The sequence below is a fragment of the Echeneis naucrates genome, chromosome 20, assembly GCF_900963305.1.
Source record: "Echeneis naucrates chromosome 20, fEcheNa1.1, whole genome shotgun sequence".
NCBI classification, from domain to species: domain Eukaryota; kingdom Metazoa; phylum Chordata; class Actinopteri; order Carangiformes; family Echeneidae; genus Echeneis; species Echeneis naucrates.
This window is the reverse complement of record NC_042530.1, coordinates 11,707,142-11,779,230: the sequence shown is the minus strand read 5'-3', so window position 1 is coordinate 11,779,230 and position 72,089 is coordinate 11,707,142. Positions and strand designations below refer to the sequence as shown.

The 72,089-nt window shown below is 41.9% G+C and overlaps 2 protein-coding genes across 4 annotated transcripts; one reads left to right on the top strand and one right to left on the bottom strand.

Moving 5' to 3' along the window:
* Positions 1-12,373: 12,373 nt before the first annotated feature.
* bmp6 (bone morphogenetic protein 6) lies at positions 12,374-55,227 on the top strand. Of its 2 annotated transcripts, XM_029528587.1 has the most exons (7): positions 12,374-13,308; positions 39,782-39,974; positions 42,812-42,960; positions 43,712-43,912; positions 51,333-51,409; positions 52,201-52,311; positions 52,573-55,225. In XM_029528587.1, the coding sequence occupies exons 1-7, from the start codon at positions 12,900-12,902 to the stop codon at positions 52,720-52,722; spliced, it is 1,290 nt and encodes a 429-aa protein (XP_029384447.1). In that variant the 5' UTR covers positions 12,374-12,899; the 3' UTR covers positions 52,723-55,225. The 2 variants fall into 2 exon arrangements, with proteins under 2 accessions (XP_029384447.1, XP_029384448.1); XM_029528588.1 differs by lacking the exon at positions 52,201-52,311 and having other exon boundaries at positions 52,573-55,227.
* txndc5 (thioredoxin domain containing 5) lies at positions 54,339-63,640 on the bottom strand. Of its 2 annotated transcripts, none has more exons than XM_029528590.1 (10): positions 63,376-63,640; positions 61,236-61,388; positions 60,617-60,722; positions 60,417-60,513; positions 59,530-59,645; positions 59,218-59,304; positions 58,292-58,438; positions 57,781-57,863; positions 57,412-57,541; positions 54,339-56,255 (listed from the first exon to the last, which is right to left on the bottom strand). In XM_029528590.1, exons 1-10 carry the CDS (start codon positions 63,561-63,563, stop codon positions 56,133-56,135), a joined length of 1,230 nt encoding a protein of 409 aa, XP_029384450.1. In that variant the 5' UTR covers positions 63,564-63,640; the 3' UTR covers positions 54,339-56,132. The 2 variants fall into 2 exon arrangements, with proteins under 2 accessions (XP_029384450.1, XP_029384449.1); XM_029528589.1 differs by having other exon boundaries at positions 58,286-58,438; positions 63,376-63,639.
* Positions 63,641-72,089: the final 8,449 nt, after the last annotated feature.

Below are 72,089 nucleotides of genomic sequence, written 5' to 3'. Positions count from 1 at the left end.
TTGATTCCAGCTGTGGACCAGCACAGGGCTGTAAAACAAAAACAGTAAGTTGTGTTGTTTATCAGTGCAGCAACATGACAGGTTGCGTAAACTAAGCTGAACTATTTTAACAGGACCTTAAAGTGTTATTTAGGCTGTTAGACACGATCTGTCAGAGGCCACAGAGAGAGATTCTATATTTGAGTGCTGTAAAAATTTTAATTATGAAGAGGCTAGAAAAGCACTTTTCTTGTAGCTATCATTAGTATAGTATAGTATAGTATTAGTATATCATTCAATGTTTATTCAATTAAATTTACGACATAAGTTTTTCTCTGTTAACAAATTGGCAAAAATACTTTTTTTGTATAGAAATTGCGGAGCGACGGGTGGAGATGAGGAAGGAAAGAATCAATTGAAATGACTTTGGCCATGGTGAGGCAGGTCAGCAGATAAAAACATCAGTCACTGGCTGATGACTCACAAATACCATTGTTTTATTTCACAAACAAGAACCACTGTTGGAGGTAACTGTGTTTAAACTCAAGACAGCAGTTTTAGGAAATGTTAAGACATAATACAGCACATGTGTAAATAATTACATGAGTGGCTGGATTCCATTTAGCTGCCTCAGTTTCAGGATCCCGGTGACTCACAGTCACACTTTCATTGCTACTTACTTCCACTTGAATAGAAATCTAAATGCTATAAGGAACTTCTGTGCTTTTTCCACTGTAAGGAGTCAAAATACTGTCCAAAAAACAAAACAAACTAAACTTAATTTCCAGTTTGGTAACTTACTGATGAAAGAACTTCCCTTAACCTCAACTGGGACCTTTGTGATTAACTGCAATGCCGACTGTTCTTCCTTTTAGAAAGAGATGCTGCTGGTCAATGTTTTCTGTATAGTTTTTCTCTGTTTAGAGAACCTCAACCAAATTCCATTCAACTGCTCGGCGTACTTTTCAAATCTTGGACAAATAAAACCAAAATGACTTCAACTACTCTTGAACTTAGTGAAAAAATACACTTTGTTTTTCTTCTGTTTGGTTTGGAGTTCATATCTGAGTGAGGCGAGCTCATCAAACAAACTTTGTCATTTGATGACAAAAAAATCCAAAAAATTGCTGATGGCCCAATATGGTTCATGGGACTAATGAGGTGCTCACAAGCTGTTCACCAGTGTGCCTGTACTAACACAGCTGTGTTGACATCTAGATTGTACCCTGACTACAAATGCACACAGAAATATAAATCCCAAATATCCAAATATGTGCCAGCATATTTAAAACTTGCATTAATCAAATGTTCTGAATGTCACAATTAAAAAAAAAACTATATAATAATATGTTGACACTCAAATTGAGAGCTGAAAGAGTGATCGTGTTGGCACTAATTTGAACAAAATGGATTCCTTATGTTTTAAGAAACATTATATCCAAATAAGACCCTCTCTGCTTGTCATCTCAGCTTGCAGACTGCCGATCAACCCCTGCAGGTCAGGCGTCTTGTTATAGTGGGGCAGAATTTCAGGATAATGTCCTGACAGGAATGTGTGGTGGGACGATGAAAATCTCATTACAGACAGAGCGGGAATCTGTTTTCCGAGATAAACCTATTTATTCCCATTCAATGCAAGCCAGTTACTCTGTAAAACACAGTGTTTTCACTGGTCTCGTGAAATGAGTGGCACCAGTCAGCCGACAGCTCGAAAGTACCAAACAGAGTGTATACTTGTGTCTGTTGAGTCTGGAGTGTGGTTAATTTAGCAGGAACAGTGAGCCAAGTTCAAGACATAATTTCCACTGAGCAGTTCGTTCAGTGTGTCTGACATGATTCTAGCTTTGTGTGGCTGGCATGCAAACATGGAAAGATGTGCATGCTCAGTGTGTGTGGGCGGGTGTGCGTGCGTAGGATGTTGGTGGGGGGTCAAAGGTTAAGACTTGGTTTTGGGGTTAGGGTTAAGTATTTATTTGTGGTTATGATTAGACCGTTTTCTTTAGTTTTTTGTTTTTTTTTTTTTGCTTTACATAAATCAGTGCTGCGGTTCAGCGATGATGCATGTGTAAATAAATAAAAGTACAGCAGCAAATTAAAAGTTATGTATCAGTTTATATCACATTTTATTACCTAGGTAATGACTATACTTACTATTAGTATTAATTTGTGTGCATCTCACGGCGTGTTCATTTTATGTGAATCCGTTTATCTGGCTTGTGTTATTTTTGTATTTTCACTTGTCCTGTGAAATAGTTGTAGTGATTGCCAATGAAAGTAGTGTTGTATTGTTCCTTCTAGAAATGCTACAATTAGAGACTCTTCTCCATACAGGTGCTAAAAGTAATAACCATCACACTGTACCGCCGCAACTTGAGATAAATCTGTATAATTCCAGATCAGGTTTAACTTGTTACCCCTAGAGGGCAGACTTGACCGTGTAGAAACCTTTGGTGATGTATAGCTTCTATAGAAAAACTAGTCCTAGCAACTGTTTACTTTGTTTTTAGCATATGTGTGTGTGCTGTATGAAATAACCCTTAAAGCTCTTACTATTTGAAACCACAAGGATTGATCTCAGTGTCCCAGTTGTCTGATTTCACTGCACAGCTTTTGTTATTTCATCTTCTGGAAATAGGCTTGATGTCTGACTCAAACTCCGGCACTGAAATTATGAATAAATAAATAGAGTATCTGTCTGTCTTTGTGGGCCCTACACTCACGAATGAGTCCTCCAACATTTGAAATACTGTGTGAACCTGCATGAATGGAGCGGCTGTTGTAGCTCCTGCTCTTTCTCCTCAGGACACAGGGATTGAGTGTGCTCCATCTCTGAATACTGCTGATTTCGCTGCTGCTATTGTAGGCTCATTGTCCGCCCATATTGATGCTGCTGCTTTGAGCTCGCACAACCTTCGCCGAGCTCTTGTGATAGTCCTTCTTGCTGTTGTGATAGCTATACGGTGATATGGTTTCTTTTTTAAGAGGACCCACTCTGGTGCTATCTGGCCGTCTCTTTTCCACCTTATTTTCGGTTCCTCTGCTCCCTCTGCCTGCCTGTAGTTGCCTGGCTAATTATATCCGTCCATGAAAGTAACCTTGTGTTTCTCTTTGCGTCTAAGCACAGATCATCTGTCCCCTAATGTCAGGAAGTGAGTGTTTCTATTTTTCAACTTTGTTACTCTGTCCTCTGTTATCTCCCAAGCCTCCTCCTGTTTGTGAGTGAGGACAGAGTCATGGCACGATAACACTCAGTGACCGTGACCTTTTGGCATCGCGGCCAGAGGCTGCTGGGTAGTCTTGATAAGTAGGAGAGGAAGCAACCAACTGCCAGGTTTCCACTGCAGGGCCTAACATGGCTTACATATTATTTATGTCACACAATTTCCTCATAAACAACATTTTTCTTCTTTGGCATGTCACAATTCACTGGCATGGTTTGTCCACTGTGCTAGCTCTAGTTTTGAGAAGAACAAGTAGTACTTTGGATCGTTTGCTGTAAACATTTTAAGCTAATCCTGATCCCAGCGAGTCACGGTTGGCTTCACTATGTAAAAGTGGTTTGCAGTATCTCTCATACAGCTGTCACTGCTTTAGCCATGCTGCTTTAGGGCTTAAAATAAGACCATAGTGTTTATAAATATGTATTATAATTTACTGGCAGTACAAGATTTAAAGTGTAAACATGTTGGATTTATCATCCCAGGCCTGTAATTTAACAGGAGGACATCCTGGCAGTGCCTTTGTGTTCTCCCCGTCAGTCTGGTGGCAAAGTCTTCACTGCCAGGTCACGCTCCATTCTTCCTGCTACATTACATTTTAGTTAAAGCGCCATTATGTCATCATTATTCGAGACATGATGTCCATTTCAATACTGTGATGTGATTTACGTGAGGAAAAACAGGGTTGAAGAGAGGTGCTAGTTAGGGATAGGACAAAATGCCATCTTTATCATTTTAACAATGACAGTGCACCCCTGTGCACAAACCTACCACAGAAAATGAAAAAGGTTCTGTTTTTTGATGCCTTACTTTGTAGAGCATGTACCATGAAAGCTAAATCCTTATCACATTGGCCAAGGTTTGAGTCCAGCCTGAGGCCCTTTGTTGTTCCTCTCTCACTTGCCTGTCTCTTTCACTCTATAACAATAAAACTAAAAATGCCCAAAACGTAACTGTAAAAAGAATTTTAGGATGAAATTATGACAATTGGGGCAGCACGGCGGCATAATGGTCAATAAAAAGGTTGCGGGCTCGCAGAGTTTGCATGTTCTCACTGTGCCTGCGTGTGTTTCCTCCGGGTACTCCAGTTTCCTCCAACCATCCAACGACATCATGTTTAGGTTAACTGGTGACTCTAAATTGTCTGTAGGTCTGAGTGTGAGTGGTTGTTGGTCTCTGTCTGTCTCTGTGTGTTGGCCCTGTGATGGACTGGTGACCTGTCCAGGGTGACCCCGCCCTCGCCCAGAGTGATTGCCTTTAAAACTCTTCCATCAGCTCAAAACTTGAGCAAAAAAAAAAAAAAAAAAAATTAACGGGTGGTCCCAGTCGTGAAGCTATTTTAAATTTAGCCTTGATTTGTTTGAGGCCCCAAAGTTTCCTATTGTCTACAGCTCCAAAGAGTTTACAGGGGAAAAACTGGCATCACTCTGGTTTCACCACATCTAATTAGCACATTTCCTCCTTGTAATTAATTCTCTTTAATGCCTCATGTCGGTGGAGGCTTATTTGTTAACACGTTCAAGTAGTTGAAATTTGTATTCTTTTTTTTTCCCCCTTCGGGTGTAGTTGACACTTTATTAGTTACCATTTAGCTAATTCCAACCAGGATGGACATTTTTGTAAGGCTGTAGTTCTGTAAGATTTGATTGGCCAGAATGGGACATTTATCTTAAGGCCTAAAGTTAAGGAAAAAAACAGACTTGACTGTGGAAAAGGAGACCACCGCATGCATTTAAATGTACTTAATTTTACCAACATTAAACATCAGAAAACCGAACTTCCCTTCCCATATACATCAAACGTAATGCAGCTCTGTGGGATGCAAAGTTTATTTAAAGATTATGTGTTTCTTAGAGATTACTTCCTTTTAATGGTTGAATTCTGGGGTCGGGCGCAGATTGCAGCAGCCGGAGAGATTGCCTGGTGGCTGTGGAGTCGAAAAACCCTCAGAGGCCCGCTGCACCACTCTGATGTGGGCCAAAGGCAACCACAAGGATCTGACAGCTTTTTGACATGTGATTGGCTGCTGAACCTGTGGCTTCCTGTCTGGACCTCTGTTGAACCTCTTCTGTTGGATCTTATGTTCGGTGACTTTGGGGAACATTTTGTGCCAAAATGTTTCTGATCATGTTGAAACTGCCAGTTTCATAGTCAAAGGATCTGCTTGCAACTTTGGGGGGGTCTCATTTTATGGTGCTCTGCAAACTATAGCATATACAGCCCTATTATTAACTCAGTGGGCTAAATACATGATGTGGCATTCATCTCTGACCCAACCCTACTGAGCTATTTTCCTCGATTCGAAGTTTCAAAGTGAGCTTCCGATTGAAGGTTTGCTCTTTTCCCTCCGTCCATTTGGTCTCCAGTTATCCTGAAATCGTTAATCCACATCAGACTAAATCACATCACCCCCATGGGAGGCCATTGTAGTGGGTTTTGGTTTGATGTGGTGAGGATGCCTGCAGCACCAGCAGCAAACCAGAACACCTCAGTGTGTCATGTTACCCACTCTGCTCTCAAGTTGTAAGCAGTTGGAGATGGTAGATGGGGTGTCTCCTCTCATTGGAAGAAGGTACAGAAATAACAGCTTCTTTGCTGTAGCTGCCTCAAGTGCTGGAGGAGGTCAGCCATCAGCAATAGAGCAGGGATCACTGTCCCGCTCATGAGAGCTAAATAATACCTGACAAGCGAGGACTGAACCCAAGTTACTTCATTTCTTTGATCCCTGCTGCCTCACCATATTTGTTTAATATTGGTTTAACATTTATATCGTTAAGAAATCTTTCTTTGCAAATCTGGCAGAAACTGCCTTTGTTGTTGCAGGAAGAGAAAATGTGTCCTTTTCAACTGTTGTTTTATTAAGTGGTAACATTTGATAAGAACAATGTTAAGTTCTAGATTCAGTTTGCAAAAGTAGCAACATTGTTAAAGTTACGTCATTCGTCAATAGTTCCAATAAAAACAGAACAATATGATTGAAAGCTGTAGGTGGTAGCTAAAATTCTGCTGGATGTTTTACTGAAATTGAGTAATGGTTAAAAAGAATTTATTGGATAAAACATTAAGAATCATACTCTCCCACTATCACAGGTTTACACATTGATGATCTTCTGTGTACAGGGTTCGTTTCCAAAGGTTAAGCTGGTTATTGAAGACCAAAGAGGACTTTTGTTTTGCAGATACTGACTGATTGTCTTGTATCACCGCTACGATTACGATCGCAAATATTTTCCTCCATGAAAAAGAACCTGCCCCAGCCATTCTCTTCATGTCAAACAGGCCTTTTGAGTTATCTCAAACCTCTCACCTCGCAGTTATGTGGGCACAGGTCTCTGCAAATTTCAGCAAAGAGCACACATCAGAGACGGAGAGACAGAGGGAGGAGGTACTGGAGACGAGTGTGGCGGATAAGAAGGGAGATCCTTCCGTTTGCTGATAGTGGCGGTGCCTGCAGCAGCACCAAAGATAGATTGATTGGAGGTCAGACAGCCTCTTTATCTATCTTTCTTTGAGTCTTTTTAACCTTCCAGCTCTCTGCCCTCTTACTGTTTGCAGCCAGTCTGCTGTCACTCCCTTTACATCCTCTCTGTGTCTCTAGCTGGATTCAGGGGTGACAGTGCTGGATGTGATAGAGAAGCGCTTTGCTCTAATGAACTCACTGTTGCTGAGGACTCTTTTGCGGTCCTCACACACCAGCAAGCGATAATGGTCATGCCATTTTTGCGGTAAGAGCGAACACATTTTTAAAATATTTCAGCCAACGTCAGCAACCACTAAGCCTGAAATGAATTAGGCGGTTCCTTCAGTCGGGCTGCAGAAAATGAATCATATTTTCACCCAATTAATATTTTTTTTGGTTTGAGTTGAAGGTGACTTTGAATTTTAGACAGGGGCGGACAGCAAAAACAAGCAATTTGAAGAGTCAGTCATATTGGACTAAAGGAAAGGTTACTGTTTGTTGTGACGCCTCTTTTGCAGATGACAGAAAAGTAGGTTTCATGTGTTGACACATCTTACACAGTGAAAAACAGCCTATATTACAGCCCATTGAAAAAAATCTGCCGCTCTGCCACATTAGGAAATTCCTGTGCCAGTGAAAGATATAACTCATTCATGGGGGTTGGGCTCTTACTTAACTTACTTAACAGCACAAGGTCAAAGGAAATGTGGGCCAGTGTGCCAAGGTGTTGGGTTAAAGTCACTTAAACTGTGTGAAAACAGTTAGAAATACATAACATACTGCTGGCATTGATGTAGGTTACAGCTGTCAGGGGAGCGGTGTTTAGAAGCTGCTCTACTCCTTAAACCCAACACCGCTTTCTTTCCATCAGTGTGTGAAAACTCAAACTCCTCCTCACCCCGAGTCTCGCTGGAAATATTTGCATTATTATTGTGTCTGCCAGTGAGAGAGAGCGGGAAGGAAGGGAGAGAAAGGAGAGGAAGGAGAGTATACTGCAGAGCATGGTAAACCTCTGGCATCTGTCCTAATTTCTAAAGAAGACCAGCTGCAGCAGGCATACTCTACTTTTCAGCGCTCCCAAGTTCCACCGCACAATCCCGATTCCCTACTTCCTCCATGTCGCTGATTCTATTTGACCACCCCTTATTGAGAGCACATGTGTCAGACATGTTTTCATAACCCCAAATCATCATGCTAGTTTCAGTATTTCTTTCTCTCCTTCTGCGGGGAATCGGGGAAATACCATGATCCCATTCATACTCTGAAAGCTACTTTCAGAGTATGAAGCTACTTTCTCCATGACGTCCAAATAATTTAATTGGAGTACACGGAATACTTGTGTTAATGCAGTCAGCACATACGACACTTTGGCGCTAAGACAGGCACAGTCTGCAAGATCTAGATTTTGTGGATTGTAATTTTTCAGTCATCCCGCATTAGGAGAATCTATTCCACAAGTAAGGCTAGGCATTGTTCATTCCACCAAACAGGAGTCATGTGATTGCTTCAACGTTTGCACTTCCTCCACTTGTTGTTGGGGTTGAAAAATGGCTGAGAGGATAAAGGGCAGATTGTAACAAATCTTTCAAAGGTTTTACAACCATCCTTTTCACATAGCCTTCAAAGAACACTCTAATCGTTTTATATAGTGCCTTTCGGTAAAAAGACGTACACTGAAAAATGAGAGCCGATTAACCCTTTTTCACGCTGGTAGGCAAGTTTCCATTCTGTTCAGACACACTACAAGGAGCAATGTTAACACGTGGAGTTACAAAGGACACGCGTAAGTCAGTTGATAAAAACAGATCTGTCGGTTGTTGCTCCTGTAAGAGTTTCCTGAGAACAACTTGATTTGAAATATCTGGGTTTTCCTACCAGCCAGTCAGAACTGAAGATGCCCCCTCGATGAGGTGACACATCTTGACCTATGACCTTGGATGACTGGGAACTTTCACATATTCTCCTATAGGAGCCAGAGCCTCTTTTTTTTTTTTTTGTTTGTTTTGTTTTTTGTCAATGCTGTGTGTAATTTTTTCATCCTAGAGTCCAGCCTAGGCACAGCTTTTCTGAATTTACTGTGCCCTGATGAAGACGGGACCAGTCGGCCTGTCTGCTGCACGATCATTTGACTCTGGGTGTGAATGCTGTCTGTAACCTTTTCTTTTTTCATTGCAGACAAAAACTTGATGTTCGGGGGTCGTAGGTGTTTCTTTGATTAGTAGAATAGTGGCTTGACAGGTGTCTTCCAGGCGCAGGGGCCGAAGTTTTGGAAGAATTATCTGATGAGGTCACCAAGAAGGACAAGCCAGTCAGATTCCCTGTAAAGATGCACCAAAGTGTACGAAAGTGTACCAAAGGAGCACCATATATTTGACATTTACTAATAAGGTGTGAGATATCCTTGGATAATTTGAATTGGTTTTATTTGTAGAAGGCAAATGCGGATACTTTGGGGCAGAATTGAAGGACTCCGAATTCAACGAGTTAAAGCTGCTGAAGCAAAAAAAAAAAAAAAAAAAAGAAAGAAAAATTCCAGTCTCTCCTGCTGCTGAGCAAACTGAGCTGGTAAATTGACACCTTAATTCCTTTTGCTGTAATTGTTCTTATAAAAATAGTACAGATACTTGTAGTACAGGTGTGCATACATGACTTCCTCATTCAAGGTCTTTTCAATATTGACTGAGACAACAAAAGAGCGCATTTCAGCCAAGATTCAGCTCAAAGGAGCTTACACACAAGACAACTTGCATAAACATATATTGTGTCCACCAAAAATGGGTCATGATTGTATGCATGTTATTAAAACTAAACATTTAAAGCATTTAATTGCAATTGTTAGCCATCTCTTTAAACCATTTATCCCCTGATTGTACATCATGTATCCATTATTTTTATTTCAGTTGTTTATTTTTAAGCTTTCGAATTCAACAATTCTTCCAATTGCTATTAGTTAATTTGACTATATTCATAATCCTTTGGGTTATTTTAGCTGTTTATAGATATTTTTTCACAATAAGTCTCAGCCAAAGTGCTTAGCGTACCATTTCACTTGTTTTTCTTTTACTTCTTGGCACGTGTAGCCTAAAACCTGGTGGCTTCGATTTGCTCTCAAAGATCAGCAAATAATGAATAACTAAAGTTGGAAGCCAGGGCAAGCTGATGTATCATTTGGCATTTTTGAAAATACCCAAGAAATTCTCACTCTTGCGGTACCTTGCTTTTATTATAGCTGAACACAGATGATCATTGGATTATTTACCATCCACCGGTGCAACAGGTGCACTAGCTGGGGAGACCGCAGATAGTTTGTTCTCTCCTGTTCGTCTCGGTGTTATCAATCCACTGTTTTCTTTTTCTTTTATTTCTTCTTTTTTCATCACCTCTTGTTTTCCTCCCACTTTTGAGAAGAACAAAAATGATTAAATAAGCAGTTGATAAAATCGAAAGTCTGCAAATTGGTGAGGGCTTTAACTTTTTTTTCTCTTTATTGACATAATACTTAATTTCTAATTATCATTTGGTTTCTTTGAATCTTGTATTGTTCCTAATTGATTTTGTCTAAAAGCTACTCCTCGGGTTCTGTCTCTTTTATTATGCATTGGTTTTTTTTAATTACCACAAAGTACAACTTGGAGAATCTTACAAATGTACCATAAAATAAAGTGCAACCATTTTTTGGAACCGCATTTCCAAAAGAGGGTTGTTTGGAGCAGTTGAGAGCAAATGGGACGCCACATCAATCATAGATGCGGCTTTAACTTCCTCTTCTAGATTCAAAACAAACTGAATGCCTCAACCCCAAACAGCTATTTAAACTTGTGGGGTCCAACATTTTAGTCTCCACAACGCTGTCGGACCCCACAAAAGTGGAGCGCCCGAGGAATATAGTAGAATGAGCCTGCCCTCAGAAAGCACGCATCACATATTGGTTTTAACGCTTCCTGTGAGACATTTTCTTGAAGTGCTTTAAAAGGTCACAATAAATAAGAAATCAGTGGGGAGTCACTGAGGGAGCTTTAGGTGCTGGGTGAGGGAGAGCTATAGGAAAACTGTGACCACCAAAGGAATTCAACACAAAGGGCTATATGGGTGCCAAAAGCAGCAGCTCACTATTGTTCATTTGATTTGGCATGAAAAGCACTTGAGTGGGGATAAGCTGTGTGTTTGCACGCGTGTGCATGCGTGCGCGTGTTGGTGCGACTTCATAACCAAAACAACATAATTACTGCTGCAGATTCAGGACCTCTTGTCAGGTAAGCATTCCTTACGCCTTTCGAGCATGCTTCGCCTTGATTTAATGTGACAGATGCTTAAGCACGTAGAACACGCAAAGCAAACAAACAAGACGTGCATCCATCTGCGTGCAAGATTGCGTGGATGCCACTGTGACCTTTTAAAGTGCTCCAAGAAAAATGTATGTGTGTGCGAGAAAGAGATAGATACAGACAGACAAAGACCTCATTAGGTCTAGGAGGTGTCCTGTCTAGACAGTTTGATGACAGGATACACAACCGCTGTTTAATGTTTCCTCCCCCACCCCCTGCTTCCAATTCACCAAGCATACACTCACATCACCTGTTCTCTGCCCAGGGATACACGCACACACAGTGGCTCGATGTCAAGTTAAACCTTTAAAATATATATATTTTAATATCAGATCAAATGCCTTATAGGCACATTAGGCAATACCATGGATCTCTCTGTTGCATATATGAAGAGAAAGAGAAAAAATAACGTATGAGCGTCATGAGTGTGTGTGTTTGGCAGTGGAATGTGTAACTTTGATGCTGGTTCTCACTCTTCACATACAGACAGGACAGGCTCTGGCAGCCGCAGCAGAGACACGGGGAGATATGGACACCTCTGGGGCCTTATCACCTGGACCATCACCGTTTAAAGGACACGTGGAGACATAACACAGGTTAGGACAAAAGAAGGAATGAAGGGAGGAGGGAGAAGGAGAGAAGGAAATAAGGAAATAAAGATTTGGAAGAATGCCATTTTCTTTCAGCAAACAGTCCATATGTATCTGGGTGTATTGTCATTATTTCAGAATATGGACCTGCACTATGATTTAAAAAGTGTGAGATGTACTAACAGGGCCAACAACCCTTCATGTATGGGTGCCTAATTAAAGGGCTAATTAAGTGACTTCCTGACAGTTTTCCTGCTGTTTCAAACGAGCTCAGATCTCCACTCCTCATGGGCTCTGTGTCATGGCCTGCTGTTTCCCACTTCATCGTCAGGGGTCGTGCCTCAACTGGACATCTGCCTCAGCGAAGGAGACACACCTTAACTCTGGATGTGGAATGACCTGAGCCCTGCGTCATCAAGGCAGATCTGACAAGTTCATAAATTAGTGCCGGCCTTTTTTTTTTTCTTTACTTTTTTTTTTTTCAAAGTTGTTATAAAGTTAAAGTTAACCCTTTTAGAAACGTATAAACGTAACAACACACATATCAGATCCTAAAAACCATTTGTCTTTGACTGTGCCACGGCTTCACTTGACGTGTTTATTAGAATAGGCTGGCCGCTATTCTGCAGCGGACAAAATATGGAAATATGATGTTGGAGTTGTCCTTGTACCCCAGAGAGCTCCACCTCTGGCTAAATGCGCACGGAGTGGGCGGTTTCTGAACACACACACACACACACACACACTAGTTGAGGCGCACTCAAACGCGTCTGGCTGCAACCTGCTGATTCCTGTTAGACCCTCAGACAGCTCGGAGGAGAAGGTGACAGTCACTGTGAGCAGCTCAGCTGGTAGAGGGCGATTTGTCTGCGTGTGTCCCAGAGCGCAAAGTTGGATATAAGGGGGGGAGAGAAAAATTGGACAGATGTCTCTTTACGCAAAATGGCTTATCTCAGAGGAGCTGTTCTTCTTTTACTGGTGAACTTCGCGTCAAACGGCGTCTTCTGACCGAGCAGATCGAGCGCTCCCAATAAAGTTTCACATGGTGCACTTTATCCCCGAGGCACCTCAGCGCGCTACGGCAACCAGAAATGAAAGCAACGCCGACACTTTCCCAGCTGATTTTGCTTTAGGACGTTTTTCAAATGGCTTGATGGGCGACTGACTCTTTTTTTTTTTGGGGGGGTCCACTTTTGATCTGAGGCTGACGGACAGCAGCGAGCTCGGCCGGACTCTTGGTTACCATTACGCTCGTTTTGCATTTTCGGACCAGGCGACTGCTGATCCAAGGCGGACAGACTTGGGACTCACAGGCGGGACAAACACCATGACCAGCTGCTGGCTTGCCTTGGTCGTATTGTGGTGGAGCGCTTATTACTGCATGTTCCCGGTGGCGGGGAGTAACTATTCACTGGATGGAAACAACGAGGCGCACCCGGGTTTCATCCAGCGGCGGCTGCGGACGCACGAGAAGAGGGAGATGCAGAAGGAGATCCTGTCCATCCTCGGGCTGCCGCACAGACCCAGACCGCATCTGTCTCACGGGAAGTACAACTCCGCGCCTCTGTTCATGCTGGACTTATACAACACCATCTCCGGCGACGAGAAGAGCCCGACGCGGGGCGCGCTGGACAGATATCAACCTGCGCGGACGACCCGGAGTCCTCCCCTGGCCACCTACCAAGAGACTTCCTTTCTGAATGACGCAGACATGGTGATGAGCTTCGTTAATTTAGGTAAGTTACCTGAGATGATTCCACGGATTTTTATTATTATTATTTTTTTTTTTACACTTTCATAATGTTTTAAAGATGAATCAAATTTGGACTCAGGTAAAATGGGAAACAGGTGGAACGGAACAAAGATGAAATGGCAACCTGCCTTAGCTTTTGACACGGAGAATATTGAATTGTAAAGAAAACAAAGTGACTGATTAAGATAAAAATCATCTTCATACCTGGATCCCGGCTGACGCACACAACACAAACATCAAATGGATCATAATCATCAAAATATCTCCTCTGTGGGTTTTAGACCTCTGAGGTTTGTTTGTTGTTATTTATTGTCAGCGGGCTACACGTCCCCCCTTCTCTGTTGATTGTCCCTCCTCGGCTCATTTACAGCGCCGAAATTCTGCGGTCAATTTTCTCCGAGCGGCGCGCTGCGTGATTTATGTCTTTGCGGGGAAAACACAGAGAGCCGTATTCTCAGCAAACCATCAAGCACCACGGCTGGTATTTTGTACATAAAGGACCAAATCCTGCCGCTGACCTCCGGTGCAGAGAGTTTGTGGGAGTTTTTATTTATTTTTTTTTCTGTGCGTAAAATTGCGTCGCGTTGTTTGTATTAATCGGTCAGATTTGGGGTTAATTAGCTCCAGCGACGATAAAGAGCGACACTTTAACGGGTCCGCCTCATAAAAGCCTGAAGACCTTCCTTCCATTAGCAGCTCCAGTGTTTACTGGGAGACTCTAAACAGAGCGCCTGGAGATAAACAGAGTCGGAGGCTAGCGGACAAGAAGGCTGAGATCCAGATTGATTGTCATCCTTCTTGGGAATTCCAAGGACATTGTCACGATGAGGCTGAAGGGAGCAGTGGGAATGTGTCGTCACTCCTAACTCATCCCTTTGACTCATCACCTTCAGAAACCGTTTAGTTTAATAGGGCCTGCTACCACACAGGAAGAGGAGAATCATAACAGGTCGGAGCCCCCAAAGTTGAAGAAAACGCTTCTGTACTTATTGCCCCTCTGAGTTTTTGTGTTGCAACATGTGTTGATGAAAACCAGATCTTCAAACAGAAGGTGGTTGCAGTTTTGGTTTCAGATATCGAAGCCCCTCTGTTGGTTTTTTTATTTTTTTCATTTTTTTTTCTTCGCTTGTGGGGGGAGTGTGATGGTGACGGCCTGGTGTTTGTGTGTCTGTGGTTTTGGTGTTCCTGTGCTGTGTCAGTTTGGGTTTATACTCCTGTGCTGTTGCACATCTGGCTCTCTACTTTGATTAATCACGTCCTGTGCATCTTTTGACGATTCCCTCAGATTTCTGCGGCGACCAGGGGATTAGGTTGCCATCTCTTCCAGCTGTACACAGAGTCCTAACCGCCCTGGAGGAGGGACGGCTTCCTCCCCGAATGTGATTGTAATTAATGTTGGACAGGCCAAGGCTTTCCATCTGCTTTGCAAATAAGGCCTTGCGCGTCTACCGTGTGTCATCGCCACCCGATTAGTTTTTAATGTGTCTATTTCTCGATTGTAGCAGTGACTTAGCGGGCTTTAGCCGAGAGTTGCCTGAAACACTTCTGGGTGGTCCTTCTTGTTTAAAAACCAGTTAAAAAAAATCTGGATATCATGTGTGGCCAAAGTGAAACTTCAAATTAAAATCAGGATAAATGAAAGGAAGAAAGACGAAGAGGCCAAACAATTTGCCCGAATCGATCTGAAAAATATGCGGTTGGATTAACAGACGGCAGACTTCATGGAAAAGCCCCCTTTTCCCTGCGTGCTCTGTGTCTTGCGCGACGTCAAATCAAAGCGAAGAGGAAGACCGCCTCTAATGATCTGATTTAAAACTGGCCTCACCTGTTTACATTAGGAGCTTCTCCCTGCTTGTAGATTTCACTGACCCATAGCAAATAAAATGATGACATTGATTTAAGCTTTGGCCTGAATTGATGTCTTTAACAGCCAGCTGGGGCAGCAGTGCAGATAGAGAGCTCATTTTCTGAAGGTGTTCTCCTGGGACACGGATAGATTTAAGAGGCCCTGCGTTACGTCCAGGGAGCTTTCTGCAAACCATGTGGCTCTTCAAACCCCACACCTCCTCTTGCATGATTCATATAGACCTCTTTTTCAGTCATCTGTTGTCCTTAGCTTTCATCACTCGCTAGGAATCATCCATTGGAAAAAAAAAAAGTATTACCAGGAGCATATTTGCGGACGTCTTGCTTTCCACAGAAGCCTAGTGAAATGACACAGTGTGTTGTATGACTCACACCGTGTGACATGCTGCAGCGTTCACTGTGGTGCGCTCAGGTAATGGCAGCGGTCACTAGTTTACACTTGTTTAATGTGGGTTTAAGCAGATTCAGGTATCTTTGTGGCTCTCCTGGAGAGAGGCACTGAACTTTAAACATAACATTTACTGCAAACATAACAAGTGAATGTGAGAAAACTCGGAAGAAATGTATGAATAGAAGACTGAGTGTGATGTTTTAAATACAAATGCATGTTATTTCGAGAAGTATACGAAGGAAATCCTTTTTTATACATCTCTCACAAGGAAATATACTGTTGAGTAACTGAAGGGAAACTGAACAATAATGTCAAGGTGCTTCCTGGTGACAAACAAATACAAGGGACCAATACTCACTGAATGAGAATGAGGTGTTGACATATTGCTGAACAAATATCTGAAGTCACTGTCAGAGCTTTAATAGCCAGCAGGGGAAATCTTGATATTCCCATCAGGTTTGGTGTTTGTGGCTTCTAGCTTCTAGCTTGTGGTTATGGTGAGTCAGGGATGCACAGAAATGGCTTTGGTTTCATGGGTCGCAGTGCAGGAACTCCAAATGTTGTTCTTGTGTCATCTGCATTTAACTGTGATGAGTTTGCCTCACTGCTTCACCGTAGCTGCCCCACAGCCGGCTGAGAGACAGTTGCAGAGGCCTCTCTGAACTTGGCCTGGCTTAGCACGCAGCCACCCAAAGTGTCCATTGGTTGTTTGCGCCTACGTCCCTTTCTGTTTGCTTGCTGGGTTTTGACCAGAGGGAAGGTCCCATAATAATCTGGAAAAATACACTCACGGTCTAAGACACGTTGTTGTTTTAACTTTAAATACATTTTCCTTTTAATCAATTGGTAGTGTGTTTTCTCGTCAAAGTTTTAATCACATATATGGTTCTCTGGTAGCCAGATCACAAATCTGATCGCATTTGTCTTTGTTTTCTCTGGCTAAATCTTAAATCAGGGTTGGTGCTCCTCCAGTCCCGCAGATGGTTTTAATACACCTGAACCTGGGTGGTAACGGCTTATAGGCTTGTGAAGGACTATGCGCCAGACAAAAGTTGTCCCTGCCTTAGATCTTATAGGAGAATGATGGGAAATATCTGTGTAATTTGCGGGTTTTTTTTTTTTTTTTCTTCATATTATGCCGTTCTGGTAATCCTCAATTTTTTCTGCTCCTCCCCTTTGCTGTCTTTTTAAGCTTTCCACAGGCCCTTTACCTCAACCGCCAAGCTTTCGAACAACTTACCTCCCACACTTGAAAGGCAAACAAACCATAAGGCTTTAAGAAATGGGTTTTCTGAAGATTAGCTGGGTCCAGACACCGCTTGGCTTACACTGAACCAAAGTTCTTTATAAATAACTATTTTCCTTGTCTTATGATGCCTGGTTGCGTTTCTCAGCGGCTAAGCCTAGATAAGCCATTTCCTTTGCATCGAAACGTGTCCCTAAGCCCCTGCATGATCAAATAATTAGCTGGCTTCAATCAAAGAGGCAATTGTTTGATGTAGGAGGGAGCTTTTGAAAAGTTTCACAAACCCGTTCTGAGATATTTCCTGAGAAGTTTCAGAGAGCAGAACCGAGGACCACCCGTCACTTCACCTCAGCTTGGACTAAAGCATAAACAGCATTAGTTGGAAGTTTAAGCGAGGAATTTAAAATATGCTGAGGTGCAATCCAGGATCTTCTCTGAGACAGACGCTTGACAGTCGAATCCCCCGTGCAACAGTAAGAAAAGTTACATTAAGAAACTTTAAAACCCCCCGTGTCTGTTTTCATCTGTTTCCAGAATCAGATATTTCACTGCTGCTACAAGTTCATCTGAACTTGCAGTGATGTTCAAGGACGGCCCAAGATATACAAATAATTCTGCTTATTGAGTTACAGTGTTTTAAAGGGCTTCCTTTTTCTCATGTTTGGATTGTATTAGTTGTCAAGCTCTCTGGCAAAACATACAGCTGCCTCAAGAAACAAACAGGGTTGATGGGGAAAACATATCTGGTTAACCCGACTATGACTTTTCCAGTCCTTTATGTGTGTCATAAAAGACTAGGTGTTTGAGGACGACTCTATTGTCCATCTGCTTCAGACCTTACCTTGCATGTAAGTGTGTGCAGGAGTCTTCACTGTATTTGCCTTTAGATGTGGAGCAGTTGACGCAACAAGCCTTTTCCTGCGGGTGGATACGCAGATGGAGATGTACACAGCTACGGTCGGTCGACCCTCAGGTCAGCAGATAACCGTAGATTCACAGATTGTTCCGTTTACACTTGAAGTCGTCTCCGTCATGCACCTCAGCCACGGATGATATCTCCCCCTCTCGAGCCATAACTCTCTGACTTGATGAGATCGGGGCTGAGCACAGAGATTACATTTGCGGTGTTTTTGTTTACTCTTGCCTCTCTTCGTGTACTTGTCTTCATTTCTTCCCCCTGTCTACTCTCACGTCTTCATTGGACATTCCAGTTCAGACTGATAGTGGCGTGCGATGGAGGAGTGGGACAAGTTTGGCAGAGGTGATGGGCAGTGGATTCCTGGCTGGTAACGATCTATCAAACTTAGGCAGTAACCCTGACGAAGCATCTGATTAGGAACTGCTGCCAACATTTATCACTACACTGGTACAGGCATGCAGGACTCTGCTCTGTTTGCTCTATTGAAGATGGGAAAGAGCTCCTCTCTCTCCCTCTCTCACATCTGTTCATTTCCCAACGTCTGTCTTTATACTTTCTCTCTCTCTAGGAAGGAATCCTGCATTTCCTCTTGCCCCATTTACTCAATTTCAAAACATTATCCGAGAGCAAAACCTCCGAAGGATTCCTGACCCTACGCTGTGCAACAAGAATTAGCTGATCTGAAACAGACTGATGTGACGGCACCATTCAAGGGCACATATAAAAAGACAGAACGAGATGTATGAGCCCTTCTTAAATATACTGATTATAGTATTGACTCCAGTCCAGTTATCAAAATGGGCTTTTAAAGGCTTTTTTGGACCCAAAAGAAAATAATTTTGGTATGAAAGGCACAATTTAAAGGAACCATTTAAGGATAGTATTTAAAGACGTATAGTTTTCTAATGATTCTCAGACAGACCTTTGCTGTAATGGCTTTAACCGATGAAAAAGCGTTTTTAGCCTTTTCGTCCAAATGAAAAACGCACGTCTGTGTGTGAAACGAGGGGAGATGGCGAGGGAGAGATCATGACTCTGCTGCAAAACTGTCAGCCTTGGTCTTCTATGAGGAGGCCACGTAGAGGAGATTTCACCAGATGCTAATCCGGAATTAGCTCTTATAAGTGCTAGCTGTGTTTGCATATTTCAAGTTTGGGAAAGCGGGGAAAGAAAGAGACACCAACAGAAGGAAAAAACATAAAACGTGTCTGTTTTGACCTGCAGTTTGGGGAATACTATGAAGTGGGGAAGTGAGGTGCACTGAACGCCGGGACGTGTTGATGCCATTGGTGGCATCAGTGCACACTGAATCAACAGGTTGGTGTTATGATTATATAAAAACAACTATCCTCTGATTTTACAAGACAAGATGAACAATATCTTGGTTTGTCACTTTTAAAATCCTAAAAGTATTTTTTTTTAACAGTTAAACTAGCACCTTAAAGTTCAAATCCATAATGATTGCAGTCTTGGTTGACTTGAGGTGTAGTTTGGTGCTGCAGCCTTCTCACATCAATTTAATCGCTGCACATTGCAGGAGGCAAACCTTTCTGTAAACAGTGGTAGGTATGTCTTTGGAATTTATGGTCTGCCCTCGCTGTTAAAAAAGGTTGTGAACCTGTGAACTGCTGAACTCAGACTCGGCACGTCCTTGTGTGCCCAGTGAACTCCATTAATTATTGTAATGACCCAGTCATTTGCTCTGCTGGAGAAGGTCCGTCTGGTAATGGAGATGACCGCGGCCAACAGGAATGGTGTAAATGTAAACATTCCTGCTGTCACATTCTTCTCTAATACCGCAGAGACGAAGCCTGCTGGGATTTATCTATAGCACTACTAAAACAGAGGAGGAGGATGGAAGAAAGGGAAGAAAAAAGGCACACCCAGAGGATGCTTGGGGGTCCATGGATTCATGTTGTTGACACCACAATTGTAACTGCAGGCCTCAGCAGAACTTGAGACTCATCAAACCAGGCCATATTTTCTTCATCTGTCCTGTTTTGTTGAACCCGTGCCAACTACAGCCTCAAATTTCTCTTCTTCGCTGACAGGAGTGGAATATGATGTGTTTTTTTTTGCTGTTTCACTGAGATAGGGATGTCACGACAACCAATACTTAGGGACAAAGTTGATACTACAAATCTGATGGTACTTGTTTTTCCACTGCACCGCTGGTTTCAGGAATACCATAAATGCCCTAAGTTTCTGGGAGTGGTGAGAGCAGAATAATAACCCCGGCAATCACACACAATTAGGGCTGGTGAAGATCTAGCCCTGAAGCATCACAAAGCAATTGTTTGTCAGATGTTGGCTGAAGTGATAACTGAACTGAGCGTTAACCTGCTTCCGCTGGATTTTATACATTACACAGCGGCCATATGATTGGCTCACTGGATTAATGCATTGTTAAGCAGCAGCGCAGGTGTTCTTAATAAACTGCTCTGTGAGTGTATGTTTAGCTATTACACTCATTTCCATGAAATTTGGTACAGACCTTCACATTCCTCTAAGGACGAATTGTAATATGTTTGGGTTTCATTAGCGCCAGTATCGTATTTAGATTTTAATGGTTGAGTTAAAATTTAAATCGGTTGGATTACGATTTGAATTTAACCCCCGAACCACGCGATGTCTCGGTAGTTTAGTGTATTACCAAATCCCTGCAAGAAAAAGCCTCTTTTTGTTTAGCCGATGCAAGCTTGCAGACACCACTGACGAACATGATCGAATGCCTACGCAGTTTGCATGGCCGGGTTTATTGATCCTTCGTCAGTAGCATGGTTAAAAGCTCAGTGCTTGGTACATAATGCTGTTACATCACCCATATTTGACAATGTGTTCCTTCTAACAGTTGTGCGATTTTTGAGGATTCACATTTTGGGGTTATCTGTCCGGCCATCAGTCCAAATATGGACAACTCAGCTATGTTGTTTTTTTATTTTTTATTTTTTATTTTTTCAAATCTTATGCAAGCTTTCATCTGACCTGAAGAATAAACTGATTTGATATGGGTGGGCAAAGGTCAAAGGTCAGGGTCAATGTGTCCTCACCAAACATATTCTGGCCTCTTGAATGTGATATTTCAAGACTGCTTTGAGGAACGTTCTTCTTCTCTTCAAATTTGGCCCAAACACTCACTTGAACTTACACGTGAACTGTTTAGACTTTGGTGGACAAAGGTCAAAGTTCAAGGTCACAGTGACCTCACAGTGTTGTGAATGCAATATGAATGCCCTGAGGGAACTTCATTACATCTGGAAAGAACAATCACTTGGAAACGCACAAGATTTTGGTGATTGAAAGGTCAGTGCCACTGTGACCTCATACAACAACACAAACAAATGCTAATTAGGGCAGTTTATAACACGCTAATTGGATAAAATGATGAAGAAATGACATTTTATATCCAAATGGTCAAAGGGCAATCATAACATTCTGGAAAAACACTTGGCCATCATTCAAAGCTGTAACTCAGGAAGAGGAGACTGTGACCATATTTCCTGCAACTTGGCTGGTTGGCAGAGGCACAACAGCGAGGTGGTAATTCTAGTTTCTGTGAATGCGATAATTTCCTCCATTTTCCAGAATTCCTTGAGACTACTTGCACAGATTGGAAGCGGTTGTTGAAGCTGTCTGATTTTTGGATGTTGATGCGAAAAACAGGCCATATTTTAGCTGTCAGCATCAAAAATGTCTGGTTGCTGCATTCAGTCAGCAAATATCTGAATGTTTTGTCTTTGCCCCTCCCAAAATTGACAAATGCTATTCAACACTCAGAAATGTAAAATAGAACAACAATTGTGTTTCACAATGATAAATGTTTTCGGGTTTAGTGTTCCCTCAAGGTTAAGGTCAAAGGCTAGTGAATGAACATAATCATTCACTCAAAGTCTTTAAAAGTACACAAATGCAGGCAACTGCACACACTCTGGAGCATATTTGAATGTATGTGTTAGGCAGCAAGGACGCCCACCTTGTTATCCAAGACGTCTCCATCAGACAGGAGTGTCACGGATACAGCGGCAACACTTGGGCCTTCAGTTATTGCAAGGCTGGTTTGAAACAATCATGTCTCCAGCGAGAAAACGTCGCCATGTGAGCGCCAATGTTCCTGACCCCTCTAAAAAAGTAGCCTCCCTTTCAGCTGCACTGCTGTTAACAAATTTACGGCCCCTGGGTTGACTTTCCAAACATGATGCTGACAGGAAAACAGTCGGAGATGGAAGGAATGGAAGCAGTCGTAAGAAAGAGATGAAAAAAAGGAAAGGAAACGCAGGAAGGGAAGAGCACAATATATACAAGCTGTATTTTTTTCCGTCAGATTTAATATGAACGTAATTTTAAAGTCATCATGACTTAACTACTGAGTTTACAGTTTGTAATATTTTGGTATTAACTAGAAATTTGAAAGATTTTCATTCTGAAAGAAAGGCATTTTTCATTTCTTTGGTGAAAGAAAGCTGTGTCATCATAATTTCAAAAACAAACAGAGAGCATTCAGGTGAGAGAGCAGTAAGATGAACAAAGATGGTTGTATTAATGTGTCAGTGAGTGGATTACACTAATATATCCAGAGGTAAGGGATTTCACTGCCAATGAGAACACCCATAACAAAAATGTATCCAATTCCAGTGCCATGAGGCTTTCTGGATAAAAGGATCTTATCACTAAGGATGTGCAGGGGAAACTCCGCCCAGTCCTTCCTCATGTACAGTTACTTTCCACACCTCCAACCAGCCAGTCTCCTGGATACCTTATCTGAATGTTTAAAAGTCCAGTATGAATCCTTTTCCAACAGGAAACCTCCCATTTTTCATTTGTGTATATGTGCAGTTTCTTTGTTATACATAGATTAGCTGCTGGTATTGTCTACACCCTGAGAGGGAAATTCATTTTATCAACAAAATAATACCGAATTTCTTCAATGTGGTTATGAGAAGAATTAGGGCTCAGTATGTTTCCCTCTTACCTGCTATGCTATCTTCAAAAAATAGAAATAACTTGGCCGAACAGTTCAGTGATCAGGTTGCATCCATTGTTCTTCCAAACCAGTTTTGAAGTCCCAACCTAAACCCTGTGTGAAAATGATGGAAAACTAGAATGTATAACTCTTTAACACCTGGACCTTTTGCTTATTTTAACCATAAATGGGCCAGAAAGTGTCCTGTCAATAAGTGCTGTTGCCCATTTTTCCAGAGCTCTCAGAACCTTCGATACCTGGCAGTTTACAGTATGTCAAAAGAATGTGTTAATGGTTAACAATGAAGGAACAGATTCGACAACTACAAAAACAGCGCGAGTGGAATTACAATAATGACCCAATATTGGTCGTGAAGCGCAACTTCTCAGCTTTCAGAAACCATTGTAATTTCTCTGTTAGAGGAAACATTTGCAAACTTACTGTAATTCAAAGTGCGGTGGCCACTGGCAATGACGCTCGGTTTAGAAAGGTGAAATTGAAGGAGCTATTTTTAACGGTCAATGTAACTTTGTTAGGATTTGGCGCCATCGAAGTAAATTGATATTTATAATTGATATTGATTTGGTCCTTGTTACCTCGGAAGCTCTCTAATATTTCTACGTTCTTAATTTTAGGAACTTTAATACCACAACAAGAATGGAAGTTCCCCCCTACAGTTTATTGAAGTGCAACTTTCTATCAAATGGTAAAAACCGCCTGTCGGTCTACATTTAATAAAACTAAGCAGAAGCATGTTTTTAGAACTCATTCATTCGTCTTCCACTGCTTATCCGTTTCCGGGTTTGGGGGAAGGATGCTGGAGGCAATCCCAGCTCACACTGGGCGAGGGCAGGATACACCCTGGACAGGTCACCAGTCCATCGCATGACCAACAACCAGTTAATTTAACTTAAACATCATATCTTTGGACAGAGGGAAGCCACGCAGGCACGGAGAGAACATGCAAACTCCCCATAGGAAGGCCCCAGACCGGGAGCCGAACCCAGGACCTTATTATTCAGGGGCAACAGCACTGACCACTATGTCACTGTGCTGCCCTGTTTATTTATTTATTTTTTTTAGAAATTATCATTTCTTGGGCAGCACGACTGCATAGTGGTTTGTGCTGTCGCCCCACAATAAGAAGGTCACGGGTTTGGTTCCTGTCCTTTCAGTGCGGAGTTTGCATGTCTGCGCGGGTACCCTCTGGGCGTCCTCCCACTGTCCAAAGACATGCATGTATAGATTAACTGGCGACGTTGAATTGACCGTAGGTGTAAATGCGAGCGTGAGTGGTTGTTTGTCTCTGTTTGTCCTTGTGTGTTGGCCCTGCGATGGACTGGCGACCTGTCCAGGGCGTACTCTGCCCCTCGCCCGATGTGAGCTGGGACGGGCTCCAGCAGATGAGTGAGTGATAATCATTTATATTTTTCAATCCCAGCTGCAGCACAAAAAAAGAGAGTATGATCAGCTGCATCCTCTTCGCTGTAACTGTCCTTGAGGTGCGTGTAGAACTTGATTGCCCATCTGCGGTAAACTGAACCTATTAGACAGTTCCCACTCGTCGTCCCCATACTGGAATAACATCATTTAACAAGGCACTTGGGAGTCAAGTCAAATGATTTTTACTCGTATAGCACCAAATCAAAACAAACATTATCTCAGTGCAATCTTTCCATGGGGAATGTCTCTCTATAATGTTATTTAGAGAGACACAGCATCCACCAATGAGCTCCACAGTGGCAAGATAAAGCAAAAAAACGTTGAGCTGAGCCAGTTCCCAGGTCAGCAGACATCTGCTGCCACTGGCTGGGCTGAGAGATAACAAGAGGTCAGGACGAGGAAAGTGACATTTCTCTACACTTTCATCTCAACGATACGGCGGTGACGTCTTGGATAGAGGTATTATGAGGAACATTGATTATTTTTGGTCTGATCTTGCTCAAGGACCACCTGCTTTTCGAATATCCAGCTATCTGGTTACTGCCACTATTGTTGGAGCTATGCCTGTGTGTAAAACAAGCAGTAGATCTAACATGTATGTCAGCCCAGGGGGAAGATTGAAGCTGAGCTCGACTGGATCGTGTGCTCTCGCTCGGAGCCAGTGAAATGCATTGCGGTGACCGCGAGGCTTTTCCAAAGGGAATTCCACTGAGGCTCAGCTGTCTACATGACAGAAAGAGCGGCGAGGAAAGGAAGGATGACGGCGCATCAGCAATAGCAAGGTGTGCAGATGTGCCGAGAGGGAGGCGTTAATTGCGAGAGAAAGGTAAGGTAGAGTCCCCGGACAGCGTCGCGTTGAATGCGCTGGCCTTCCACGTTGCGACCATGGAATGCAAAACCACCAATATTTTGACTTCTCCTTTGGAAACAGCTGCGTTTCCTTTTTCAAAGATATTTTTTCCTTATTTATTGGATCCCTCAGGAGAAATCCATCTACTAGCCCTGACACTTGCTTCCTCCTCTAAATCTGGGACCAGACCGGCCGATCCCAGACACACACGTATACACAAGCTCACATGCACACCTGCTGCACAAAAGCAGACATTAACAGATCACTATAGCACACCTCTTTACTGCCTGCACTGGTGCACATGTTTATGGAGGCCCATGGACACACAGAGGAAGAATGTGCGTACACAGACGAGGAGCAGGAAACTACCTGTAAAACGTCCCGAAAATAATGAATTGGCAAACAATAGAATAACCTACAGAGAGTTTCACACACTCAAACACATCCCTGCGGGATCAGCCTTCAGATGTGTTTCAGGCAGGAAAACCTCTCTTTATTGACACTGCATAAATTAAAATCAGACCATATGCCATGTGCAATGACTTTCCTCATAAATATTTACTTTAAATGTTTGGTGATTTGTGTCTCTCTGTTGTCCTGCATTTGGGGGATTGGAGATTTCATTTTGTAACCAAGCAACAAGCCAAAAAAACACGCTGCACTTTAACCCCCTCTTCCTCTGTCATGCGGCAACCAAGAGACAGCAAATCCTGACAATCGAACCAACTCTAAACAAATCATCTTTTAGTGCGCTGTGTACCACAAGATTAATGATTGTGGTTTAGGATTGCTGATGTTAGTCACATACACTACACAGTGAGTGTTTGGTGTCATTGGCTTTGTTTATGACTGCAGTGTTCTGTTGTGTTTATTTTCTTGTTGGTGTTTAATGAAACAGTCAGTAGTTGTTTCTTTTTTTCCTGTCAAATCTGCCAAAGAGGAGAAGATGTTGGAGAGAGAAGAAAATGGACTCGTGCTGCATGGTTCCATTTTTATGTGAACAAAATGGCAGCACTGAATCTTAATTTTCTGCTGCATGTTAGTTTCGTTGAACTTTGATATGCGCAGATTACAAAATGTGTTCTTTCCACCACTGAGGACTTAAGAGACGGCTCTTCCATTCGCAAGACCAATTCCCGTGTGACAGCCACAGACGTAAATTGAAATGAAGTCAAGCCACCTTTATTATGACCACAGGCTGTTGTGACTGCAGCTCTACCGTAGAATCACGTTTTTAATTACTTCCCCTAAAACGGAAAAAAAAAAAAAAACTCCTTCTTTTGTGGATTCCCGCCATAACTGTGAGAAATATGCTGCGCGCTCTTTTGTTGACAGCTCATTGGCCCAAATTCGTGGCCAATGAAACAAACACTTGTTTTCACAGGGGCTTTGGGTGAAATCATAACTGGCCATTGATGCCATTTTAGGTCAGTGAGTGCTCCAACAGAAACAGACATTGTAAACATTGATTCAAGACATAAGTGTCATGGTTACATGTGTATATGCAAGTTGCAAGATGAGATTTTGACGTTTTAATCATCAGAGCACAAACATTTAGGACCTGAGGGTTGCAAATGAAAGCGTGCTGCAGGAGTTGTTTGTACGCAACGATATTTTGCGTAACATGATTCGCATTTGCATGCTTGTTGTAAAATTTGCACCTGAACCTCAACTCATACTCTAAATTTAATCCCACATTCCTTTAAAAAAAAAAAAAAAAAAAAAAAACTGGACGTAAACTGAAGTAAGGCTCAAAACACTTTACTTGATTTTTATGAACTACGATGCATCAGATGTAAAAGATTACTGTGGTGTAAAACGGTGCATTGAATTACTTAGTTTTTTTGTTTGTGGTCTTGAGCTGTCCATATAATCTTAATTTATTATGAAATGTCCCAAATGTTATGGTTCTCATGTTTTACAGCTGGCTAAAAGACTCTTCTCCCACAGATACGTATTACCAGTTGAAATAGCATAAATGAAAACATTATGCAAAAGGATCTGACATCAAATATTACCAAAGGCTGAAAGAGTATTCAGTACTGCATAATTAAAATTATAACTGCATTATAACGCGAGCACCCAGAAGTTGGGGTACTATATTATTGCTACATCATTACATGAGTACTTCAAAGCCAACCTTCATTTTGATCTCTAGTATTTACCCTCTTTTATTGTTTCTCCAATGTTTCACCTATCGCTGTGATGTTTGTTTTAGGGTTAGTCTTTTTCTGTCTCTTTGTCAGCAGATGACATTCACAGTTCCTTTTACTTCAGATGGTGCTCTACAAATATTTTCCCCGTCCTACAAGGTAATGTCTCAGTTGTAGGAATTTATGGGCTGATGGGTGACATTTCTGTTAGTTGTTCAAATGACTTCATCATTTGTCTGCTGAAACATTGTGCCATGTATGTTAACCTTTTGTTTGCGTAGTTTCTTTTCACTTCTCGCATCCAGTGTGAATGGTAACACTTTTTTTTTTTTTTTTGGAATCTGAGTTTGTCCCCCACAGATGGAGTTTGACAGTTTTCATTTCTTTTATACTACTGACCATATTTTCATCATCCCTCTGATCCAGTCATTACCCATCTTAAGTTACTTCTGTGCTGTTTCAGTCAAGAATGGGAGCGATTCCAATGATACATTTTGACATGATCTTTACTCCATTCCCACCCACACCACATCCTTCTCTTTAGTTATCCACATAATTACAGTTCTAAGTTTTGCTGCCCACTGGTAATTTTTCAGATTGGGTAAATTCAGCCCTCCCTTCTCTTTTGGGCAGAGAAGTGTCATATTTAATTCTAGCTGTCTTATTTTCCCGTAGGAATTTCAATATGATTTTGTCTTATGTTTTAACATTAGAACTAGGATTCACAGCAAATAATGGCAGTCTTTGTAATTTATTCATTCTTACTGTTCTCCAAAGTCTCTCTCTTTCTTCATGTGTCATCAATTTTCTACAGCTGGCATATGATATGTTTGGAATAACAATAATGCACTGTATGAAATACACATCCAACCGGTGACATTGATGAGTGATTTTAGGCTTTTATGCACTTCTTTATACTGACAGATAGAAAGAAAAGTTCTTTTTACTCCTTTAAATGCATCTAAACTGAAGTTAATGGTTAGCTGTTTTTTGTGAACCCTAACCCTAACCCATATCTATTGTTCTCCTGAACTGTAAAGTGATCCGAAAAACGTTTTTGATTCATCTGCTGTGGTTACACATCCCTGTGTTCTCTATACTAGTTTGCTTATTACATTTTTTCTTGGCTCTCCTTATGTGAGATGGAGCTGATGGCTTCTGACCAGCTTTTTAGTGGGCAACCAGATGATAGATATGGCTGCAGAGTATAGATAATACTCGTGCAATCTCCTAGTATAATAGATAAATAAACAAATACACAATTCTCCAGCCACAACAGAATTATTATTAATTGCGTTTATGGTATTAGATCTGGTCTGGCTGTATCTATTTTGTATTCTGCTATTGGAGAAAACAACATTGAATTGTTTTGGTGGAACTCTTGCACATTGGTGGGTGGGAAGCAAAAGACCGATGTCAACTGCATCAAGACCTTCATCGAAATTTTAAATGTGCAAGCTTCTAACGCAGAGGTTGCTGTCGTTTCTGCTAGCTGCTCACTTTGAGGGTAGCTTGTTGTTGTTTCCCCAAGCGAAAGAGAGTTTGAAAAAGAAAATGCAGCATAAAACTCTGTCGGGCCTGTACCTGAAGCCCACGTCCGGTGAGTTTAGAGGGTCGACAGAATAAAATCTCCTCTTGACACACAGGTATGACACACTGAGCTACCTGAAGGCCAACTGGAGACTCAACAGAGAGCTGATGACTGCTCCCACTCAGTTGTCACTCGGCTGATGGAAAATCCTGATAATGCTCGGTCCAAAAGCCATACCTCAGTTATCTATCTGTTAGCGAAGCCCCAGCGGGGTCACAATTACAGCACATTATCCGCCTGTCCTCAGGGTTCCACACGTACACACACACACACACACATGCACATACACACACCAGCTGAAAATCTCTAAATAACAAAAGATAGATGTGTATCCAGACCTCATTTTATCATCTTGTCTGGAATGCAGCTCAGTGGTGAAAGACCTCTGGGAGGTGGGAACAAAAATCAAACACTCTACCTCTTTGGATGTGTGCGAGTTCGTGTGTGATTGTGTGTCTGGGGCACGGTGCCTGACATTATGTGTCATGGTTTTGGATGGGTACTTTTGAAAAACCCAAATGGTTCTGGAGGATGATAGAAAAATGTGATTATATGGTTCAAATGGGGCCTTTGTTCCTGGAGATGCCTGTCTAGTGAGGTCATTATATATTGTAACCTGTGGGAGGTAATGGAAGAAGAGCAGGCTGGATATCCAGGCCGCTGATGAATGTGTGCTTCTGTGTGTGTGCTTGAGGAGAAAGGGCTGCTCTCAGGAACTAAAAGTCTTTTGATTGTTCTGCCTGAGTTTTGAGTCGTGCATTGGAGCGTGATCGTCCCAGATTAACGTTCATTCATCAGTGGGAGACACTCTGCCCGTAACGGACCTAACGTGTAGAGACAAACATTCATGCTGATGGGCAGGTTAGAGTTAACCATTACTCAACCGTGATGTCTTTGGGTTGCGGGAGGAAGCCGGAGTACCTGGAGAAAACCCACGCAGACATGAGGACAACAGGCGAACTCGAAAAAAGAAGGGCAGCAGGTTCAGATCCACCTTCTTGCTGTGAGGTGGAGCAGTTCTGACCACTGTTCCATCACAGCACTCTGCCGCTTCAGCTGAACAACCTGGTGGAAATAAAGATGTGATTTGATTTGTTCATGTAGACTGAAAATCAACTATCTCAAGTGAGACTAAAAAAAAATAAATAATAATAATTGGCTATACTACTAATCAGACTGAATGAGTGATAGGGACCAATCCCTGATGTATTCAGTCCTCTGTGTGCTACAGATAACAGGTGCTGATGTTCTTTATTATCATTATGACAACGTGGTGCGCTTTCTTAGCTAATGTTCATTCTAACTGCAGCGGTCCTGTGCAAAGAGAGCCCTTACCTTCAGGACGCATCAATCTTTTCATCAAGCGTTTCTTCTCGCTTCCACTTGAAAGTACGGCCTGAACCACATTTCTTGGCTGAGGTCAGCTGCATGTCAGAGGCACCTAGCAGTGATCGCTGCAGTCCTGGAATCCCTTTATTAACCTAACCCTGCTGGTTACCTGGAGCGGAGCTGTTAGCTTCTGTCTGCTTGCTAATGGGACCTGACAGTCAGCAAATGGGCTGCTGTCACTGCCTCATGTTCTTACCTCAGAGGCTGTGTTCTCTCAACACTGACCTCTGGGAGTGTCACTGCAACACAAAGTGTGAGTGGAAACGCAAGTGTAAGCACCTTTGTCCTCTTACTTGTATGTGTGTGTGTTCGTGTGAGATCTTATGCTGCAAATATTCTGTTCATATATTGGCTTTAACATCTATAGCCGTGCATGTGTGATGAACCAATATAACAGCATGCATGTGTGACAGAGCTTTTATGGAATAACAGGAGGTGTGTGTGTGTGTATTTATGCACCCTGGTGCATCAGACATAAACTGGCGCTCTTGTCAGTGACCCTTGGCTGCCCCTGCGGTTCTCAGCGTGTCGGCTTTGATGCCGGGTCAGGGAAGAAGATCAGAGCACAGGATGGGCCTCTAAAGACGTTCTCTCACACCCTTGTTCGGTGCTAATGATGAATCCCAGCAGACCGCAAGCCCCTTCGCCCAGCCCTCCACCCCAGGAGCTACCCTGCCAGCTGCCCTACTACAAAGACCCAAACGACGCAGCAGAAGGCGGAAACAGCTCCTGGTGGCAGCCAAGCATATAGTGGCAACACCGCAGGCAGCTCACACAACTATGGTGTGTATGTCTGTGTGGATGTGGTTGTGAAACTTCCAGCATTCATCTACTTTGCAAAAATCAACAGCTATACCCACGAGTAACCTTAACATGCTGCATCAGTGCCAAAGGGTTTGAATCCCCAAATCTGGCCTGAGCCCCCTTTAGAGAGGCCATTGTTTACAGCATGAAGAATTCCAGATGTTTTTCCTTCATAAAGAAATAGTGGCAGTGGGTGAACAACTGCTTTCCAACGAAAGTCAATCCGTCAAGCCAAAGTCTTAATTAGACGTTACTTTGCTGGAATTAAAGATGAATGCAAGGCTGATATAGCTGACCTATCCTCAGAAACCATCAAGTCTGAGAGAAAAACCAGACAGATTATAGACTGGAATTACATAAACACAGATGGATTCTTCTCATGCCTTGGACATCAGCAACATTTTTCTATTGGTTTAGCCATCTGCAAAGTCTTGACAATGTTGACAGGTTCTTGGTGTGCAAAAAATTAAATTAAGGAGTGTTTGTGAAAATGTCGGCTTGTTTATTCTCTTTCTTTCCCCTCATTTGCTTTCATTTTGTCTCCTTCTCGCAGCTTCATCATTCATTCGGATGCATTATTGGTCAGAGGAAATTGTAAATTGCAGATTTTATTCTTCATCTTTTGGATTCAGTCTTGGCATGCTGCACACGTGAAGCCCCTACAAAGAGGGGTTATTTAGAAGATAGTGGAATGTTTGCTGTACGGCAGAGAAAAAAGCCGAGCTCATGTTTTTCCAGCCATACTGGCTTCTTGTTCCCATTGTAGTTCAACAAGGTCAGCGGTGCCTTTCTTTTAAAAGGACTGCAATCATCCTATTTCTTACAGGAGACAGAGAGAAAGAACGAAAGAAAAAAAAAAAGGAAGCCTGCTACAACGACAGTAAACCAGAGCATTTAACCTGTCGCACAAACCAAATGTCAACATCCACTCTTTCCTCTTTGACCAAGAGGAAGAGGAGGAAGAAAAGCTCGGGTTGTGTGCATTATGAGAGAGAGCTGGGAGATATCAAAGGACTGATGGGAGTATGGCTTAGAGTGTTGAACCTTGGCTTGTGAAGAAAATTACGTCCATGTTGACAAATTTTCATGATTTGTATTCTAAGATAACGCTCTGTAATGATGCAAGGCGGACGGTGTGCGGAGACGGTGGGGGAAGGTGGGCTGCAGACTGGAGAGGCCTGAAAATAAGATCAGAGAAATTGTTACGCTTTCCCAACATCCGGCTTTAAACGTACTCTCATTGCATTCACACTCTGCCGTCTTTAAACAGTCTTAACATTTCCATGCAATTTAACTTCAAATATTGAAATAATCTTGACATTTCTAAATCTCATTTCATCTTCTATTCATGAGAAACCAAGTACATTTTAGAGTAAAAATGTCCATTGTATTTTAAGCAGTACTATCTAGTATTTATATTCATTTTTAAGAAGCAATAAGGCCTAATTCCTGGTAGTCATGTTTGGGATGATCCGATTAAGATTTGGAGGTGAAAGCAACAGATCAGAATCAGTAAATATCGTAATATATTTTCCATGTTCATGCCCAGAAGACTCCAGTAACATAACTTCATGACGCTCCACGTCTCACCTGCATTTGACACATCCTCAAGTCTGGAGTGCTCCTGTGTTGCTCAACATAATAGAACATGGTTTGGCTTTGATCCAAGTACAGATAAACACTGACTTTAGCAATTTTAGAATGTTTGCAGTTGCAGTAACATTTATAAGACTAATGTTATATAGCTGATAGCACTTCCTTTCGTTTCCATTGTTAGCTTTGCTTTCTTAAAAGTCTAATCTTCACTTCAAATAAAAAAATGATTAGACCTTACACTGGTGCTCAGTCATGAGCAGTGAGACGCTGTTGTTCTGGGGATAGGTTTTGACTTCAGTGTGAGGTTTATTTCATTCAATATCTTGAATAGTTTTGTGTGTCTGTTGTGACTTGAAAAACAAAAAACCAAAACAGAATACTGCTGTCTGAGGTGAAGAGATTTGCATGAGCGTAGATGTCTGCAACTGTAGGAGGATAGAAAAAACTTTGTTTAACTTGGCAGTACGAGGCAGATCTCTCCATCTATCATCACACTGGTACTTACTAAAAGCTTACTGACAGATATAATAAGAGCTCCCTTAAGATGCTGTTATCTGGGTCACAGGTGCTCTGGCCTCTGTGATCTGCATCGCACCACTGGAATCAACAGTAAAGTAATGATGAAAATCAATCAACAGGCTGTTTTCGGAAACACAGATACCGCGGCCACAAACAGACTTTGGTATTGGCATCCTGAACGGGACGAAAGCTTCAACACCTCAGTGGAAAAGTTAATTACTCCTCCAACCTCAAACCATCCACAATGTTGCCTGCAGTTAATTTTAGTGTGTTGATGAAGGGTTGTTGGTTGTTTTGCAGTGCGGTTGCGGGACCTCTGCAATAAAGCAACAGTGATTTGATGTAGGCAAGGCATTTCTCTGATGCTTCTCTGAGGGATTAGCTGGACAGCAAACGGAGTGTGAGCTAAAGCATTGACCATTAACCGCAGACCACAAGTTACTCAACCACTGCCAGGCCATTTTCTGCTTCACACCCAAGATTTGAATTTGTCTGCGTTCCTTCCTACTCATTTAAAAAAAAAAGAAAGAAAAGAAATTAGTTTCTTATTTTTCCATCCTACCTCTAAAATGTTACATCCTCATTAACTGTGTTTATTGACCAATTTCACTAATGCAGAAGTTGATTGTCAACTCCCAGAGTCACTTTTATCTATGCTTCCCTCTTTTCTTTTTTTTTTTTTGCGCTCTTCTGCTTGTACACTTTCTCCACAGTCTTTCCTTTACCTCATAAACAGTCACGCAGCTCTAATGATCAAATCATTTTCATCCAGATATCTCCAAATTAACCATGACAACCGTTATCTATTGCTTTTCCACATAAAGCAGGTCTAGACTGTACTGTTTATGGTATTATGAGCAAAGCCCCATGGGCACGCACCTGGTTGAGGAAACCCTCCCTTTTAAAAAACCTTGAACAGAGCCCAACTCATGGCGGATGGTCTGTGTGAGCTGGTTGGGTTGAAGGAGAGAGAGAGAGAGTGATAGATAGTTAGAGAGGGGGAGAGAACGGAAGGCACTGAGAGCCATGACATCATCAGTTTCCACATAGAAATAATGACAAAAAAGAAGAGAAACAAGATTAACATAATGGACAATGCTACTGCTGCTGCTGATAATGAAGAAACCAATAAAGAGAGCAATACTGAATGCAGCAGAGGGTGTTGGGCGTTTCCACGGAGCAGTGGGTGGTTTACTATCGCAGATGCAGGGTTTTACGGCTCTAGAGAGATACTTGAAAATGAGAGAACAGCTCCTGAAGCAGCGCATCTGCAACTCGTCCATGTCACTTTCTTTCTGTCGCTAACTGTCTTCACCTTCCTTCAGTGCATCCGAGACATGTGTTCTCTCTATCCTCCACAACAACCGACTTTGTCTCTCTTCGTCTGGTCTTGTCATCTTCCCCCTGCCTCCCTGTTATATTCCTCACTTTACCTGACATAACATTTTTTTTTATTTTATTATATATTAACCTACAGATGATGCTTTTTTTCCGTTCCGTTCTGCTTGTCCGGTTTAATAAATGGGTCACTTGTGAAACACTTTATCACAGACGGGTAGCAGAGCCACTAGACTGCAGACAGCGGATAACTCCTTATAACAGTGGAGTTCATGTTTCAGAATTCAAGAGCTTGGGCACAGCAAGAGCGTGCACATCTGTAGGAGAGCAGTGAAAACCGATTGGACGAGGTGCTGCTGCTCTCTGCAGCTTAGCCGGGCCACGTCGCACGCACGGCTTATTAAGGCCTCTTCAGTCACCACAGGAAACTCCTTAACTGTAACTAATTTCCCTTCATGTCGCTTTCTCTTCCCGAACTTTCATTTGTTATGTTCTCAGCGTCTCTGCCCGTATCAGCATTCAAACAGCCATCATTCATTCCTCTCTCCTTGCTCCCTGTCGTCTTCTCTCTGCCTCATATGTCAGCAGAATAAATCAGAGTCTTGGGTTGACCATCAGAGAACTTCCCTTCCATTGTCAGGTTTTCTGGTTAACCCTGGCTGCCTCTGTGGGCCTGTGCATGTGTTCAAGGGACTGAGGATAATAGAGAAAATAGTGGACTGTTTAAATGAAAATTGACTGTCATTACCTCAGGCAGGCATGTTATGTTTCCACTTGCCTCTTTGCTTGCCCACAGCAGTGGCAGACTAGAGATAGCAGGAAAGAATGGTGAGGGCGGATTGGAAGGCACAGACTGGTGGAGGCTGGTAAATGATAAGGTGGTTAGACTTAAGATAAAAAAAAAAAAGGATTGAATGAATGTGCTTGGTTAGTAAAAAGTACAGGCAAAAATTTAAAACATCAGCCAGAACGCAGAGCGGGACTGAATGAACTGCTCAAGACTGGAGGCACATACTTGAACTAAGGGAGCTACATTGCCAGCTTTCGCATCTATCATAACAGATGTTTATGTCACAGCCTCAAACTTCATTCTCTTGCTCAAAGCACCATCCATGCTGCCTCTTTCTTGAGCTCTTCTCTTCTTCTGCTGAAGTGAGCAGGCCAACCGGCTGGCCACGCCCCATCTCGCGGTTTGTGTGAAATTGATGAGCTGATTCAAATATGACTGAAATCTCATCGTGGCCAAGTGAAATCCACCAGAGATGCAGTTTTGTTTTTTTTGTTTTTTTCTTTCCTGATAAAGGTAAATGTGTCGGCAGTGTGTAGGATTGTTTGGCCTCGGAGGAGGTCTGCGCTGCGCTGAGAGCCTAATTTCTCATGTTTTATTTTGTGTTTCCTCGTGAAATGGTGACCAACGATGTGGGAGTATGGTAATAAAACGAGGCCGTAAATTAGGCCAACAGAATTCACACACGTAACACATAAACAGAATTTTCCCACAGTTTCTGGAGCGCAGTTTTTTTTTGCACCCCATCACTAATAGAATCACTTTCTTCCCACCTGTAGAATCATTTTGAACGAATTCCTCCCTGGATCATCCACATATAAATCCCATTTCCCATCTGTGCATTCCCATCTCAAGGCTCACATCACGGTAGCTTGAGAGTCAAAGAGGTTAGACTCCTTGTGTGAAGGCTTCCCCTTTGATTTTATATGTGAAGCCTCAGTGGACTTCAGTCAAGCTGCTGAGAAAGTGGAGAATCAGCAGGAAAGGTTTGAAGCTGCGAACGGTATGGCTCCCAGGCTGCTGCTGCTGCTGCGGCTGGGAGATGTGAGAATGTGGCTGTCTTCATATTTCATCATTTTAATTGTTTGTTTTCATTGGATGTGCTTCAAAACAACTCCCTTTTCTGAGATTAGAAAAAAAAAAAAAAGCGGGATTTTAACTGTAACAGACTGGCGAGTTTTTAAGTGAGCTCAGAGTGAAGGGAACTGAAGAAATGTGTCCTGTGAGTCTCACTGATATTTATTGAATTGATTCTTTTTCAAGTGCTTTCTCTGAATGAATATCTCCTCAACCAGAAACCTTTTCATCCCTCTTGGATGGTTATATCAGGTTTTGAAATATTTGTCAGGAATCACAAAGTATAATGAAGTCCCCGTTGAACTCTAGGACCTGGCTGTTAACAACCTTCCTGCTTCACTGGACCAAGTTACTAGAAGACTGTGGATAAACTGGACAAAAAAAAAAAAAAAAAAACTAAAGTAGAATATCTGTTATATCCTACAGAGCAGCCAAGTGCAGGGGAAACAAAAGCCTTTGAAAGCCGATTGAGTCACTGATTTCGGGAATCTCTAAAATAATTCTTGCTTATGTCTAAACCAGTTACAGTTATCAACATCTTACTGTCGTAAAATGGCTGCAAAGTAGTGACAAATTACAGCCTGTAAATTAATACTATTACAGCAGTTTGACTTTTTAATGTCCCAAAATAAGTCATTTAACTTTGATTTACATTTGTGTATAAAGAGAAAAGGAATCCATCCGTGTGATGGTTCCCAAGCCAGATGTATGCAGCTGTTATACAGATGTCATATCATATATGCACATTTTGTATATCCAAATAAACATTGAATCAATCAGAGACTGTTTAGTCCATTTTTTCCATATTTTATGTTATGGCTTGATGCTAAATCATGAATCAGCACTAAATAACCGACAGTAACGGAAGGAAAAGAAAACATCCGAAAAAATTTTAATGAATCAAAAAGCTGTGTCATCACACTGACATAAGTTGTTCGGCCCAGTTGAACTTTGGCTCCCAGATCTTTAAGATGTTTCTGTGTCTCCGCTGGGGTCCACCTGTTACATCAAGGTGCTGAAAAAATATATTCAGGGGAAATGGAAAATACATTTTAGGGACAATCAGTGTAAACCAATGAGGGTAGAAAGGAAGAATTCCCTTTTTAGCATCAGGCTTAAAGGCTGGAACATATCAAAACCACTGAAGGGGTCTGAATACTTTCTGCTTTGTGCACTATGCAATGCAACAACTCAGCTGGAACTTCTCTTGACTTTGTCACCACCTGCTGTAAGGTTTTGTGTCTCCGTCTAGATTCCTCGATGGGGAATATGAAATTTAAAGCTATTGGTCCTAAAGCCCGGGGGTGTTGAAGGGAGTGTTGTAAAGTCATTGAGAGTACCGTGACCTCTGCTAAAGGCCTCCACACACTCACTCACACACACAATCACACACACTCTCATAGAAGCTCGGCTGATCTATCTACCCTGCAACACAAGACCAGACCCAATATCACACAAAGTTACTGCCACATCTGTGTGTGGGCAGCTCGTGGAGAAATATGATGAAACAGTCACTGTCACATCTGATACAAGTCACAGCGACGCTGATGTGAATAACATCTCGTGCTTTATAGTTTCCCTTCGCTTCAGTGGAAAGTGTTTCAAAGAACAGAGAGGGAGAACTGGCTGAGGACTGAGTTCCTTCACTTATCATAATTCGATTTGACCAAGTCGCAGCACACACATTTGGATTTTTCTCAAAAATGCTGTGAAGCCAGAATGTCATGTCTTCCCTCCCTGCTTTCTCCGCTCAGTTTGTTAATTATGGTGAGCATTTAAGCAGTTTGGAAATGTCTGGGGATGGTGGGAGTTGTGACCTTCCTAGGTGTGGGTACAAGGCGGGGCTGGCACTTATGGGAGAGCCTGATTGGTTCCAGTGTTCCCACATCAACACAATTTTCTCTTTGGCTGTTACTCTGGGAATAAAGTGTGTCATTGGTCCATTTTGGGTTGGTCCCCACATCATAAAATTACCAGACGGTTTTAACAAGTCTGGCTCAACTACAAAACTAAACTCTTGTTACCTCAGATTCAGGCTGTAAAAGTATTCAAATTAATCTTCAAAATAAAACCAGGTTAGAAATATTCATACACCCTGACTTTCTTTTTTAAATTGCCTCAGATGTGTAATATCTGAAAAGTATCTTAAACTGCTGAACATAAAGAATTATGGCACCACGTGGTGAGTTAATGTATGAAGCAGTGGCAGGCCAAGTATTAGAGCTAGGAATAACCCCTCGTAATTCAAAAGACTTGAAAAATACACCACCGCGTCTTTTGTCCACAACGGGAAACACTCTCTTTGGGTCAAATGTCTCCGCCCCAGTCATAGTAGCTTATAATCAGCAGCAGCAAACATGGCACCTGTCTCCTGTCCAGCATGGTAATATTAAACCATTAAACCAGAAACCCCGCTGCTACACCTCCAGTTTCAGTCTCAAAACAAGTTTAAAAACATAAAGCAGAGTCCTGAGGGTCCAAGTTTTCCAGGAGCACCAACCCAGGGACCAGACGCAACTGAGCCATTGTGCCAAACTGCACAGCCACTCGCTCTTCACTCTTTTAATCCCGCTCAGTGGTGATTGGTTGCGCCGAACAGTGTAGCTGCTGGTCTGGTGAGCTAAGTCCGCCACACAGCTCTGTATTTCTGCTCTTTAGATTGTAGCAGTTTCAGCCGTGTCCGTCTGAGGAGACTTTGGGTTCGGACCAGACGTCAACCCACTGTGACGTCACGCGTCAGATAGAAGTGGCGTTGCCACAGTGGTGTTGGCGAGCAGGAGGAGGTGGAGCCGAGGAGCAGTGAGCAGGCCCGATCAGCAGCTGACCTGCTCACTGCTCTCGTGCGCTTCAGCCTGTGAATCACACAGTTGGCTAATGCATGCTGTGCTTTAGGGCCTATTTTCCCAGAGATGTGAGCATCATTTAAGAAATGCGCATCATGTTGTTTTAAAGAAGAGTAGAAATTGAAACCATAAAGGAAATATGGAAGTAAGGAAATATTTACTAAGACAACAAATCTACTAAGAGGGGGGTCAACTTTCACCCAGACTACAATCTGACTTGTTTTTGCAACTACAGTCTCCCTTAAGGATTACTAGATCAAATGCAGCTTTAAGACACTTCAGTGTTTACTTTACTTTTCAGCCATGTCTACGCCCATTTTGAAATATACCTTATTGCAATGAAGGTAACTGGTTAGAAGAAAATAAAAACTATTAGACCTCAAGTTTCCCACGAGCTTGTTAAAGTTGTTAAAGTTAACGTCTATTAATGGATCAATCCTGTATGTAAAGCCTGCTTGTAAATACATCGTGAACGTGAAACAATCATAAATGCCAAAGAAGTGATGCAATAAAGGTAAAGAGATTAAATTATCTGCAAAAGTGCAAACCTAATGATAGTGTCCTTCCAATTAAAAGTCGAAAACTTGAATCACGGTAATTAACTCCATGCTGAGTAAAACATTTCTCATTTGTCCTCTGTACCTTTTTGTGGGTAAAGTTTTGTGTGTGTTTTCCCTGCCGCAGTGGAGTACGACGGTGAGATGTCTCCGCAGCAGCACCACCACAAGGAATTCAAGTTCAACCTGTCACAGATCCCCCGAGGAGAGGCCGTCACTGCCGCCGAGTTTCGCCTCTACAAGGAGTGCGTGAGCCGCACTTTCCGCAATGACACCTTCCTACTTAAAGTCTACCAGGTGGTCAAGGAGCACCCTGACAGGTAACACACACACACACACACACACAGCGACAAGCTTTAACGGGATGATAACAGGTTTCAATCCCTTTAACAACAGAGCTTTACAGGGAGGGATTCTCCCCCTGTGAAGAAGGCGAGAGTTTAGATGGATTTTAAGTCACCTCTTTCTATTTTCTGTCACTCTGCTTCCCTCAAATATTTTACACATAAATAAGGCTCGAAGCTCGAAGTTTGCCTTTATGTTTTTCCTTTAGCTCATGCACTTGGCACATTCCAACATTTTCAGTCTCTCTGCAGGATAATACTTCAAGTAATACAGTTTCTAAGTAGACCATTATTGCACACTGAATAAAGCTCCTTGTCTTCTGTCAGACTGCTGGCCCAATTTCAATCACAAGTCCAAGCTCCATGTTCTATCATCCTAAACACAGGCAGTTTTTTTTTTTTATGCAATTTACGCACATTTTCCTGCACTTAAGACAAACTTGGTATCAGTGGAAACAATACATTTTGTGGGTCCTCCCAACATGTCTTCGATGTTCCACCTCTGGGTGGGTCTGCTAGATGGCTTCACTGGGAATCAACAAGTCAGCAAGAAACAGGGAGTAAATGAAAATAGCATGTGAAAATAGTGTGTGCCATTGACACAAAAAAGGTTAGGATTCAGATTTTTATAAATATTACCTCTCATTGCGTGCTACGTTCTACCTCTCTGTCAATCTCCCTGTGTTACACAGACTCCGTGCTCTTGTCTTGTTTAGAATATCAAATCAAGCAAAACCACGTCTCACAGAAATAGCACCGCTTCAAAATCTTCCTGTTCCCCAGAAGAGCATAGCTAATTCAATGCCAAACATTTACACTACATCTGCAGGGGTAAATAAACATCTAGTAAGATTCCTTAATGATATTTGTGTTTTATCATGTTTGCCCAGTGAGAAATAACACTAAGATGAAGTGAATTTCTAAAATACATTTTTGTACCTATATAGCTCAGTATATTTTGCTTATTATTATGTAGACCAAGACAACTTGCTACTTTTAAGTTGTTTTTCAGAGCGCAGCAATAACAGATGGGGCTCTCAGTCTGAAGTTTGAGGCTAAATTGGATCTATTGTTGGAGAAAATGTTAGCACAGCGTATCCATCTGTCGGTCTTATCTAAAGATATTTATGTGGAATGGGGAGGGGTTATATTTGGGTATTAACAGCTTTTTTAACCCTGAAAAAATTTGCTCTTTGAGTGACCTCCATCTCTTCCCTCACCTTTATCAACCTAAAGATGCCAAAATGTACTGTGTAAAAGTAAAAGTCTGATGGTGATTATTGAGGAGTCATTATTGTTAGTGTCCCAATTTTACTTTTTTTTACACATCTGTATCTTTTGTAATTGTCCACTCAGCAGGGAGTTTATTAAAAGAGCACCCCACCCCCCACTTTCCTTTAAAAACTTTGCTCCTGCTTTGTCTCGATGCCAAAATGATCGAGTACTTTAATTACCCCGACACCCCACATACTTTTTGATTAGGGTGTTTTCACAAACAGCATGCAAGAGGCGTAAGAGGTGGCAATGCCAAAAATGTGGCAGACCTGACAAAGAGCAAAAAAAAAAAAGTTTGCTGCAAGTGCTGCTTTTACTAACTAAAGCCCAGTCAGCCAGTGATCAAGAACAAGATGATAAAACTTTTTTTTTTTCTTCATTTAGTGATAGTAAAGTATCAAAGCATTCAAAGGCTCCTTCTTGTTTGGAGAACCTCAACAACCTGTCTGTTAACATTTTTGACTCACACTTTCCTTTTACAATCTTACAAATATGCCCTTTTAACACTTTAAAGATGAAAGCACACACAGTTACGTGCTGTGAGCTGCGCTCTCCCACCTTGACCGACAACCACCAAAACGACGTATGAAGGAGATTTATTGTAGCGAAAAGCTCAACTTTGACCCTTGGCCTTGTTATTCTAGTTCATTTAAGCAGTCAGTCAGTAAGAAGTTTTACAGTAGCCTTCGCCCCGCAGGCTGCTCTCTGATGGACCCCTGCCATCCCTTGTCAGCTGACCTGTGTGTGCGTGTGTGTGTGTGCGAGCTTCATGCGGAAGCCATCAGAAACACTCTCATTAATGACCAACAAAGACAGGCTGCGGCTGCAGGGCCATTCTGCGAACACCTGGATGATTGGCTTTGAAGTGGGCCTTGGACGAGAGTCTGACTGACCTGATGCTGTGTTATTACTACTGTGATGGCTTTGCTGGATATTAAAGTTTTGAACTTTAAAGGTCATTTAACCAACCACATAAACTAGGTAACTCGTGGGCCTTTTCCCTCCTGTTTTGAAATGTTCCCCCTTTTGGAAGAAGAAATACTGTAAAAATAAAATACCTCCGTCGTTGTTTCACTGGCTCAGTTCCGAATGTTAGCTGTGTCACATTACCAGAAACATACCAGCGATTTAACAAAGTTTCGTATGTTTGTAATGTACTTGTCAAGTTTACCTCAGCCTTTTTGATGATCTTGCCAAAAAACTTAAGACTTAAAATCCTGGTCACCGAACCTCCACACACTCACTAACCAACTTAGCTGTTTTGAAGGTCAAAGGTCAGCGAAGCTAATCTTGAATCATCATTTCCAGTTTGCCCTCAAGTGGCTTAATCATATTTGATCGCTTCTCCTTATCCACATTTTCCATTACATATCCTGTTAGACAACCAAAAGTTATTTGACTGACTAGCTAGCTCCACATGTTTTGGCTTTTCTAATGATATTATAATCCCTCACAATAAAAGCCCAAATATCTTCAACCTGTTTCATTTCCTATTTCATGTACCCAGCTGTTTTCTCATGTATCCCATCTTCTCACAGGGAGCCAGACCTGTTCTTGCTGGAGTCCCGGAGACTGTGGGCAGCCGAGGAGGGCTGGCTGGAATTTGACATCACCGCCACCAGCAATCTGTGGGTGATGAGTCCGGTGCACAACCTGGGCCTGCAAGTCACCATGGAGACCAGCAGCGGTAAAGGATACGATTTCATACGTCTTCAGGCTCGAATAAAAAGAAAACGAAATGAAAATGAAAACGAAAAATTGACTTAAGCTACAGCAAATACCACAAATACCAAATCCTGGTGGACAGAATTTCACCCAATGTAATATCTAAGCTGTCGGGAGCAGGGTGGTACTAATTCATCAAAATCATATAGGAATATGAAATTATTAAATCATCGTTAGAATTTTCCTTTGTATTTGCAAATTCCCTGACAACATGTAGATTTAATATCGCAGAAGTTGGTGTGTATGTTTTGGAAGCAAGTAAAAACCAAATAATGAAGGGCCATATTGACTGATATAAATAGGCACAGCCTGCCACATGCAGTATTTGCTCATAATTCAGAAATCCTGACTAAAGTCAACAGACAGCCTGTGTTTCCTCCCTAACATTCATTATTCACCAAGTTTCATTTGTATTCATTGAGCCAGGTCTCACTCCTTAAATAAGATTAAATTACTTGAAATGAGCTGCTTCCTTCTTTTGTCTCTTGCTTCTATCACTCAATTTTCGTCTATCACTCCAAAGTAAACAATGGGAATTATTTCATAAACTGAAAGCAACTGTTATTCTTTGTCTGTTACTATTTTACATGACTTTCTAGCTCTAAATAAAATTACCATTAAAAAAAATCATAACAGAATGTAATTTAGGCAGCGTGCTAAGCCGTTAAATCTTGCCGTTATATAGTGTTGAGCTGCTGTTTTCTTTCAAACAGGACAGAGCATTAGTTTCAAGGAGGCGGGCCTCGTAGGACGTGATGGCGCCCTGGAGAAGCAGCCTTTCATGGTGGCGTTCTTCAAAATCAGTGAAGTGTACATCCGCACCCCCCGCTCCGCTGGTGGTGGCAAAAGGCGCCAGCAGAATCGCAACCGGTCCACACAACCGCAGGAGGGGTCCAGAGGGCTGAGCCTAGCAGGTCAGTCAGTCAGCTTAAACTGTCCTCATCCCACAGTGCAACACAATCAGACGCACAACTGGCCTGAGCCTGACCTGGCTACAAATCAATGTGTGGTTGAAATAGTAGCCCCTGAGATAGTTAATAAATTGGGCCGGGCTTCAGCTGGATCTCCTTAATCAGTCCCCATCAGACAGAAAACCTTGGACAGGGATCGTGTCCAAAATCTGTTTTTAGTGTAGTTTGTCTGAATGGATTAAGTGTCATGGAGTGTATCCCAAAACATATAAATATGTTTCTTAGGAAAAGAGATTGAAGGTTGGATCTGGGGTTTGTATTTGAATTCGGGCCAAAAAGCCTATAAAGTAAAGACAGGAAACCTTGATGAGACAGGGTCAGACGAGATAAAAACGAATATGTGTACGACAGGAAGAAAAGTATTATAATAATGCGCTTTTCGAGTGAAATCAGGCCCTAATCCATTTACCTTCCACCTGCTGCATAATTCCTGACAGACTTTTATAGTCATTAAAGCTCAGAGGTTCTGTGATGCTTCATGCTGCGACTTCTGCAGGACAGAAAGCTGTTGCTCAGGGAGCCTGCTGCTGATATCAGCCAGTTCCCTTGCTAATTTGACAGATGAATCCTGTTAATCATGTTAATATTAAGCCTCCGTGACTCCAAGCATTGACCCTACTATGTTTCAGAGCACAGCCCACTGAGTAGCTTTAGTAAAATGTTCCACCAGTCAACCACCTGTTTTTTTTTTAATATTGGCGATTCCTAAGAATTACATTATCCGAATGTACGTTTGTTTGTTTTTTTTTTTACATCTGCTGCCTGGTCTGCTTGTGCTTGTAGCAAATAAAACACACGGTTGGATTTCACGACAAAACCTGGTTGTAGCTGAAAATCGCATGTCGAAAATGTGCCGGCGCTGGACCTGCTGGTGGCAGGATCATAACACTCCACTTGATAGCGCAAATCAACCTACCTTAAACTGACTTGCTCAGAAAAATACCCAAATAGACAGGTAGGTCGAAGGGAGTTCAGGCAAGGTAACATCATACAATAATCTGTATTGCACATACTGTACAGAATCTGTCCACCTTTAGGTAGCCAAAAGCAGTTTGGCCCAGCAGCAGTTTAAGTTCAGCACACCTGTTTTCTGGACTTGTGTCAGACTTGTGATAAATGAAGTGTGAGAGTCGTTCCAAGTATCCTTGTGCCTGTTCCAGGGGGATGAGACTCCCTCAGCGGTGCAGCACTGCTAACCGAAGCTGATGCTTAAACCAAAGAGGCTCAGGTCTGCATCCCCGCAAAAAACCCAGTGAAATCTGGGTCATAGCTGTCTCGCTTTGTTGTCCTCTGCTACCTGTGCACATCTTAGTCCACTGACGCACAGCCACAAACGTTCCCAGTTTGGCTGGCTACCTGGGAAATGATTTACCTCCGCTTTGCTTCTTCTGCTACTGTGTATAATGGTTCCACCATCTGTATGGCACACAGACATTTTTGTAGGATGAGTGGGCTTAGCCTTTGCTGGGAATTGTTGGCTGCATTTTTTTTTTTTTAACACCATGGTGCAGTTAACGCACAAGATTGTAAGTTAAATTCCTGCAGGTGTCTGTCTCTGTAATTGTGTTAGATGAAGGGTATGGCTGACACGACAGAGAACAAAGACGTGCCGTTTGTTACGCTACAGGACAGTTAGATTATACAGACCTATACTCTCTCCTCTACCCAGCTATCTCCTTTGGCTGGAGATTTCCTGAGATGTCTTCACTCTTTTAAGTCAAGGTGTTTCAAAGATTTAGTGATGCAGGGGTACAAGTGTGATCGGGGGGGCTGTGGTGCACGCCATGTGCTCATACCATTCCTGTAACCGATGTCATTTCAACTGGCTTGGACTTATGTCAAGCGGAGAGAAGTAAATTATCAATGTCTTACAGAATAGTTTAATTTCCCATAAATAAGTCTGCCATCTAGGAAGGCTGACTGCAGTCAGATTTTGGGTCTGTTTTAGCAAGAAGGGAAAAGTGTGAATCTGAATGAAAGAATCTGCTCTAATAAGGGCAATCTGTTAAATATGTGTCCTGGAGGACTGGCCTTTACATAACCCAAAACATCAAGACCTCTCCACCTCGCCACTCGGGATGATGGGGAGTGTAAATATTTAGATCCAACACAGGAAGTGGGGAGGCCCCCCGCGCGACAGCCGAGTGTCCATGGCCAGCAGCGGACTGCTGGGATTGGACTGGGATGGGAGGATCCATGAGGAATTCAGGAGGGCATATGGTTTCAATACCGCATCACTTACTCCAGAGACAGGGAGGAGGACAGGATGGATGGGGAGAGCATCTGTCTTGTGGCGCATTCATGGGGAGAAACTCAATGTGGACGATCTCCCCCAGTTCCTGTTTGGCGTGGAGCTACAGTGCATCACTTCAGGCCGCCACAACTAGAAGGTGTATTTGACTAATTCCCCCTGAAAGAAACATGAGATCTGAGGCGAGAAGGCAGCAACAAGTTTGTTTTTAATTGCTCTAGTTCCACATAGAGGCTTTTTAAATGATTTTTGGGCATGACTTCTTTCACTCTGTGTTTCCCTCCTCTGACCAAATTGCAAACTCCTGACCTGTGTGGTTAACCACTGGCCTTTTTTTCCCTTTTTTTTATTTATTTTTTTTTTTTTACTTTTTGGTCCTCATCTTAACACGCAACACTCTGACACCCTCAGGGCTATTTTTGTCAGTGTTCATTTAGAAATTTGACTGCAGAGCTCTGCTCTCTCATAAATAACTAAAATTCTTTCTTCACTTCTGAGGATATAAAACAACATTTGAACTGAGAAACTTCCAAACTATGTTCCCTGTAATCTTTGAATCTTTCTGTTTTCTCATTTTTGCATTTTTTTTTTTTCCGAGTGAATTTAATATGACATGTGATATTAAATTTCTTCCAGATGACAAAACAGAATGGATTCAGCCAAACACATTTCTACTGTATTAGTTTCGAAATAATGTTTTGATTAAATGTACAATAAATCATCTTTGTTTTTCATTTTTAACTGACAAAGTAAGTAATTTTCAAAACAAGCAATTTCTGTCTAATGTCTTGTTTGCTTGTTCACTGGTATTAGTTAAAACATTTGGTCTTTGTAATACGCATTTAATTCTCGATTTATGAGTCGTATACGTGAACATTTCGACTTAGAAAGGTGCTTCAGAAACATTTGGGTGTGCCTGATCTGCTGATCTGCTACCCTGATCAGAGCAGTGTACCACACCAAAACAATACAACACCTCTCAAGGTAATTGGGGGTTTTGTGGGATAAGAAGGCTTGGGAGGTAATGGGAGTTGGGTTGGGCTTTGGTTGTGGGGGAAGTTAACAACCATCCAGAGGAGGAATACCACGTCGCAGCACAGCACAGGCGGCCTGTAATTAGGCCTAGCCAGTCATTAGCTGCACAGCTAAAAGACTGACCACGCTAACAGTATCGCTTAAAGAATTATAATAACATAGCATGCTGCCAGCTGTGTTTTTTCATCTGTCTCTCTTCTCCTCCTCCTCATTCTCCTCACTCGTTCCCCACCCGACCTCCTTTTGTTTACTGTTGGAGTAATTAGACATAGTGGTGCTCCCTCGCAGGGTTTAATAACCTCTGTGATGAAAGACAGGAAGAAAGATAAACTTCAGTAGTACTGGTTCGTGGGAGGAGGAAAGTCAGAGATAACAGTGACGTTCTCCTTTCATGTCTTCATAGCCATTGGCATCTTCTTGGTGGAGGACCTAAATTGTATTTTAAACATTGGGCCAAGTTTTCAATCACCACCACCATTTCTGAGCGACTTCATGTAATTTCGACTGCAAAAGCTGCAATCTTTCTAAAAGAGTCATGATTTGAGAAATTGCCAGAGCAAACTATAGACTTACTGTAGAGTGGTTTGAGAGATTGTGGCCTTGAGAGGTTGCAATGACTTCTTAATGTCAAATGTCACACACACACACACACACACAGATACACACTTCCTACATGGAACACCCAAGCTGTAACGGCTGATTTGGCACCACTTCATTATGACGTATGATAAATCTAATTTTTAGACTTTTCCTCCTGACAGAGAAGACTGTCAGGAAAGTGTTTCAGGGTTTTAATGAATGGAAGGCAGTGCAGCAAAGGGTTAATAGCAGGCCATCACATATAGTTCAGTATATCAAAAGTCTCAGTGTTAAAGAGCTACAGTGCTTTCATTCAGTAATGAGCAGTGTTTCCCCTTGCTATTATTGGCAGGGCGGGAACGAACAGCCACTGTTCCAGCCATCTCACTGGATTCAATGTGAATTGGTTTTAATGTAACATTTTGGTGTCACACGGTCCAACGGACGTTTGTCACTTTGAGGTTAACCATTGTTAGGTAAGCTGCTGTTATGTGGCGGGCGAGCGTTTGGAAGAGGAACTCATCAAACTGCTTTCTTTATGTTAACTTTTAAATATCTGGTCTTGATAATTGTTTAAACATGAAGCTGCAGCCAGCAGCTTATTTCCAAACTACAAGTTTGTTTTCTTTGCATTGAACTCGTGGTGAAAAACGGACAAATGGTGCAGTGAAAATTACCCAAGAGGAAAGGGGTCTGAAAGTGCTTTTAATTTTACTGATGAGCTCAAATGGTCTCTGGACGGTGAGGAGGGAGCAGCGAGTGAGTGATATCAGACACAGGTGTTGAGTGAGCATATCTCATAAAATGGAAATGATCATATTTTGTTTGTCTCATTTTACTTTTAAATTGAAACCCGCAACAGCTGGAGGGGTATTTTAGAGTAGTATCAGTTTTTAAGCCTAATATTTAGTGTGAGTGTTCGATTCTCTTCCCACCCTAACTCTCTGTCAAGGGAAGCAAAAAAATAAATAAATAAATAAAAACTGGAGGCCTCATGGGAGTCGGAGCTCAGCAGTAACTGAGCGGCATTAAATTTTTACAGTCAGGAAGTGGAGATGTAGTTTATGGGCACCACAAATCTGGACCTTTACATGTACTGAAAACCCTGCAGTAAATATCAGCTTTATTCTTCTTAAAGAGGCCTACAGGCTATAAACGTTGATGGCTTTGAGCGCCGAGAGGTGCAAAGGAAAATGAGTGGAAAGAAGGAGAAGGGAATATTTTCCACGCCATGTGCTGCGCAGGATACAGCAAAGGAAATGCTTTGTGTTATCTGTGCTGGCATCTATAATTTGTTGAGTATTACGAGTTTGAAGATTGGATTGGATGGATTGGAGGAATCATCTGACAGAATGGCAGGTGAAGTGATCTTACGCTATCTACTGCTTAGTGAACCTACAAAGCAGCCGCATCACAGCTCACTCAACCAGTCTCAGATGGAGTTACTTGAACAAATATAGAAGTATTTGGGGTTTCATTTTGATGTTACTGCCTGGAGTGTCACATGTCTGTGTGGGTGAGATTGATCGCTACATCGTTACATCCTGATTGTTCAGGATGTTTTCGTAATTTCCCGTTCAGCTTACTTCGATTTGCTGGCACGAATCTTGAGTCATGAAGTTGACGTATTTGCTGCTGACTGATTTGAAGATAAAACCGAATAGCAGTGCAGTGGAATCAGCACACACGTGTAACATGCATAAACACACTGTTGAAATCCCAGTATGCAAGGAAAGCAGTCACAGAGCACCATTGTGTTGGTTCCAACACAAAAAAAAATCAAAGGAACAAGCGGTTGATTCACATTAACGGACTATGTGGGAATTATAAGCAAAATCTTTAAAACCACGTTAGTATTGAAAAGTTTATGCCCCAAGCTTTCACTGATGTACTGGAAAATACACCGAGCGTAGGATATTGTGCCCGTCTTCAAGGGCCTCAACGCACAACCAAAATGTGAGGTTAGAACACAGAAGGGCATTTACCTTGTCAGGTCCATCGGTGTTTCAGCTCCACCTCGGGTCTATCTGCGCACGTGCCTGATGGGGTCCCTGTGTATAATAAGAGTGTGTGCGGTGTGAATGTCAGGGTTGAGAAGTGCTGAAACTATACGTCACTTATACGAACAATGTTCACAGGCACACAGATGCTAAACCAGGAGTTATCATACTCCATGCACATAAATCTCTATACATTAACTCTGTGACTGTCCTATGTGTCATTTCTGCAGGTCAGCCAAGTCCCTCAGCCAGGTCCTTTCAATGGCACTGTTCCTCTGACCTCAGATGTTTCCTTCCATATAAACACTTAACACAAGGGTTTGCTTTATAAGGCATGAAAAAAAAAAAAAAAAAAAAATCCTGTGAATTTTTACTTTTTTTTATCACTACAGGCCAAATCTGAGCAATCATACAGCAGCTGAAATCCGTGAAATTCAAATGCTTGATGACGAGCACGTGACCCGGCATCCATGCGTATCAGTTGTGTGCGAAAGCTCGACTGTACACGCACATCCACACGCAAACTCCCAGCGAGAGCGCCGTTTCCTTTCGGAAAGGAAGGAATCTCAAACAGGGGGAAACACCTGACTGCGTGCGATGGTTTACAGATGATGGCCTTTGACCTCACTGCGACACTGACTGCCGTGACCAGCCTCACCTTTGATTTTCTGTTGCTCACAGAATTAATCCATCCAATCACATTAATGCAGCTTCACATGATCATGTTATTTATGTGTTTGAGTTTTATTTTGAGAAGCAAATGACCATGTTGGAATGACATGATAAGCAGCCACACCAAATACGCTGACAATGTAATCACCTCATGCTAAAAGGTAGCAAATGATGGTTCTCCATATGGAGTCAAAGCTGCAAACTATATTTTCTTTCCATGTGTAAAGTTATTGCAGCCTAATTCATGGAGTAAGGAGTGACCCCACTGGGCCAATCAGAAACTCTTAATGTGACAGCTAGAAGGATTTCTACCAAAACATTCGATTAACACTTTTGTAACAAACTGTTCCGCGTGTCAGAGCCGGCCAACAACCAGCTATGCATGTTTTAGTCAGCCAGCCAAGCGGCAGTTTACATCCCCATATGTCCGAGGCCTTACATGTTTGGAAGGGTTACATAAACTTGGCTTTGTTAAGCTGTGTTTTTCTTGTTCGCCTGCATGGAGTTGAAAAAAAAAAAAAAAAAAAAGAGTAATTTTTCTTTTCTGCGTTCACACCCTTGGCTGATTAAGATGATTCTGATTCGTCACTGCGTCAACATCACTTTGTGCATACTGATCAGTTCATTTAAGTTAGGGCTAGGGTTAAGTCATGTTGTGTTACTGTTCTACAGTCAGTCTGAAAGTAATATGTGAATTCCACAGAGTGTAGTTTGGTGGAGATACACTGAGGGATACATTAAAACACAAAGGGTGTCCGTGCTCAGCCTGAAGATACCGCTCCCTGATCATTTCAGCTTTTCTTTCTTCTTTTTCTTTTTTTTGCAGATTACAACAGCAGTGATCAGAAAACAGCATGCAGAAGACACGAGCTCTACGTCAGCTTCCGAGAGCTGGGATGGCAGGTAGCAAACATTTGCTTATTCATTCGACATTGATCCAGAGAAGCAGGGATCCTCACACTCTGACTCTTCGGGGCCGATATCCCGATCAGGGATTAATCAAAGCTTCTCCCTCGAAGTAGCAGAGCATTACATGCTAAGGCAGACAGCTTTGCGATTGTAAAATGGAAGTTGCTATGTTGATGATCCATAAAAAGGTGATACTGGATGCTAATGTAAAGTTATTTTTCGCGACGTGCATATTTTATGAATACATGATAAACACCACTGCATGTCAAACTGCTACTAACAAGCAAGGCTGCGATGGGAAGAGCCCGACGGCAAGCAGGAGTTTAAAGGAAGCAGATTAAAAATCGCGAGTGTTTGTGGACGGAGGAAGAAATAGAAGAGAACAAACAGTGAGCTGATAACACAGCACTGACATCTAGAGGGAGACTTCCGACACACAAACTCTGTCTCTCTCTCTCTCACACACACACACACACACACACACACACACACAGACATGGGGGCACACAGGAAAGAAGCTGGGCAGAAAGAGAAGGACAGGCAGACAAGTAGGAAAAGAAAGACAGATGTACTATTCACACATTAACAGGAAGGTAAGCCCAGACAAAACAAAAATGAAAAACACCGCACAGCTTACTCCGTGGTCTTGGTTAATTATTTCTACACAAACATATGGAATCCGACCTGCCTAATAGACTGGCCATCAATACATTGAGATGTTTAATGAGTTAACCGAGTTCATGCGTTGTGACGGTGATTTTCTTTGTTTACCTCGTAACTCGAAGGACTGGATCATCGCTCCTGAAGGCTACGCGGCCAACTACTGTGACGGAGAGTGTTCCTTCCCCCTCAATGCCCACATGAATGCCACCAACCACGCCATTGTACAGACACTGGTAAGAGCAACCTGCCTACATTCTTTACACACCTCCCTGTCGGTATCAGCGATTTACATTTGTTTTCTTTCATGTGTCAGGCCACTAAGGTGAATTAACATATTTAACTTTAGCTGAGGAAAATTTTACCGAGGCCGCTCTTATCCTAGTGGTCTCATATTTTACCCGCAGTATCCAAATGTACTGCACTCATGCGCTGAGGAATACTTCTTTTCTGGGAATGGGAACCGTACGGTTTGATGCTGATCTGATATTTTTCAGGTGCACCTGATGAACCCCGAGAATGTACCGAAACCGTGCTGCGCACCCACCAAGCTCCACGCCATCTCAGTGCTCTACTTCGACGACAACTCCAACGTCATACTTAAAAAATACAAGAACATGGTGGTGCGGGCCTGTGGCTGCCACTGACACCTTCGGGGACCAGGGACGCCTGACTAAAACATGGGTTGGCAAAGGGCTGCAACTGGAGCTGTGATTTCTGGGTGAAGTCGACCTCAAGCAGACACTAGTTTTCTGCCCAAGTCCCCGGCCTGCACAGAATGTCCACCCTGAAAGGTTATTTTTACACCTTCTATTCCAATAATCTTGGACATCTCAAAATATCCATCGTATGATATGATTTGTCATTAAGGACCTTTTCAAATATCACACCATATGGGTGTCTTCGAGAGGCAACTTCATCCGACTCCAGTGTTGAGTTACCAAATGGTCCATCACCTTCTCTACTGGCTTTAAAGTGGAGTCTTTCTTCCATGGGTCTGCAAGTGAATGAATGACTGTTTGTGTGTTGGGGAGGGAAGTGTTTAAGTCTGTATATGTGTTTATGGAAGTCTGTGTATGAATGCCTACGAGGCCGCTGCACCTTCTCACTCACCGAGGGTGAGGGCAAAGGCAAAACTGAACTGTAGTGGAACCAGTCAGAGCGCTGCTTTCTTTCCCTTCTCCCATACGCACATACACACATATATATGTATGTATATATATAAAACACAGTGGATCAGTTCTCAGTAGAGGTTCGTGTAATGGCTGATAAACAATTTCTCTGTAATCCATGCCCGCAGGTGGTTGACTCAGTGTTACCACGGCACTGAAAACCAACAGCCGTCAGTGACATCACCTGGGCAAACGACAGGAAATGTGTGGAAAGGGTTTGAGTCAGATTGGGAAATACAAACCCACTTTCTTTTTCAGTGCAAATGCTCTTCACTCAAACTATCGACTATTGAATGAAAGATGCATTTGGAGTCAGTAGTTTCAAATTTCCTTCCTTTTTCCTGATGTATTTTTTTTTTTTCAAGCCATATTTGCTTTCCTAAAATATAATATGGACTGAACCAAAGCGACCGCACGCAATTTTAGCAGCACACCTCTACAAATACCCACTCCATGTCAATATTTACCAGGCTCATGCTGAGCTACTTTTCACCAGACTGGTTCAATATGATGCACAATCTGGCTAAACTCCTGTTTTTCTCTGAAGGCCTGAAGAATACAGCCTTATCCCTTCGACACACCGCATGGCCATTTCAATGTTGCTGCACTCACAAAGTTAACAAACGCATTCGCCCCTCAACAACTCATCAAGAGATTGTGGAAAAACATTCAGCGAGTCAAAAACGGACGGGATGGCAGAATGGTTTCCGTGCCAGCTTTCTGAAATTAGCCCTTTGCTTTTTCAACCCTGAGGGTAAAATTATGTTGAGATTTGTGTCCAGTGGCAACGTTCCTGCCAGTTGAACAAGTTACTGTGAGCTTTATATATACATATATATCTTTTTTAAAACCATATTTTAATGAAAAACTAATACCAGTAAGAATCAAAATACCTTAAATGCCTAACCAATCATAAATTACAAAATATACCTCTGGTGAGCTGCTGTTTACATTTGTGATCATGTTTAGACTGTTTTTGTAAATACTTGTACATTCTCAGTTTATTTATTGCACCTTTTATTAAAAAGAAAAGTCACATACCTTATGAATAAATAAATACAAAAAAACTCAAACAAAAGGACTTATTTTTGAAAAAAAAAAAAAATTTATTATGAAATCTCATGTTACAACTTGCCATTATTTACTCTTTTGTACAAAATCCATGGGTAGTGCACAACCCATGACTTGCAAGGAAAGAAAAACTTCTGTCACTGGAGTTCTTTAGACCATGTGCTATCCATAAAAACTTTTACTGACAAATGTCTGCTGTGTCTGACTGTTCCGTGTATTTGGATGAGACAATGAATGGTTTCCTGCTTTATGCAGTACCTTTCACTGAACCTGAGTGAAGGCATTTGTATTGGCGTGAGCTTGGGACTGCAGGTGGATGCAGTTTTCAACATCATGATTAATCACAACAAAGTATGCTGAACTTTCGCAAATACTGTCAGAACCAGTTAGAGATTACTGTTCTTTGTGGGTCGATGCACATGATAGTGTACGATCTCAACATAGTTTACAGTAACAATAGAAACAACTGTTTATTTTGGTTTTATTTGTTGAATTGCATTTTCCAGACCATTTTACTGTTAACGGAATTCCCCAGAGCAGCTGTCCATGTGGAAGTGTGAAACTACTCCTACACTTCAGACTGAAGAAAATATGACATTTTATTATTTGGGAAAGAAATTCTCAATCTGAGATGCAGTGGTTTCCACCCGTACTAATAAATCTCAGTCTTAAGTCAGAGTGTTGATGTGATGTTTGCTAGCCCACCTGGATCGCAGTTTGAGTAGGTATGACCAGGAGAACAGTGTCATCACAGAGAGCAACAACTCATGCTACTTCAATTTTAAACTTTGACACTTGGTCAAAATGATTGTTTTCTACTCCAACTAATAGGTCAAAACACCTTTGAAATATGAACCTGGCCTAAGAACTATAACAAAAAAGCCTTTACATTCACCCATTTATGTAATACAAATGCTGTCTTTGATTATTTTATAAAGGAAAACTAGGCTGATGACCGTTTCAAAATAAACAAAACCATGAAACAGAAGCAGCAGTTATTTTTAACATTTTCAGTAATAGAAATAGAGGGCAACATGGTCCAGGCCTGAGAGACTGAACGCTTGAAGGAACTGAGAGAGGGTGGCCCAGACTGCACGAGTCAGAAATGGCATAGGGAGCATGACTAAGGTCTTTGACAATTTTCTTTAAATTGCAGTGAGCATGAGAAATTGATCTGATCTTTAGTTTCCTCTTAGTCATGAAGAGAAAAATGAAGTCATTTCCCTGTGCCATGTCAGACTGCAGTGACAACAATGAAGCCTCTGTCACAGTTCCCTCCAGCCTGCATGCGTGTTTCCCTGAGAGTTAAGTCACAGGCCATAACTGGCATGGAAATGAAGTACCCTCAACTTAACACTCAACTTCACATTTTACGCAAACCTTTACAACCTTCTTGAGTGACAGTACCCCATCATTAATGGCTCATGATTTAACAACAGATCCCATGTATAAAATTTTGCATTTAAAAAAACCAACATATTTTTAACTGGAACATTTGCCCTTCAGTGCCCTTAATAAACATTAATTGTGTGGTTCTCAGCAGTGCTTACAAAGTGGATCTTGTGGATATATTACTTCATTTGCACACCCAACCAATACAACTTTATTCTCCATATTAGGAGATCGTGGACAGGTAGCAGAAATGAGCAACACATCCACATTACAAACACTGAATCCTTCTATCCTTGAAAGCTGGATAACAAAGAGACTGTGTCAGTTGGACATTGGCTGATTCCTTTCTGAAGAGAACCTGATCGGAGAGAGATAAAGAAAGGTCTGGCAACTGAATGAGAGAGAGTGGTTCTTTACAGTTTTTACAGCTCATCTCTCGCCTGCTTCATGACAAAGCTGTGTAGGCTCTCTATGTCCCGCCCACCATGATGCTCGTCACCCCTTTCGCCTGCCCTGAAGATGATCAATGTGGGGTAGCCTCGCACCTGCAAACAGAGACCAAATGACAACAACAGGGGATTATACAATGCACTTTCTCTGACAGAAGAGGAAAAGGCAAATGCTGGGGCCAGTTTTAATCTAGTGTTTATTTAGTACAAAAATGGCATTAAATGCAGTCAGCTAAGTGCTGTTTAGTGAATGTCTCTGGTCGAGTTCTAGTTGTGGACCTGTAGGTTGTGTGGAAGCATTTCAGTACTTCAAAGGGCTGGATGAGGAACATTATTTTTTTATTAAATTCAAATCACAAAGCAAAAAACAAACTACCAAGAACTCCAGATACCACTGGTCAATCTAAAATTTAGGTGGGAAAAAAATGAAGATAATTACGGAAGGGGTACTGGGTAGTGAAGTGATACATTGTTGATTGTCTAAAAAGTAAGCAGAGCAGTGGTTAGGGTCAGACGGCTAAAACTCTGTAGACATGGGACCATTCAAGCTGAGCTGAGAGAGGAAAGGAGTGAGAGAGAAACGCACTAGTGCTGTGTGGTAATCAGCCCAGTGGAAACTGTTGGGGGAACTCCCGTGACACACTTCTCTATCTCCATGCATTTATATGGCACTAGTGGATGTCATTAATGTTGTTCGCTCTTTATTCTGTGGTTTGTACTTTTCTTCACTGTCCTCATTCTGCATTTATCTCTGATATAACTGTGGGGTCTGCATCTGCTACTTCAACACAATATACTATGGGAATAACTGTTATTTTCACTACAGCAGGCTGTCTAACTGCTTAAATACAACAATATAAACAGCTGTTGCTGATCCTGCGTCTAACTTACACACACTCGTCCCCTGAGCTGAAAACTGTTTTTTGTGGGGTCAGAATAAGGTTGGAGGGTGTCTATCAGTTAGAGGTTACAAAACGGACAGCACAGATGTAGGTGGGAGCTGGGATGTGGAAAATCATTTTGATAGCATTAACATATTTGTGTGTTGGGGAAATCAAAGCTATAAATGGGACACATACTTTAATGTCCACCTTTCTTTGAAAACTGGACATGCGACCCCATGTCTATTTTTGGGACAACCAAAGCAGCAATGCCGTGCTGCTGATTTTTATCTTATTTTTGGAGTTTGGACAAGTGTGTCAGACGAGTCTTGCCTCTCTCTGTTATTTCATTAAAACATGTACACACTTACGGAGTACTTGTTGCAGAGTGTGCGCTCCACAGTGCAGTCAACTTTGGCTATCTTGACATCAGTGAGTCCAGGAAACTCTTTCTTGGAAAGATCCTCCCATGTTGGAGCAAGGTTCTTACAGTGACCGCACCTGGACAGCAAAACAAAACAACACAGAATTATATCATTTTAACTGACTGAGAATTTATTTTTCTCTAACGATCATCCAAGAAGTAAGGGCAGGTCAACTCTATAGCCTCCTAAATCAACTATTAAATTCAACTAACATTAAAAGACTAATTATTTGTCTTGGAATATCTGCAGGCTTTAAATGTCTGTGGCTCCAAAAAAAAAAAGAAGGAAAAAACCAAACAAACGGACTGATCATACCATGGAGCATAGAATTTGATGAAGGTGAAGCCCTTGGCCACTGTCTCATCGAAATTGTCTTCTGTTAGGACCACCACACCGGACTGTAGATGAGGAAGGGAAAGAAACTTATTAAATTATTAAATAACGATCAAGTTTTACTTTGAGGAGAATGTTCATATTGTATTATAGGTTTGGATGATGCATCTATTTTTTTTTTGGGTCCCTACTAATGTTCACATTGAGACATCTACATGTGTCATTGAATCCCACTTTATCAGGGTTGTAGCTGTAATAGAGTACCTAACACAGCTACAAGAACACAGTCACAGGTTTGCAAATATGGAAACAGCTCAACGCTTAAGTGGTAGTTGAGAGGTACAAAAAAAAATCCTTCTCTATTTCATTTTTAAACAGCTGCTCATGCAAAGCAGACTATTATTTGAATGGTGTCAGCCTATCTGATCTGTACACAGAGAAAAATTACAATCTTTCATGCGTGACGTGTTTGGTTGTTCACACCCACCTCGACCTCCTCTTTCTCTGGCTCATCAGAGGGCAACTCATTTTCTTTCTGTTCCTCACTGGGTTGATGCTCTTCAGCAACGGCAGCCTTCAGTTGATTGTCCACAAAGTCTTTGAAAGAGTCCAGGTCTCTTTTTCCTTTGTACTGTTCTGTCTACAAAAGAGACATAGTATTAATAACAACAACAAAACACAGTGACTTCTGAAAGTCAACATATGATATATTTTAATAGGTTTAGAGTAGATAGACACTTTTCTGCACACTTCACGCTGGTTTATACTCCTGCATAGGAATGACTCTGACCGACTGTGAGAATTAATACTTACGCTGTGTGCCTGTGACATTAGCACTTAAACTGCTAAGACAAGAGCTGGAAGTAAGTTTTCTATGCCACTAAAGTTTTAAGAGGAGAATCCAGCCAGTCACAGTTGCTGTGGTCTGTGCTACCTCAATGCACAGTATGGCCTAAATTTTTCTATGGAGGTGCACATCAGTGTAAGCTTAGATGAATGCACCATTCCTTCGATGTCAGCACATGAATATTAACTGGCCTACAGGTTCTAACTGAAGCCAAATGTTTAAATCCGTGGAAACTGTCTTCACTTCTTATCAAGGCATGATTAACATACTAGGTTTCCAAGTCACTCAGTTATGATGTGATGACATGGAAGTTGTTGTGGTCTGCAGATTATCTTAGAAGTCAAAGCAAAACTGCATGACAGCCAGAGTGACAGCAGATCAGGTGGAGGTTGGCCAAAGAATGACTCGAATGAATTAAGAATATAGAGTTACCACTGGGACCTGTCAAGGGTGTACCCCGCCTTCAACCAGTGTGAGCTGGGATTGGTTTCAGCACCCCCGGCCACCCAGAAACAGATTAGCAGTTGACGATGAATGAATGAGTTACCACTGATCAAAATCTTCTTCCATACCTTCTCTCCATTGTAGAAGAAGAGCAATGTGGGATATCCCCGTACACCATTGTCAGAACACACCTCGTAGTGCTGTGTACAGTCCACCTAAGCAATAAACAAATGAACATGTTATGTGACTATGACACATGAATGAAAATACTCACTGCAGAGTACGTCCTGTATACCTTTTCATATTAACAGCATCCCATCAATAAATGGCACACTGCTACTTGAAAATATAACTACGACCCTCACACTGTAGTGTGTACGTGTATATATATATATATATATAAATAAACACACACATATGTACATAGACAAACAACCCACCTTTCCAATCTTGACATCGTCAGAATGCTCAAAGGTGGTAGCCAGCTGCTCCCAGGTTGGGGCCATGGCTTTGCAGTGGCCACACCACGGTGCAAAGAACTTAACAAAATGAGCCCCTGAAACAAGAGGAGAGACATATAAGAAAAACTAATTGAAGATAATAAGAAAACTGAACACAAATTAAAATGACTTTCACTTTGCCCTAATTTCTACGTAACATAATTACACACGAATAATTCTTTACTCAAGTGAAGCTTACCACGCTTATGGATTTGTATTTTTCAATTGATGGAACAGGGTCACTACAAACTCCTCACAGCTGGTGTCAATGAAATCATACACCTCTTATCCTGAGGTTTTATGCAACCAATTACACAATGTTTATTGCTGCTCTGTTGCCAAGATGTTGAGGTGGGGCCTATAAACACTGTTTTAAAATGCCTATGTCATATCCTGCCTTTTTTCGTCTCCAAACATGAACAATTTATTTTTCTTAAAAATCAAAACATTCAACTTTGACAGAGCTTAAAAACTACATTTTCAAGGAGACAATTATCATGAGAGGTGTTTATTTTTGAAGTCATCTGAAAATCCCAAAACATAACATGTTGACTGACATTGCGGATTGTGGCTCAGGTGCTTGTATTGAACTGTCAGTTATGTAAATCAAGGCAAGGAGTTTCCATTCTCTAATGAAGGATTCAGATACACTGCTGTGTGAAAACTAACAGTGTTTAAAATTAAGACAAAACTGAAACTATTTATCCGTTAAAGCAGAACACAGCTGTGCAAATACACAAAACTAAGTTACCTACTCATTTGCTTTGCTCAGCTACCATGATGATACTTTCATGGAGGATTCAAGAATATTGTTACTGGATCTTTACCTTTGGCTATGTGGGCCTTAAAATTGAGAGCTGTGAGCTCATACATGCCCTGTTTGGGCTCTGGTGCTTTGGGAGGTTCCAGTTCACTCTCTGGTTCCTAGGGGACACACATGAATAACCATTTATGAACAACACTGTTCTTTACTGTTATGGTTACAGGCTTATAAACTTGGGCTATTAGCTGAATGAACGTAATTCACCGAAGGCTCTTCCTGGAGTGTCTTCAGCATCCAGGTCTCCAAGGACTGCAAGTCTCTGGGTCCCTGGTACTTGACTGCCTCTTGGTCTGGCTTAAATAATTTCAGACTAGAAATGACATCAAATAAACATTTTTAGTTTAAAGAAATGTTATGTGGCAGAGGTGTGATTAAAGTTTAGGGTTCAATGAGACTATTTATTCAAATTTAAAGGGCCATGTAAGCACAAATGATTTCCCAAATAGTCTTCGTCACCACCTCAAGCTATGAGACCTGGTAGGCTTTGTCATTCAAGTTAAGTCAATGATTAAACAATGACTGCTGTACTTGTAGGTGCAGTACACAGAGAGCAACAATCAACATTTAAGAGGATGTCAGTAAGTCATCACTGGCAGAATATTCAACTTTATGGAGGCCAATGTGTCACTAGTCTGTCAATCAGTGATGAAAATCGTTGTTTACTTGCATGTAAGAGTTTTTTTTCCCCCTAAATGACAGTTACTGAGTTTTTTCATGACCTTCAGTTTCAGTATTTCAGTAGCCCAAAAACTTAAATGCCAAGGTCCCTGGCATCAGTGCCAAGAACTGATATAAACTGAGCTGATGTGACCAGTATACTTACGTAGGGTACCCTCTAACTTCATGGACATTAGAGCAGAACTTGGTGTCCTGGACGCAGTCTACCTTTACCACATACACCGGGGGCTCATCCATGCTGTTGTATTTGTCTGCCAGTTCATTCCATGCTGGCTGTAACCTCTTGCAATGGCCACACCTGGACACATAAGTACATTCAAAAAACAGTCAGGTACCTTCAACTTCTTCAGATTTTGTTATTTTTGATCATCATCATCATCATCTTCAATGTACAATCACAATTGTACCAAATAATGACAACCCCCCCCATTCAATACTTCAATGAAATTAGTACTTTTGGGTATGACACAACAGTCAACAGCCCCCTGGATTTTGGGGATTTAATGCATTCCATTCAGACCCTCTCGAGCCCTGCCAAGCTGGATGGGGACCATTGGTGGACCTCTGCTGAGAACTTAAAGTGGGTTCAAATGAGGGCTGTGGCTGAACTACCTCAGGATTAAGAGTTAAGAGTTGTTACAGCTGTGTGTTTCAGGATCATCATCCTGATGTTTTTCCCTCAATCCAGATCAGCCTCTCTGTTCCTGCTGATAAAAAAACATGCCCACTACAAGATGGTGCTGCCACCATTATTCACTGTTAGGATTTTTTAAGTATTCACTCTTTGTATAACTTGTTTTCATGCAAGGACATTATCAATACAAAGTTTCACACACACTTCACATCACACTTAAAGCTTATACATAAATTGGGAAAATAAATGTGTGCGTTTTGCAGTTTATCCTACATATAATGTTTGCTGCCTATGTCATAATGTTTGACTACTTTCACGCAATTTACTGCACGCAAACATAACCTTGCTGAGGAGGGAGTTAATGGCAAAAATGCACTGACTTTAATGGTAGTGCCACCTGCTGGAGGCTATGTATCCTTTTCGTACACAATTATATATATATATATATATATATATCTCTCACCTCATAAATTCACTTTGCATTGTGTTATACAGCGCAACTGAAAAATAAAATATTGAAGCTGTATATGAAAAAGTTAAGCCTGCGTCTGAAACTGAGTCATTTAATTTGAGGACTTTTTGTAAGATTTTCTGTCGATGATATATACCAAATTTATTAAGAACTGAATGAACTGCCTTGAACTAATTGATACCTCTAATAACAACAACACTGAACTAGCAATTACAAGCACCACTGGCATGGGGAGCCAAGCTACTTTAAGCATGGCCTAATATTCATAATTAATCAGTTTGGACCTTTTGGGCCCCAACTAAAGAAACATGCCCACACTTGTCAGTTCAAAATATTATATTTTAGATACAGGACACACAAACAGCTTTATTTCAGGTAATGACAGTGATTCCCCAATCAGAGAAAGAGAAAGGTGTCAGTGTTCAAGATAAAACATAATAATCCATTAAGTACAAACACAGAAACAGAAGACAGGTATCAGAAGGCAACACGGGTCAGGTCTATTACCAATGTGTGGTAATGGAGGTACCTGTGGGAGACTTGTTGCGCTCTGACATAAAACTAATTTAACCTCTTATCTTCATAATCAACCCCTGTCTTTTCCTCGGATGTCCTTTTCTTGAGTGATAACCAATCGATGAAGCGGATTTAACGCGAGCAGCCGGTACTCTCCAGGAGGACCCCCCAAAGGTCCGAGAACCCCACTTTGGGCACCGCTGACATAACGTTAGTCAATCAGTGCCTGCCACGTAAGCTACCCCAGCTGCAACTGTGTACATCGACTGACTTTATTCTGTGTTCACAGGGAATAAACATAACGCAAATGACTGGCTTTTTTGTGTTTTGGAATTTTCGGTTTCCTTCTGAACCTCTGTTGGAAAGTTTTTAAATTTCATTTCAGCTGATAGCGAACTGCCGGCACGGAGGCCCGAGAGTTGACCAGCCAACTGTTTGGCTACGCTAATTAACTAGCCGCTAAGCTAACCCCGCAGGTTAACCGTGCTGCCAACTAGCCAGAATGCTAACTAGCTTGCTGGCTACTGCGCCGGTTAGCTGTGACATACCGGCGTTCCCGTTACATGGAAATACGAGCAGCATTAAAGAAGAGCTAATGCCAGCGAAAATGTATTTACTCAAAGCCGTCTCGGGGGAATAAAACTTTGTAAATTGCTGTCTTACCATGGCGCGTAAAACATGACAAAGTGGGGAGCGGTGGGCACCGCTTCGTTGAACATCTCCACTGTGTACGTGTGCTTGGCGTGCTCTTCTTCCTCTGCATCCGCGTCGCAGAACACGCTGGCGAAAAGCAACGAAAAGACATAAATACCGCAGAAGATGCGGGATGTGCAGTTCAGTGCTGGAGCCATTGTTAATCTCTGTCGGCGGCTGAGGCGGCGACCCTGCTGGCGTACTGTGGGGAAAGAAAAGACTGTCGGCGTGCACGCCCCCTCTGGCGGGATCACTTAGGAGGAATGTGGACTCTGGATGGGACGCACGCATGTGGAGGTTCCCCGCAGCTCCGGCCGGACCGCAGGGCTGTGCAACTCCACCCGAACAGACAGGTTCAAACAAGGCAGGCTTTGGTCAAGTATGGGGAAAGTATTGGGAACACCTGTTCAGACAACAAGAAGGTCACGGGTTCGATTCCTGGGCCTGGGGCCTTTCTGTGATGAAGACTGTGATGGACTGGCGAGCTGTCCAGGTGTGCTCCCGCCCAATGTGAGCTGGGATTGGCATGCGTGTATTTGTCAGTGGAGATTAGCTGCTGCATAACGGACTCTCACTTGGTTTATGTTTGATCTCAGTAATGATTTTTATGTTGTTGTTTGGCAAATCCAGACAGTGTCATTCACATGTCAGAGATAGGAGACAAAGGTTTGGACATCAGTGATTTCATTTATTAAGCTTTCGTCTTTTGTCTTTTGTCCATTATGGCTGTGATTTGGCCACGTCAAGGGAAAGTGACTACCAAACAGTCTGACTCTCTTGGCCTATAGTGTCAAAGACAAGAAATTTTAAATCATTACTTTACTTAACTTTTAATGAATTTTGGCACCATTACAACATAATTTCTTTTCATTCTGCTGTAAAAGAAAAACTTTACTCTGAATGTGTTGGCACCGATGTCCTATTTTTATCCCATTTATCTGTTTTCTATATATGTTTGGCATTCACTGTGAAGAGTAAAAAGAACTTTATTGTCCAGTGAAACGTGTTTCTGTACTATACATATCACAATCAACACTTTGAATCTTTGAATCTTGATAGTTTAATACATGTAATAGTCCGAATTGGTGGCAGCTGTGCTACATCCCTGCATTTGTATTATAGTTAAATCGATGGAACTTTTCTTAGACAGGTCTACTCTGCCAACACACTATTTAAAAGGATGTAAGTGCAAGACTTCAAGTGTGACATCTATTAAACAAATTTTGAAATGTTAAAAGAAAGCCAATTAAGTCTCACTTGGAAGTTGAATGATTAAAAAAAAAAAATAAATAAATAAATCTCATTAGAATGTATTTTGAGAGACATTGAGGAAACCTTATGCACTTCTGGTGGGGTAACAACAGTAAATGCCAAATTGGTTGGTTCTAAATGATCCAAAAAGTTGCAGCTGGCTGCACCTTTTTGGCAGTTAGTGGAAGTTTCCATCACACCCCTATAGAACAAACCAGCTGTTCTTATAATACCTAATGAAATAAATCTAGTCAGCCTTCCAAAAAGAGAATTATGGAAATACCCCCATAGCCTCATTAGGATTAGGTGAATGCAAAGTTAACACTTTGCTGTAAAAATATGGGGCACCACAGCTCAGGTCTCACATCAGAGAGGAACAGTTGTTTTTATTCATCCCTGCACAAATATGAATTAAGATTACATCCTCTTGATAACTACAGAACATTTTTAGACAAATATGATTCATCAAATTTATTACTTTGGATAAGTAGTGGCTCTGGAAGGGCTGTTGCCTCGTGTAGTTAATATAAATCATCTGCCTGTTCCCAAGATGGACTTTGTTTGTGTGTGTCTGTTCCCAGAGCAGCGAGTACCTGCTTCTCTTTAATCATCCTCCCTTTTCCTTTCATCCTTTCATCTGGACAACAGGAAGAGTGGGAGGAGGGAAGGAAGAAGTTACAGCATGGAAAGAGAAGTGTCACCCAGAGCAGCACTATGGTAATGTATATAACACTATTCCAGACTTTTCAAAGGTCTTTCATAAAACCAGGTCCTCGGGTCCAGATCCTGAATGTCTGTGTTCTAAAAGTGGGTGAAAATGATCCCAACCTAATAGTCTGTCTCTTGTATATAAATATAGAGAAAATTATATGAAGTGTTCAGTGCGCTCTGTTTGTGTGTGTCTGTCAGTGTTTTGTTTTTGGGGCAGCTAATATCAGGAAAAAGCCTGCTGTTGCCTGGATGACCATTAAAATTCCACTGTTACAGCCACACGCACGCACACATTATTTTGCCCACAGAGAGTACTGGCACTCAGTGGAGAAGCAATATACTCGCAAGAGATGCCTTCACAGAGGGAGATGATACTGCGATGACCCTGAAGCTGACGAGAGACGATCTTTAACCTCTGGCTGTACAAATTCAAGTATGGGTTTTCTTTGAAGAACACAAAATGTTCTACCTTTTCACTTACATAGATAAAACATGACAAACAAGCAGGCCCAACTGTCTGCCAAAACCTGCATGTTTTTGTGTTGCCTGATGGAACCACACCTGATTTACTGGCTGCCCCATAGCAGGTATTCTCATTAAAAATAAAGCAATTTGTTTCCATGTGGCATCAGGACACATTTTTTAGCTTGACTTATAGTATGGCTGGATACAAGTAGCAAGATCTGGCATGTCTCACTGAAGCCAAATCTGCCAAACAGCATGTTCATAACTCTTACCATTTGTGTCTTGTTCCGCCTGTCTCTAAGAAAACCCAGTGCTGCTGTAAAAAAGATAGTTGCAATATTCTTTGATCTCATTGCAACATGTAGCTTTCACTGGTTAGTTACAAATCTGCACTGTCAACTTGTTTGGTTTCAAGAGGCACAGACAGCAGCAGGGATATATTTATGTTATTGTTTTGTCCTATTTGATTTTATTTCTAATAGCTAAGCTGATTTCATCTTCCCATGGGGACACTCCTTCTGGATTAGTTTTGTGCCTGTTAGTGCAGTGCACAATAGCAATATCAACAAGAGACTGGACACTGATCTTAAGTGTAATGACATGCTGTTTTCCGACCAAACCGTTTGAGAGTGCCAAGAGCCAGTACGAAAAAGCTGCTTTATCTTTCCTAACTGGGCAGACTGCTTTATGGTGTTCTACTTGGTTACAGTAAAAGAGCTACTTGGTGTACTCATTCATTCGTTCACCGTTGACCGTTTCTGGGTTGTGGGGTTGCTGGAGCCAATCCCAGGTCACATTGAGTGAGGGTGGGGTCACCCTGGACAGGTCACCAGTCCATCACAGGGCCAACACACAGAAACAGACAGAGACCAACAACCACTCACACTCACACTCAAACCTACCTACCCTTAGAGTCACCAGTTAACCCAAACATGATGTCTTTGGATGGTGGGAGGAAACCCACACACCACTAGAATTATATAAATCTGGGTTTTTATTAAGCAGATGTACCTCAACCTCTCCCTCAATCTCTACACCTATTGAAATAACCTCTTTGGCCTTCTGGTTGCCAAATGTGTCTCTGCTGACGTGGCCACATAGGATACGCTTTCACTTTTCTCTGCCAGATGTGAAATCAGCTTCACTGTATAATCAACCATGAACATGCCACTGCCAGACAAACACAACAGTGTTTCCACCTTCCCAGAGAGTTAGGGTCACTAATAAAACAAACCGGTACAAATCCAAAGGGGTTAGAACCCTGAAAAAAAAAACAAAAAAAAAAAACCCAACATAATTTCAGATAACAGGGGTTAGGATATTTTTAAAGAGTCAGAGAGTGAGCCGATAGCTGCCAAGCAGACTAATAAATGGATCCATTGCTTGTCATCCAAGGTTGTGTTGAGTATGTGTCGGGGCCACTGTGTGAGACACATCAGTCAGTAAGTTGTAAACCTTTTTTTCAGGGCTCTTACTGCTCTGAGCACAGGACACTCATAACAGAAGGTTCACAAAAACAACTCTCCTTCTGCAGCTTTTGAATTCTTATCACAAACTGTGTATCGGTTTCACATCGGGCTGCTTTTAAACACTGCTAAGAAACACAGTGATAAACTCTTCAAGAAGGTTTTCTGGAATATTTCTGAGGCCATTTCTGACAAAATCCCCATACTGTCACATAAACATGTGGGAATTACCCTGTTGGAAACTGTAGTAATGCTTTCAGCACCGTCTTCCCAAGACTGGACATCAGCAATCCAAAGCCAGACGTGTTTCCATTAGGGAGAGACAACAGAGACAACTCATGGTCATGAGTATCGTATCCGGGACACAGGATGTGACCAGCGGAGGGGAACCAATGTCATTTGCAGACAGCTCACTGGAGCCACTTCAGCAGGCACCTGAGATGGGAAAAGACAGCAGAGAAAAGGCTCTCCCACATGTTTGGAACAATCCCAGAAAAATCATTCAGTGATGGAAATGGGTAAGCATTTTGGCTTTTCATCTGGGTGGCTGGGTAAGGGAGTGATTTTCGTTGGACTGGTGGTTACCAACCTGTGGGTCGGGGCCCACTGGTGGACTGCAAAAGCAATGCAAGTGGTACGGCATTGAAACAAACCATTACAACACAAATCTGCACCATTGGCAGAACCATCATATCTTGTTTCTTTTTTGTTTGTTTCAACTGTCATGAAAATGAATCCACACAAAAAGGTAATAAAAAGCAGAAGTTAAAACACTGACATCAGGGATTAAATGGCTGATTAAGGACACTTTTGTTGCCTGAGACAGCTTGAGGTCACAGTACAGATTGGCTTGTAAAATACAACAATAATAGTATAATGCAACAACACAATAACTTAGGGAAGAAAAACAAAAGAGCTAGCCCCTGTGCCACACAAAATATGTAAAGATCTTTTGATGTTTTTGTCATTACGTTACAGCACAGCTCCATGGAAAGCATCTGCACTGATTTAAAGAGAAGTGTAAGCAGCCCTATCATCAGACTTCTCACTTGTCATTTACATTCTTGTAATCACAGGTGGTGACAGGACCTAACCTGACTTGAGGCTGCGTTTCGCCGACACCTCTTGGTCCAGTGCCATTTCTGTAAAAGCCCCACTTCCTGCTGGAAAAGCCATCAGGATGTACAGTGTGAGGTGAGGAAGAAGGAGAAAGGGGTGGGGGGTGAAGGGGGGATATTATCCAGACAAGGAAGTTAGAGGACAAGGACTGTGAAAGAGATGGAGAAAAACTTGGATTCAGGGATATTTTGTTCTTTCCAAATCGCATGGCAGCCAATTTGGCCAAAACCAGAACCTCAGTGGTGAAGTTTTTAACTCAGCTGAATTTAACAAAAGTTGTTGCAAATGGGTCCTCATAATTTAGGGACTTTGCGATCTTGACATGTTGTATTTATTATTTTATCCATTAATTAACCATCATTGAAATTATGTATGGATATAATTTGGGTGTTTGAGATCATTTAAGTCCTTTGCAACCCAGTTTTAAAAAAAGATTTAGAGGAGTATACACCTATCACCCTCGGCATTACAAAGCATATATGTGACACAAATTAATATTGTGTTATAAATAATAGCAGCGAAATCCTTGAAGTCCTCGAAGCCCACACACTTAAGCAGAGGATGCACTGTGTCTAAGTGTCCTTGAGCAAGACATGCTACCATCCCCTTATTTTCCGGGTTAGGGTTTGTAGCTGAACCCACCCTCTGAAATAAAAAACAAGATTTGCTAATAAAGATCAATGGAGAATGACATGCTATTTTTGTCCAGTAAAAGGTTTCTCTTCATGCATCTAAATATGATTGACAGCCTACAAGTCAAATGGCTGCCTTGAAGGCCTGAAGCTATGAGGAAAGTATGGCTCCAAAGTGATATTTCAGCAGACAGTATTTTATGTGAGGCAAGCCATAAATGTCATCAATAACCAATGAGGCTTCGCTTTTCCTAAAGCACTCCGAGAACGCCCTAGTACCTGCCTTCGTCACGTCAAGGTTTGTTTTTATTTTCCCCTTTAAAAAGAAAAAAAAAAAAAAATAGATACATGCTGTCAAGCACTTACTGGCACTCCTGCTGGCACTCATGGAAAATGTAAAAGAGGCTCTGTCTTGTTGAGGTCAGACTGAAATTGTCAGTTGGCCAAGTCACAAAACAGATGTTTACTGTTTTTCTGAGGATGATTTGCTCTCTGCTCAGTATTGGTCAAATCATAATCTTATTTTCTTTAACAGGACAGTGTGGGAAGAAAGGTGCACAGTGTGTGAGCTAGGTGATTCACTGTAAATGTGGGTCATACTGTATAAACGCTTCATCAGTCCATGATTACTTTAACTGAGGTTATGATTCAGACAGGTGTCTGGATTCATCTGACTAAAGGGGGTGTGCAATAAAATCATCTGATGGATCACGCAAAGGAAAGTTGTGTCCATGCATGTGTCACCCTGTGTAAGCACCGAGTATAAACGAGTTTCAGGAAGCCTCTGTGTGTGCGCGTCGGTGCAACCTACACCTCAGTGTGTCTCCAACGGCAGTTAAGGGCCCGGTAAAGGTCTCTCCACAGAAGCTATTAAGCAGTGCGTCTGTTGGAATAATGTGTTTGAGTTGGCTGCACAGCAGCAGCAGGTGCTGGGAGGACCAGCCTGGAGCTGCTGCTGCTGCTGCTCACTGTCTGCTATGATCTGTAGGCCAGAGAGCACTCTTCCTTTCTCTGCGTCTTTCTTTCCACTCTCCATCTCTTTCTTCCTCCTTTCATGTTTCTTTTTCGCCTTCTTTCTCCATCTCCCAGCTGTCGTTGCTGCTGTTTTCTTTTTTTTTTGAAGGCCTCTTCTGCTCTATCTGCTGTTGTTTCACTTACCTTTTTCTTTTATTAATTTCCACTTTCCTCCCTTTTTAGGTTGTCCTGGAGATCAAAATACAGGAATAAAATATCATCTGTTTGCATCATATGTCTGTGCCACTATGGTAAACAATGAAGCTAAGTTAAAATCCAACCTTTGCATCTGTGGAACTTATGTGTATGGAGAAAAAAAAAAAAAAAATCCAAAGAAAGGCAAACCAGTAAAGCAAACTTGAGACGCCAGTTTTGTCATGACAGCCTGCGTTACACATTTTTGGGAATGTTATACAAACATACTCAGCCATCGTGTCATGTGGCATTCTTATTATTTGGTTTGCAGCTGTTAGTGGTAGAAGCAGTTACGCGGTGTCCTGTCCTAGATTTGGCTCAACCAACAGCCATTTTCTCACCATTACTCTCACAATGTGAGAACAAGGAGTTCAAATTGACCTTTGCTGCAAAGCCCAAAATCACACAGTGCATATCTTACACTCTTTCTATGTTCATATTAGACATCCTTTTTTTGCAATATCATAAGGAAACAATCCTTAAATGTTCACATTTTATACAAAACATTCCCAGTCAGGGGATTTTTCATGCAAGGCAGTATGACTCCTAGTAGCAGAGATGCTGGGAACACTAATTATCATCACATTATCTTTACCACTTGTCCATCAGGGTACCGGGGTTCTAGAGCAAATCCCAGCTAGCCTCGAGTTAGCCTCAATAGGTCTATCACAGGGCTGACATGTAGAGACAAACAACCATTCACACTCACCTTCATACTTATGGACAATTTAAAGTCGCCAATTAATCTAAAAGTGAAAGCCAGAGGACCTAGAGGGGACCCACAAGGCACAGGGAGAATGTGCAAACCACCAATTCCACCATTCCACCGTGCTGCCTGAATCCTTTTTTAATTGCTCAAACTTTTAGGGTTGCCAGCCCAAGTGGGATTGTGGCCATGTATGGAAAGCAATACATGGTACTGCTTTCAGTAACATGTAACAATGAGCCGCATAGTATGCATGTGCTCCAGGCAGCACTATTTGCAAACTATATATACATTAGGTTAAAAAAAAAAAAAAAGTGTCCTGTGATTTTTTTTTCTGCTACACCAAAGAAACCGAAAAGAACTAAATCATTCAGATTGAGCATCACCAAAACCACAACAGGAGAAATTCTCAGAAAAAACACTTGCCTGGTACAGAAAACAGGGAAAACAAAGCCATTTGGAAGGTATGTGGTTGGCAGTGATGCCAGACATTCTTCTAAAGTTCAGGAATCTAGACGACAACAAGCTTTTTTGCAGCTGATGTCTAAGGACCGATGACAAGCCATTCGCCATGTACTGTCTGGCCATTGTTTTCCCCTTTAGTCGACTGAGGAAGGTATTTGTTTTTGCTGGACTTTTACCTGTGTTTCTTGGACATGGCAGGAACATGAAGCTGTTGTGTTAGTAAGACTGTCTAATGAAACTGAGCACATGCAAAACATCACAATCAGCTCAGCTAATTACACATTAAACAATCCATTGTAATATGGTGAATATTTCTCGATCAAGAAAGAAGCAAAATTTGGTCTGAGGCAGGTTTTTTTTTTTTTTTTTGGAAAGAGGTTAGAAAACTGACTCTGTTCACTGTACGGAACAAAAACTGACAAGTTACAGTGTGAGCCTTCACCATGGACCATGTCAGAGCTTGCTAATAGCGGGTGCTGGCAGTTACAATCAAAGTGGGACATTTAATTTCCAACTCTTTTCTTTCCAATGACTGCTTCTATATGCCACCTAGTGCTAATTTTCTAAAGCTGCCAGGGTGTGAGACTATCCAGCATGCTTTGCAATCCCCCACCCTCCCGAAAGAAATATCAATTTCTTAATTTGTTTTACTGCAGTTTT

Excerpts from the sequence above, each read along its gene's own strand:
- bmp6 (XM_029528587.1), top strand. The coding sequence starts at position 12,900 with ATGACCAGCTGCTGGCTTGCCTTGGTCGTATTGTGGTGGAGCGCTTAT. Across the intron at positions 42,961-43,711 it reads CACCATGGAGACCAGCAGCG|GACAGAGCATTAGTTTCAAG; the intron begins GTAAAGGATACG and ends TCTTTCAAACAG. Across the intron at positions 43,913-51,332 it reads CAGAGGGCTGAGCCTAGCAG|ATTACAACAGCAGTGATCAG; the intron begins GTCAGTCAGTCA and ends TTTTTTTTGCAG.
- txndc5 (XM_029528589.1), bottom strand. The coding sequence starts at position 63,563 with ATGGCTCCAGCACTGAACTGCACATCCCGCATCTTCTGCGGTATTTAT. Across the intron at positions 58,439-59,217 it reads TCTTCTACAATGGAGAGAAG|ACAGAACAGTACAAAGGAAA; the intron begins GTATGGAAGAAG and ends TCTCTTTTGTAG. Across the intron at positions 57,864-58,285 it reads CAGAGAAAGAGGAGGTCGAG|TCCGGTGTGGTGGTCCTAAC; the intron begins GTGGGTGTGAAC and ends CCTCATCTACAG.